This window comes from Dermacentor albipictus, unplaced genomic scaffold, assembly GCF_038994185.2.
Source record: "Dermacentor albipictus isolate Rhodes 1998 colony unplaced genomic scaffold, USDA_Dalb.pri_finalv2 scaffold_54, whole genome shotgun sequence".
NCBI lineage: Eukaryota > Metazoa > Arthropoda > Arachnida > Ixodida > Ixodidae > Dermacentor > Dermacentor albipictus.
In genome coordinates this window covers 383797-455885 of record NW_027225608.1, presented here as the reverse complement: position 1 = coordinate 455885, position 72089 = coordinate 383797, and the positions used below count along the sequence as shown (strand labels likewise).

The window sequence follows — 72089 nt, the reverse complement described above, 5'->3', positions numbered from 1 at the left end:
TGAAGGGTCTCTCAAGTCATCTGAGGGCGAACTGTCTGAAGTTCGAGGCGTTATGCTCAAAGGCATTGAGACGTTCAAAGGCATTGAGACATTTGCTCGAACTTTCTGTGGCCAAAGCATTGCCACTCCTGCCTAGTATTCGAATACCGGAAAGAATTGGCTCACAGAATTTGCATTGTAGGTCTTGTCCCTGAGAGCCAATTCTTTCCAGTATTCGAATACTAGGCAGGAGTGGCAATGCTTTGGCCAGAGAAATCTTGGAGGCATGTCATATTAGAAAGGAAAAAAAAGTGCCTGTATTAGCGATACGACGATTGTTTGGTGTAGCAAAGAAGATAAGTTTTTGGAAATGATCCTCTAATCTAAGCACTTCTTGATATGATGTACTGGTTGACTTGGTGGGAAGTTCGCTTGCGCGTTCCTGGTCTTCAGTGTACTGACGTCGGCGAAGCGTTCCGAACAAAATTTAGTTGCGAGTTAGCGCTTGTCCTGCTCTTGTGTGTCTATCTTCTGTCCCGGCTTGGAATCGCGTTTACCAGTATTTGAGTTGTTTCGTAACCCTACACGTCCCAAATTTAAGCAGGCCTGCAATCAAATTTATGTTGGCCCGCCCCTACTATACAGTGGAGAAATTTCTTTCGGGGGGGGGGGGGGGTCACGTTAGATAATATACATTAGAAATGGGAAGTACAATTGAATGCACAAATGCGAAGTTAACGCTTGATAAGAGGAAGAAATGTGTCTCTGGAAACAAAGCTCACTGCATGTATCCACAAAACCTCGCAACAAGCTCTTTAAATATACGTATAAGTATCCAATAAATCTACGTATCTAAGCAAAAGTCACTTTATACCGAATGTGTCAGCTATATTTAGCCAGAGATAAAAATATGCCGATGCACTCTAAGACGACGCGATCGAGTGCATGTTGCTTACTTTTGTTTGTAGCGTGTCACGCTATTTTTGGTATTTTGCCTAATTAGATTTTTAGTCGAGATTAATAAACCAACTTCTGAAGTAACGAAGCTATGAAAAAAATTCTAATCAGAAAATTGCAGAGCGGTTTGCAAAACGTCTGAATAAACAGTTTCTGTCTTTCTATATATCTATTAAGTATTAGTATATTTCAGCTTACTGAGGATGCCTGCGAAATGCACAACAGCAACTGACATACCCGCTTGCGCGTCGTGATTGCACTGCTCCCCAAGTTCCGCGCACAGACAGATAGGCACGCTGCCGCTTAAAAGGCGACAGGGCAGCGACGTAGGCGTTGGCTGTTCCATTTACGCCAGCGATGTGCTGCTCTCGCGAAAGTTTGTTATAGCGTTAGGCAGACACAGCGGTTATCGCTTGTGCTTCGTCATTTCGCAATAGCCGTAAGCAAATTGAACATCCCTTATTAAACGAAACTCAGTTTTCAGAAGGCTGGAAATGGTAGAATAAGAGTATCCCAAATGACTGGACGCAGCCTTTAACTGAATTTACGTTCATTTTTTATGCGCTTTCACGGCAAGCGCTCGAAGAGGTCACCTTCTCCAGCGATACAACACTGGGATCTTCCGAGCAAGCTTGCTCATTCTTGCGTTGAGCCCCGTCGATGAAATGCTGTGGCAGACTTCAATTATCCTCTCCTATAAGGCTTCTGGAGTCGTCGTTTCCATCGTGTATACGTGATCGTTAATATAGCCCCACAATAGAAAGTCAAAACGGTTGAGGTCGGGTGGCCTTGCCGGCCACAGGATAGGCCCGTTTCTCCCTATCCATTGTCCCGGGAAGATACCATCAAGTCATGCTCGTGCTTAACTGCAGGTGTGGACTGGGGTCCCATCGCGCTGATGCCACATTGCGTCAAGCTGGGCTAGTGGCAAGTTGCAGCAGAAGTCTTCAACCGGCCCTTTGAGAAACTCACTTACATACCTATTGCCGGTCATAGTGTTGCTAAGAAAACACTAGGCCAATGACTGTGATGTCATATATTCCACGCCAAACGTTAAAAGTCCGTTGGTATTGGTGGCGGGATCGTACTAGCCAGTGGGGATTGGGCTCAATGCAATAGTGTGCGTTGTGCATATTTACTTGGCAATTTCGGGAAGTTTGCCTCGTCAGTCCGGAAACCTTGGTGAGAAAGTCAGAATCCTGCTCCTCCTGAATCAACATCCAATTCACAAAGTTGAGTCTCTTTCGGAGATACCTTCACTCCAGGCATTGATGCAACTGCAGGTGGTAAGGGCACAGTCCAGCTGTTTTCAAGATCATCCAGGCAGTTGAGCTGGACACAACCAGCTGTGCGCTCACGCTGCGCGTGTTAGCGTGTGGATTAGCCGTCATGAAATACAAAACGTTGGAGCTAACCTCATTATTTATGAGGGAAGCTCTGTGGCTCTTTCTTGAGAAGCTGCCGGTTCGCTTCAGTGAATCCTAGGGGTTGAATATTGTCATCAGGCTCGGTCGCGTACCCGGGTGCCAGCTTCGAAATATTCTTGCAGCCTGTCCGCTTGCAGCTCCTAGGGCAAGGATCATGCCTGCTTTTTTGTCGTTTGAAAAAGGAGTCACGAAATTGATTGCGCTTTAGCAGCCGATGCACGATAGTGTGTTTATCGCTGTCTGGAACTATGTCTGTTAGTTCATTAATCTTGACTGATTGTCTAATTAAACAAAATACTAAAATAGCGTGACGCATTGCATACCGAAGTGAGCAACATGCATTTGGTCGCGTTATCTTAAAGTGCATCGGGATATTTTGACACGCTGGCTAAAGTTAGCAAAAACACCCTCTATAATGCGTCAAAGAAGGCAAATAAACATGTTGCGCAATCACAGATTCACAGATCACAAAACACTGGGCGTGGTTGCTCACTGGCTATGGTATTAGGCTGCTGAGTATGAGGTCGCAGGATCGAATTTCGACTACGGCGGCCGCATTTCGATGGGGGCGATATGCGAAAACGCCCGTGGACTTAGATTTAGGTGCACGTTAAAGAACACCACGTGGTCAAAATTTCCGGAGTCCTCCGCAATGCGTGCCTCATAATCAGAAAGTGGTTTTGGCACGTAAAACCGCATAATTTTAGATCACAGAATCTTAAGACCTGCCCCCTTTCCCTCCACTCTACTCTGCGTATGCATCGCGCGATTCACTTTTCACTCTTGTGCCCACAAGACTGACCCACCGTCGTCGGCTCCCCCCCTCCTCTGCTCTCTCACTCGCACATACAGCGTGCGGCGAGCGCTGGCGATGTTATCCTCCCTGGACTTCATACGGAACATGACGACGACGACAGGTATGCGCCTTGAGTGTCCATACGATTGCTATCGCAATAATACACCGTAATAAGAGTACCAGGGAACTGAAGAGTCCCGTGGCCCATTACTTTTCGCAAAAGAAGTAACAAAATCGAACTTTCACCATGCGACAATTCGCTGCGCCGCAACATTGTTTTTTTGCGTATGTGTGCGGGTCGGGGCCATCGACATGAAGAAGCGCAAAGGAAAGTACGTTGGCCACAATCGAATGCCTACTTGGGGCACCTAATGTAGCTACCCAAGGAATATTGAAGAAAACGTGAGACGCTTGGTCCACAGAGAGCCATGTGCATGCTGCTTGTTATCCTAGACTGGTGAGATAAAAGGCTTTCCGTAGACGTAGACGGCGAACGCGTTGCAATCTGTCGAGTCCCCACAACGGTGGCGGCGAGCGACGACTGCTTCTTTCTGTCGTCGGCTACCCAGAAATCATCGAACACTCTCTAAGGCCAATATCCAGTCGGCCAGAGAAAAACAAACGCGCGCACCGAATTGCGCCGCGCGGTTGTCAGGGCAACACGTACGTGAAAAACGCATGATATCTGGTTGGCTCTGGCAGTCCGCGGGTAGCGATAACAAGAAAATTGAAGAAGCTCAATGTGTCCTTGCGAATAAAACTCAAGGTAGAAAAAAATAAAGACGAACGCAATTACCTTTACTGCCTTTAGCGTTTTGACATGGATGCTTTGGCGCTGGTGAAAAAAATGTTGATATTCTTTTCTGTGACATGATGGCACAAATGAACCATCCTAACGCTTTGACTCATCGGACCTCGCTGCGTGCTTTGTCAACTTGTATGATAGTGTGTTGATTTGGCTTGTCTCGTTGTATGGTCCGATGTACGACTTTAGAGAAGTCAGTGCAGCGTTGGCGTCAAATGTTTATAAGAACGTTAAACTCACAAAGATCCGGCATCGCAAATGTAAAGCACGACTTTGGAAATGTCAATGCACCTTTATCAACAGTTTATGTGATCTTTATACCCATAAAATTTCGGAATTGAAGTCCATGCAGTCCGTAGATTCCACGGCCTCCGCGAGATGCCGAGACGAGGCCACTCGCCATCAAAGTGCCTTTGAAATTTTGTGCCCAGATGGGGACCAAAGCGTTATGTGACTTCTTATGCATGGGCGTTGCCACGAAATCCTGCCCGAGTTCACAATGTTCCTGCTGAAATGTTTTATCGAGCGTGAAAAATGCATTCTAGACAAAATCCAGAATGATTTCAGGCCCCGCGGTTTGTTTTGTCGGCGGTGCATGACAGCACGAAAGAAATTCGGGGGGGGGGGGGGCTGAAGCCCCCTAAGCACCCCCCCCCCCGGCTACGCCATCTACTATAGGCTTCCCTGTGCATTTTCTATGGAGCGCTATGCATCCCTATGGGTATAGATAAATCTGATCATATGGGTATTGTCTGATCAATTTTTTAAATTTCAATTATTCCTTCTCGATTATAAAGGTATCAAACATCGTAATTTTCACTACTATATAGAGTAAATGTCTTCGCAAATTAAGCATTTTTGTGCAGATACAAGGCATTACGCTCTTCGCGTGACGAACAGATTTTGTTGGAGTTCTCGCCGAAGAATGCTTACGCATGAAAACAGATGACAGCTAAATATTCTCATTCAAAACTTATGCGCAATCAAGAGTACAATTCCTTTGATAAAGGAAGTCTTTCTAACTTTTCTATGCCTACTTTTCTGACCATTGCTTAGACACAAGACGGAAAAGTATCATCATCTTGCGGATTTGCGTGACGGAAATTGCGCGACGTACGTACATCGGACAGATTTTCGGTGTTGCCCTACATAAAACACTTTCGTATTAAATGGCTACAGCTGCCCTTATATAATCACGGCTGTGCTGTTTGCGTGTGGTCACACCAAAAAAAAAAAACTCATTCGACAATGGTCTCCTATCGACGTGCGCGATTGAAGAGACCCCATTCTACCGTCCTTGTGTACGCAGGACAAAAGCAGAACAGGTGTGTGTCGGCACGATGCCATGTTCGTAATTTAGACCAGCGTCATTCCAGCCTATGAAAAGCGAATGAAATCGTCTTGAAGAATGCCGGACTACTCAGTTCTGCAATGGAAAGGCTAAAAAATATATTTAAATAAATAAATTATAGAAGGTAAAGTCAACCAGTCGTTCAGACACATGAGCTCTGAAAAGTAATCCCGCTTTTACAGCATTCGGCTTGCAGTTGCAATAACCCTAAGTTCATTCCATAATTTTTAGTTTTAGCCAGTGCCTTGGAGACCCTGAGAAGCGAAACAAATGCAAAAGAAGGTGACTTTGGCTTTAGCGCAAAAAAAAACAAACAAACAAGAACAAATGAAGACAAAAAGAAAAGAGATGCTTGGGGCAGGGACGTGTAGCATTGAATCATGCTTTCTTTATTGGGTTTCACGTGCCAAAGCCCCGATTTGATTATGAGGAACGGCATAGTGGGGGACTCCGAAAATTTGGACCATCTGGGTTTTTTCACGTGGACCTAAATCTAAGTAGACGGGTGATTTCGCATTTGGCCCCCCTTTGAGTCGTGCTAACGGCTGGCAAGGAGAGACAGGGGTTGCGAGCCAAGAGTCATATATATCGTATGCAATTACATTACTTTAATCAACAATTCGTATAACCGTTACCGGCTGGAATAATTCTGCAACAAGATTTCAATTAAGACTTGCGCATATGCCACAGGGTATTCAATTAGACAGAACAACTACCGGTGCGAAATAGGAACTGGAACAGTTGCAGTGAGCTGATGCTAACAGAACTTTCGAACTTTCAACCACGAACTCACTTCAGCTGATATTTCCTCTATCCACATGTCCACCTGCATAGCCACTAAAAAATATAAATCACACGTAAACCAATTGCGCTATGGTACGTGCAGTTATACGTGAGGCGTCTGAACGTGCGAGGAAGCTTTCTCTCACTGAATAAGTCGAAGCGATGCGATATCGGTTACATGGGAAAAGCTGCGCCAGCGATCTCCATTCCCGATAGGTTGCTCACACACGCACGCACACACAACACATACCCCCCCCCCCCCCCCACACACACACACGCACGCAAAGTTTGCAAGACATGTGCGCTACCACTTCATTTTACCCCGAATACGAAGCTGCGGCGAGCAGCTGTCCGTCTACGACGTTTTCTAGGCTACGCATATACACAGCAGCATTCGACAAGTGCGCTCCGTGGTAACTATCCACAACGGCGCATCCTGGTCTTGCTTACGCGATCACAAATGTCCAACGTACAGTACCGCATTCAATCGAGCAACTGGTAGGTACGTAGGTATTCTGTATAGCGCCGTAGGCGAGAACGCGGGGCGAGATCGTGGAACGCAGTTGAACGGTTAAGCGCTACGCCCAGAACTGTATTTTAGGTTATTTTCGTCTCACTTGACTGCCCGAGAGTTTAGACACAACAGCTTAGAAGGTACGTTGTGCAAATACATATAATAAAGTTTTAATGTTGAACAGTTGGGCGTAAACATGCTTTCACAGCATGCTAGTCAATCGCGTAACAAATGCCTAGTCACAATGACCCAAAGCATTATTTCGTTCCATTTGCACTAAAATAAACATTCAACAGCTCCCGAAGTTCGGAACTATTATTATGCGCAGAAATAAACTGAAATATAACGAATAGGTCGTGTCCAAACCCCCGTCCCACCGATTGCTCTGTTCAAGTGACAAAATAACAACAACAACCTCGAACACTATGGTTTCTCTCACTAGAATACGCACAAAAGGAGTTTTGAGGTGAAAATACGTCATAGACGCCATCTTCTTTGGCGCTATCTATAAACTCTCCAAAAATGCAACTGGTAAATAACAACTTGGCAACAATGTAAATTTCACAAAGCAGCAGTCAGCAAACACTGATAACTCAAAATATATTTTTCTAATAACATTAAATTAGTTGCCATACGTAAGAATTTGAGTGTTAGGGAATAATAAATTAACTTACGCCAAAATGAATTGACCTTTTTTTCTGAACTTTCAAAAATCTGGCAACATAAAAATTTGGCTAAAGTCTGGCCACAAAGCAAATTCATTATTATTATTGTTTTTTTACTATTCTAACGGCGTTGCATGTACGCTAAACTTCAATATTACATACAAGGGTTTCGCGACGGTAAAGAATTTCTAGACGAGATGTATCCTGTTTTGGAAAATGAAAAATATATTAGTTTACTCGCAGGTCGCAAGGTACCATTAGATACGCAAATTCATGAAATCCAGGCAGCGTAAATACACATTTTGTTCGGTGTCGCGACAATAGAATGTCTCTATGACTTCACAACTGACACGAAACAGCACAAAATAGCAGAACATGCTCAATTCTCGTTCAAAATTAAACAACGCTGATACTAGCAGCGGCCATGAGTCACCCACTCCGTCTCCGCCATATATTCCGAGATATGCACTTATCGCTCTTGGTGGGCGACTTGAAGGACAATTTAATGACAAAATTAATCACAGTTTTAATGCTATGTTATCAAACGCTCCCTAGATTACTGCAAGTTTGTACTCGGCCAACAGTTAAATATAAGAAATAGTGCAATATTTGTACCACTTCATACACATTATTGTGGAACTTGCATGATACTTTTCTAAGAAGGGACCGTCAAATTTACCCGCTGGAAGCTGCTAAACAAAAACAATTTGTGATAACGGCGCAAATGTTTTGAAATAAATTGTTTTTATTTTTAGCAATAGATGGCGTGACCCAAGCTGAGTCGTCTTTGCGTGATGTGTTACTGCGACATTTTTCGACTACTGAAGCGGCATGATTCTATCCGAGGCTAGGAACGCTGAGAAACAGACCCAGCAGCATTGTTAACATCGTCGTGAAATCGCTGCGGTCTGTTCTGCGCCTCGGGTTCGGTTCACCGAGCTGGACCCAACTGGAAGGTTTTCTTTCACTGGCCAAAGACGCTGGGATCATGATGCTACACTGCGAGGTGATTTTATACGCCATCTCCACCCCAACGAGAGAATGTGAGGAACAAAGGAGCTCTTCCATGCACCACAGTCGGTAGGTCACCAATGCTAGCAGCGGACGCGGGCCTGATGCGGCATCCCTGTGTGTGGTTCCAACCTCGTTGCGTGGGAATTATGCCGACGTGTTGTCATCTGTAAGCTCAAAAATTGGAGTGGTGTGTCCGTGTCTGTGCCGTACCGGTCTGACAGCGACGTGAAGTGCGTGAGTGGAAAAGCTTCGACAAAACGGCCCTGTGTTTTGGTTGTAGCGAGAGGCCTGCTTGTGAGCATCCGATTATTTGAACGCGAAGACATCGGTGGTGCTTATAGCAGACGACTGAGTTGTTCAGTGGTTTGGGACTTGTGGTATGTTAGCATAGCATTCGTTTTCAACTTGCAGCGCGCATTCTACGCACTCTGTTCGTACAACCAGCAGTGCGCCAGTTGTTGAATACTGGCTGGTCATCGTGATGTTAAGTGCGTTGATGCGCTGCTGGCTCGAGCACGGACACTCGTCTTGCTGAAACTGTCGCTTGCACGTAAACACGGTACACGTGAGGATACGAATGTCGGAAACATAGAAGGATTAATTATAGCCATGACTTTACCGTTTGCGGTAGCACCGTTCGTGACACAAAATTGTCTACTCGCAATTATAGCGTATATACGTACTGCTAGAAATATCTTATACACTGCATTCCCGTCTGTCTTTTACTGAGAAATAAAGGTGGTGTATAGAAGATCACAGACTATTTTGCAAAGTGAGACTGTCTGGTATGCATCACTCCTTATTAAACTGCTCGCTCGTTAGCGATCAAATTTTACGCAAGGAAATCATTTCGAGGTGCACGCATTTTAGTACCACATTTAGGTGCACTATTGCTTGTGTCGTTCAAGATATATCGAAATGCGCGTTGCCTAATTCGGTGCATAGCAGATAGTGTAGTTGATGTGACAGCTGGTGCACCTGAACACCCTTGGTGAGCGTATACGTCTACAATTGGGGTGCCTAGATAAAACGCCCTTTTTTTTTTTTCATCTAGGGACCCGAGTTACAATGGAACCACAGTTGTTCCCTCTGTCTTTGTAATAGCGAAACAGGGCGCACCCTTAAGCCTCTTGTTTCGACTTTATAGTATCAGATGGCGACACGGTCTAGAGACAGCAAATTCGACTCTGATACGCACGGTATTAAGCAGCTTTAGCTCGGGTGCTCCTGTCTAAATACATGTAAAAGGAGAATTCGTTTTTCTCGGCAACCACTATACCAAATTTGACGACGTTTGTTTCATTTAAAAGGAAAACTTAAAATCTAGTGACTGTAGCTCTCGAATTCTTTATTTAGACTGCCAATATTTTATTGAAAATGCGCAAATTTCCAAATTTTCAGAAAACGATACTATCAAGCTTACAACTCGGTAACTCAGCAACGACAAATGATATCACAATTCTGTGAATTGCATCTAATAGTGCATCTAAAGCGGACAAAATTGATATGTTACACGTGAATCTCCAGAAAAATAGTAGTATGGAAATACAGCTTTTGCAGAACCCTTATAGACCAGAACACGCTAGTCTCTCACCCAGACTCACCGAACGCATACTCTCGCACCCGGTTTGCCCGGTCGACCGGCGCTGTTTTGTACTGGGCTGCCAAAGTGTGTTCGCCGGCGACCAGTAGACATGGCAAGCGCCAGCTCTAGGGCTCCAAAGTGCGGAAATGTGCCCGTTCACACGGATCCAAAGTAGAAGAAGTCATCTGGGCATCACTGAGTCGTGTTTGGATGCCAAAACAACCAGCGGAAAAGGAGCAGGTTGCTTAGCGCTGTTTGCGAAGAGCACAACACACGTAGGGAATCGTGCCGGTGCGGTGTTTTCAGCCTGCGCCGATTTCCATCCGCAACGAAAAATGCCAAGCTGCGCCACCGGTGGATAGCTGCAGTGAATAGGAAGAACTACCAACCCAGTGAAAATGCACGAGTGAGTATTCGATCTGTGTATATTTTGGTGCCACGTTCAACTTTGCGCCCTACAAACGTAATACGTGTAACACGCAGGTTTGCTCCGAGCACTTTCTGGGCAACAAGCCTACAGAGCAGAATCCTGCGCCGGTGCTTCGCCTTGGCTATAACAAAAAGGCAAGCCTTTTCGTGTTTTCATTCAGGCAGAGCTCCCGACGGTTAAGCGGAACAGTTGAGTTTGCGGTTAGCGATACTTGCAGCTGGTGCGCGGAATGACCATTAGGCGTGAAGGACAAGTTGTAGGCCTTGCTGGTGAGCGTTATTGCTAATGAAAGTAAACCGAAGTCTGCTCGTCACGTAGCATGCGTCCACAAAAACGTAAACGACGACTACTCGTCGCCGAAGGTGTTCTTGCAGCGCACCTACCTTTACGAGCTGGTGTTGCAGGTGTCATTCGTAACGAATTCATTTGAGCCTCCTGAGCTCTAAACTGCGTGCGGGCTGTTAATGCGGGGCAAAGGCAAAATATTTCCGTTCATATGGCGAGGAAAATAAGGTGCTTAATTATTCTTGTATTTTGTAACAAAATTTTGATCGTTCTCACTAGTTTTTTTTTACTGTTTTCTTTTCTAAGGGAGCGCCAACAATCCGATGGCCTCGCACAAGCGAAACAGGTCTGGTACCAGGTAGCTGCAGTTGGTTGGGCTAATTTCTTGGAATGCAGGTGCGGTTGTTGTCTTATACCAAAGGGGTCCTGATGATGCAGCTTTAAGTAGGGATGGTAATTTTACGTGCCCTGTCATGGTTTGTGCAACTGTACAACACCTGCATCTGTCATGCTCGTCCTGTTATACGGGCTTTGACTGCACATGTAGTTGAACATTATAACTACTGTAGTACATCATTTTCCAATGAGTGCAGGTTTAGCATCATATGCTGTTTGTTCGAGTGCTGTAGGCTTTTGTTCTGAATGTTGTGCTCTTAAGTGGTTGCACGATACAATTGGCCTGGTGTATTTTCTATTTCATTTTGAGAGGACTTTATATCTTCGCAACAGTGATGGCATGGTAAAGAACTACAGCCCTTCTTACTATAACATCTATTTTGTTTTCAATGTGCAGGTGGTGAAGGGCAGGCGTCTGCTAACCAGGCAGTCAAACGACCTCGACAGTTGGTTGCCAAACGCGGCCAACCCAGTAGAGACCATGACAAACAAGACCAAACTGAAAGTGCAAATGACAGTGTTCTGCGTGCTTTAATAATATATGGCACCAACACAGTGCTGTAAATTCCTTCACAGGTTACGTGCCAAAAAGCTCACACGTGTTCTAGCATACAGCGCGCGGTTTGTACAAACGTAATAGCGTACCTACCCGATGTATTCGCTTCTGCAGTCTGCACAGCACTCAGTGTGGCCATTGCGGACTTGCATGAGGTCTTCAAGTTTGATTGAATACAGACAGCGAAAATGACAGGTTAGAAAAAACGCGAAACACGCATTCCGCCCAGCTAAAAAGCCCAAGTTTCGCTTTCGCGCCGGGTCGCATCTCCCGGCGTGGCAGCCCAGGCCTGCTACTTCGCGGCGCTTGGGATAGATGGCGCGACCGGCGCTCATCAATATGGCGGCGCCCTTTGAATTCACGGTGTTCTGGTGTATAGACAACGTGACAAATTCATGTAATTCATTCATGTAAATCACATATAGAATTTGCCCGCTTTGAGGAGGAGGAGGAGGAATGAAAATTTATTGATGAGGCAAAAAAAAAAAAAAACATGGCGGAAGGGAGCGGTGCAGGGTGGGTCCCTATTCCAAGACTCCAGTGGCCATCGCGACCCACCCAGCTTGGTCCAGGAGGCTTTTCTGGGCCTCGAGGTCAGCAAGAGCGAGGATGGCCTCCCAGGGCTCCCTTAGCAAGGTGAGTACCAAAGGTGAATTAATGGCATGAGGTCTTTTGGCGCACTCCCATGTTACGTGAGGCAATGAAGGCCATAACCCGCACCACGGGCAAGAGTTAGTGTACAAGGTTGGGTTTACTTTATGGTATCTACCCAAATGTGGGTAGGTATCCGTCTGAATTCTTCTATATTTCTGCGTCTCCTCTACATTGAGTAGTTTGTGGGGCGGGGCGTACTGTTGCCGGGTTCTTCGCTGGTGCTCCAGTATATCGCGGACCAGTAGGTGATCGTCTTTTTCATCGCTGTGCGTATCTCCAGCTCGGTTAGTAAAGCCTCGAGCTAGAGTGTGTGCTTGCTCGTTTCCCGAGATACCCTCGTGGCCAGGACACCATAAAATTGCATGATCTTCTTTCAATGTGTCGCCTATGATCTTAAGGGTGACTTGTGGTATGTTTGTCCGCTTTGAATGATCTAATGGATTCCGCTTACAGAACTGCGGTGTCAGTTCTCGATGCAGAGCTATTAATTTGTAAACTTCGTGCTTCTATATTTTCGAATTTTTGAATATCCCTGTAACAAAATTCAGGCCCTAAATCGAAATTACGCTTCCAAGTGTCACTAGAATTTAACTGTATCTCTCAAACGCCATAAATTTAATCAATATCGCTCCAGGGCTTATATCAGAAAAAAACGTTTTTGCGTTTTACATGCATTTGAAGAGGCCGCGTCGTAGTTGCGGCCGTAGTAAAGCTTCCTCCCAAAAGGAGTCGACTACGGCCTTTGAAAAGAACCCACGTGTTCAAAATTATTCCGGAGTTACCCACTACGGCGTGCCTCATAATGAGATCGTGATTTTGGCAAGGAAAGCCCCATAACTGAAAGAAAATTTTTTTTACGGCATTTGAGTGGCAACGAGCCAGCGGTTCAGCGAGAAGAGTCATTCATACCTCGCGTTTCGCCAAAATTCTGACAGATATCGCGCCACTGGTTTACGAAGTGGTTTACGTTTGCGAAGGTAGGCGCAGCTGTGAGATGGAGGCGCCCAGAGCAAGCGCGGTGCCTGTTGCTTACGTACGAAGTTTGAGCCTTCCAGGGATCATTCAGCCACACTGTAGATATGATTATTTTTGCTATTAAAGGGCCCCTCAACCACCCAGAGGTCGAAATTGAGTTGTGGTGTTTTGCAGTTGTGCACGAGCCTGCAGCGAGCACGTAGCCGCGAGATTGTTGTCGAAATGGTGCCGTAATAGCGGAGTTGCACGCGTTTGATGATCGAAGCATTCCTGTCTCTGCGATCCGGGCGTGGCGCTCGCTCGTTTAACTCCTCGCTTCCCTCTCCGTCTCTTTCTCGCCGAGTGATCCGTCAAGTGTCAGGTGGCGTAGGTCGTCGCTTTGCGAGACGCTGTCCGCTTCTGCTTACCGCTACTCGGCGTTTCTCGGCAACCCGCTCTTGCTGGCGTGTCGGAGCGTGCTGGTGCGAAGCGTGCCGCGATGCACATCCGGTGTTGCGGAAAAGCCTAGACAGGTTCTCCAACGTATATGGGTCCGTGCGGTGACGCGCCGTGCCGAAGCACCTCCGCTGGAGATGAACAGCCGCCGTCGCCGCCTTCCCCAGATCGTGGGGACGATATGGGTAGGCACGCTTTCGCCCACTGGCTGTTAGCCCGTTTCGCGCTGTATGGCATCATCAATGTAGGTGCGCGTGCGGTCCAAACGTGGCGAACGCATGTGCAGGGGAGAACGCCTACTGCAGGATAACTTCTTCTCGGGCGAGTTGGTGTTCACTCAACGTGGTGCTTTTTAGGGCAACACAATCTCACCGTTTTTTTTTTCCAGTTTTTTGCGCTAAAGAGCGTCAGGTTCCCTGCAGGGAATTCACAAGTTGCTCAAGGAAACGATCTCTACATTACACGGCAGCCATATTTTCCTAGCATATGTCTGAATCCTGGTGTCCTCGAGACGGCGTACTACGCTTTCCGGGAGCTCGGCATGCAAACGGATGAAGAGTTACACAAGTGAGCAAAGCGTGCGTTCATTACAGCGCTACTGAGTTAACCAATTGAAACAGCTCCAATGCGCTGGAGCCAGGCATTGCGCAGGTCGTCATCACGAAGCAGCCGGTGTCGTGTCGTTTCGTTCTTCCAGTCGGCGCTCTTGCATCCAAGCACCCCACACGGACGCCTTCTAGCCTTCGCAAAGCACTGTCGGACTCTGTTCGCGCAGCTGATCAGCGGACCTCTGAGCACGACTGCGCTGGAACGCGAGCGATTTGGCACTTGCGTTGCGGGCCGTAGTTACCGATTAGCAAGTGCTCACGAGCAAGCGACACGACGAGGAAGAACTTGGAGCGCGCGTACCTGGTAGCAGACTAACGGGAGGTCGTATATCGACCAGTCGACAGCGTCTGCTCCTGGTGACGTCACGAGATGCACCCTAGTGACATCATGACGAGCGCTGGGGTTAGCGGAAAGGCACAGAGGGGAGCAGGGGATTGCTTTTTCGATTTCGTGGAGCACCCGCGGCGCGTTACGCGGATGCGTTTGGCATCATTGGTCGTGACGGCATCTGAACTCGATGGGCGTGTTTACATGAAAATTTGAAAAAAAAAATATCGGAGCTGGTTTAGGGACCCTTTAAACGTTCGCACGAGCCGCCAATAACACCGGCAGGATTCGCAATCAGAAACTGGGGCAGATAGCCCTCTGAGTAGAAATAAGCAATCCGTGTATTTGCGGAAATAAACACGAAAAATATAGATCCGACGCACTCCTGGAATCGATATTGTGCGAAGCCTTTTGCTAGTGGCTGGCTACCGAGCACGGTTTGGGTTGACGCGAAATTGTTACCAGACTGTCCACAGTATTCGTGAAAGACGAACAGCTATGCCGATTGGTGGGTTCTACATAGGCACTTGACGAACGTAAGCGAGAGAAACGCGGATTGTGACGTCATCAGTGAGTACGTGGTATATAATCGTACATACCTAGGCTGTCGTGTGGTGTATGGGACAACGATGGTGTTTGCAATTCGGTAATGAAATGTTTGCACGTTGTTAAGAACGGCCAGCTGCAGTGCAAGTTTTGCCAACCAGTTGCGACTGTGGAGGCAACATGCCGGGAGCGTCGCCGCACACCTCTAGCCACGGCGTGGCTAAGTCGACTGTGTGTGACTCTCCGTCGCTGGAGCCGAGTTCGAAGAAGTCGCCATTGCAACTAAACGGGCTCGGCGGACCAACTATTGTTACTGAGCCGCGAGAACGTCTACTGACACTCCTTGCCACGCGCCGACCAAGACGCAAGACAATGTGCTACCCGGGCGTGCTACTCGGGACGGCTCTGGGTTCTACGGAGCCCCTGTGACGTCAGCTCCGGATCATTTCACTTGTGTGTGTATGTGTGTAACCCGTCCCGGTGGAGAGGCGGCCTGTTTAAAATGACTGGGCGAACGTTTTCCGTCCCCTTGGAATCAAGGGGGGACCGAGTGCTTATAAGCCGCTGTTGTGCGGATGCTCGACACACTTTCTTAAGCAGTCATGTTAGACAGACACTCTCTCTCAAGCAGTCATGTTAGACTGATATAAATACTGTAAATAAACCCATATTCCTGGTTCTCGATGAGATGCAGTCCTTCCCTTCATCAACGTCCTCAGCGTGGATAAGTTGGACGACGGCAAGGGCCAGCTACCTTCTAATTCATGCCCGACTCCAATCTTGACAACGGATCACGAGCGATGGGATTAAACCCCAAATCATAACAACTGGCTGACAGCGGTGACATGGACTTTGCGACGTGGTGCTGTATCTGCGGTGTGTGCTTGGTTCTTGCTTTGACTCTCTAGGCTTCATTTTGTGGCTGTTCTTTTTAGAACTGTAGGGAAGCTAGATTGTTGATTGTTAGCTACGTTGTGTTTTCCTAGCCAGATTTAGCGAGCAGGACCAAGGCAGTAAAGCAGCAATCATGGAGTTAAGGACACTGCTGAGAGACGAGTTGTTGATTGCTGGTGAGGTACTGGGCCTAGATGTACGCAAGGAAATGCTAAAATCGGAATTAGTGGAGCTAATTTCCGATCAGGCCAGTGAGGAAGAAATTGAAATGGGGTTTTAACTTCTGATGAAAAAACTTTGGCGGTCGCGCCCAATTTCACAACGCGGCACCTTTGAACAAACCTGCTCGGACTCGTTGCTTGCGAAAGGAAAACGTCCAAGGCATTCGTGCCGCCGCTTGCCTCATCTATACCCGTTAGCGCCTGCGCGTTTAGAGGTGCTGTCCAAGCTGTGCACAGGCTCAAAGATATTCCAAGATGGTCAGTCTCGGCTTAACTGAATTATCATAATGCGCAGTGCCTAATTTTTTTCTTGGTATTCTGGCACTAGGCCCGTGGACATGGGTTCGATCTTTTTTTAAGGCGATTGCATGCAAAACTTTCCGTACGTATTTATAACTATGACAAGCATTGAGAGTTCACATGCAGGTGTTCATAGTGGTCCCGATGTTGACAAGTCAACTACTTATATTGCTTTAACTGACTCTGCTTAATCACGCCACCGCCATAATAAAAAAATAATAATCAGAACTGTAAAAAAAGAAGCGAAAAGAAAAAACAATGAACGAGAAATTTGTATTTTTACTTCAGAAAATTTGCTTTGGTGGAAGAAATATATTATTTTATGCCAAAAATACTTTATTTCTATTTTGCGCTAACATACATACTTTCTCCCTTAATTTTACAAAAATTAGCCTCCATACAACAGCGTGAAACATTTCTCATCAGTGGTGTGAACGAAATGATATTTGTTCGTCTCTTTACTGTCTTAAATTACCATTGGTGTGCAGCTTCACCAGCCGCACAAGTACAGGCTGATGGACCTTGTATGCGCCAGCCAATCGGTCTTAGTTTCTGGGTCACTTCTCATATGTTCTACGTTAGCATGCTTATCTGTCCATGTATGATCTGTTACAACTGCATCTCAGCATTTCACTCTTTCGTACTACTTGAAAGCTGCAGTAATGAGGGGAGTAAAAGTTATTACCTTAATAGAATGAACAATCAAAAAATTGTTTTGTGTAAGAGTATAGAAAGAAAGGTAACAGGAAACAGAAGAGAACAGAAATGTTACAAAAATTGCTATACCTTACCCGATTCTCATTTTTTTTCACAAACGAATTTTTTAGCAGTATACCGATTTCATTTTTATCGATGCACTTGGATGGTTGATACATTGCGTAAGAAGCGGCGGCAACCACACTTACAACGTAGTATTTCCGTAGGAGCATCCATTTGACGATGCATGATGACAATGCTATAAAGCGACTGCGGTCTAATACAGAGCTCTAGCAATTTAAGAGGAACAACTTTTAGACTTTCCATGAACAAATTTCTTTACGCAATGCAGGGTGCCACGGTGGACAATGGATGAATGAACACGGCTTGGACGTTTGGAGTCAGGATCATCATCATCAGCATCGTCACCAAAACATATATATTGGTATCTGCAGGATGTTTTGTTGTAGTCCATCAGGCTCTCCTTGAACGCTCTTGACTGGGTTTAGCGTGGGTGGGGCCCTTCGTCCAAGGCTCCAATGGCCTCAGCTGCCCTGCGTGCTCGCTGCACGATGCCAATTTGGTCCTCGCAGCGGTCGCTGGCCAGCAGTGCCTCCCATTGCTCCTCACTTGGATTTATGATTTTGGAGACTGCTTTTATAAGTTGGAATTCACATGTGGTGTGATAAAAGGTGGACTTTTGACCGCACCTCGGGTATTTAGCAGTGTATCTGGTGGGGTGCATATTATTCAGTAGGTTTAAGTTGGGGAAAGTTCCTGTCTGGAGCTGTCTCCAATCAGTGGCCTCCGCTCTCATGAGGGGATTTATGTCGGGGAGAATATCGTATCCTGGTTCCCCTGTAGTGTGTCAATAAAGCAGAGCATTCATTTGGAACAGACGGTAGATTTTCGAGTGTGGATACTTCGTGGGTTCGGATTGCAAACCCACTGTCCGCCTCTTCGTTCCCCGCTATTCCACCCTACATGTCCCTTCACCCACAATATCTCGTGCTGGATCGGCTGTGGTTGTGTTGTGGGGTGTGTTACGCCGCCTGTCGTCTCGAGGAGTACACGGTGGCTTATTTTACCGTTCAGGAAATGACGACAGGTGCCTTGAAAATCAGAATTGTGAGAAATTTGCCGGCTCTGATGCCCTCCGCCGCTGCTAGAGCCGGGACACGCTGACTAAACGCGTTCGTCGCGCCATCCTGAGACGCCACGTTCAACTAGACTAAAACAGAGAATAAATATTACAATAGCCATAGAAGCAACAATAACTGACGCATAGATACCATTTTCTTTAGGCCGCCCTCCATTTTCGGCGAGGGCATTCACCAAAAGATGCTTCTAAAACGTTGTATACACGACCAAAATGTCGCAAGGTATTGATTGCTATAAGCGCTCAGTTAGGATCATATCCGTTATAGGCATTAGTAACTGAACAAGGCAGATGTAGAGGCTTTACGGAAGAGTGAAAACATTAAGGAGGCACAGACAATACTATACACAATACAATGCTATACTGATCTATACATTACTTGATTAGCTGAAGCAGGTTAGGTGACTATTTGTCACCGCCCGTTTCGAAGGAGATGCCAGTACATCATCATGGCCATGATCACCATTATTTTATTTACTTACTTATTTACTTACTCATTTACTTACTTACTTACTTATTTACTTACTTACTTACTTATTTACTTACTTATTGTTCAAAGCACTCCGTAAACCACTATTTCCGATAATATCGGCGCTGCATTGGGGATCTCGGAGGCCACGATTAAAGAGTCAGACAACCGGCACTAACGTTGTCGAGCGCAAGAGGCTAGTCACATTCTACTTCTTCAGGCTTCGGGCGCTTTCTTTGGAGCTCCTAAAACAAAACCACAAAGGCTATTTTCAGGACAAGAATTCATTTGGACATTTCTCAATACTCTCTAGCCAAGAGTTCGACGCAATACCATCTGGTCAGGTACAAGCATTGTTAGAAAATGAAGCAGGCCATTGACCTGCTTCATTCGCAGTGAAAGCGCTCTGTGGTGTGTGTTTCTCGTCTGTGTGTTTCCTCAGAATGTTGCGCAATACAACCTCTGATATGCTATACCAACATGCCCAGTCGTCAACCTTGGCGACTTTCATTGACATATATGGTCAAAATAAAAATAAAATGACGTTTCGGGATCCGTACGGATCCCTTGTTCACAATGGAATGCCGACTAAGCGCAAGGTTCTTACATAGGGTTCAGCACATGACGCAAAGTTGGCCAGTACACGTGGTTTAGAGTGCGAGGTGATCCATTGATTGTGTTATTTGTCGTTTAAATTACTATTGATTCGAGATTGAACCTCGCTGTCAAGCTTTTCCCTGTGGCTACGATACGCGCGTTGTCCCAATTTATCTCGTGACTCGTTTTCTGGGCATTCTCTGAGAGGTCATTTGTCACTGTGTGGCTTTTGGCGACATCATGCTTGTGCTCTTTGAGACAAATTCGAATGCAGATATTCCAGCTTCTGCCAATATACACCGATTCGCAATCGGCGTATGAAATCTTGTATACCATGCCTGGAAAACTTGCCTGAGGGAGAGGATCCTTCAGGTTTATCAAGCCACCTTTAAGCTTGCTTGCTGGCACATGCTTTACAAATTCCTCATTGAAAACTTTGCGTTTAGTCATTATTTTAAAAAGTTAATTAATTATTTTTTGTTAAGAAATGTCATGTACTCATAATAAATATTATTCGAGTTGCACAAGAAGAGAGTCAATAATAAAGCGTCGGTGGAACTAACGTAGCGTACTCGCGGTTGTTTTAATCATAAGTCAGCTGAAACACGCTGTAGAACGGGCTGATTTTTTACGCACAAACTTCATTCAATTATTTGCCCAACCATCCTTGCCTGCTAATGCGCCCAAGAGACTAGAATAGATACGATGCCCTCTTGCATCTTTCCTCCTTTCCTCCGCATCCCTTCTTATTCTTTGTTTTCGTGTCTCTTGCCATTTCTGTATTCATTTCACGATGAAGTCTTGTAGAAAAACCAGCAAATTTTTTTTTCTTAATTTTCAATATTGCAAAATAAATAAATGTGCATGTGTGCAACCCGTACTTTATTAGGGAAAGAAATGAAATTAATGCTGACTGGTGACTGCGCTATAACCATCTAGCACAATTGCTGGCGCCTGAACGCCGGTCAGCAGGGGGGGTTTCCGGGTCTAGGGAGCAAAAGAAAACAGGAACATACGATAGTGTAGATGATCGATAGATAGGGGGAAACTGCTTACATAAATATACAATATATAGAGACTAGGCCAGGGGTTATCCATAGTTCGCCTTTTACTATGGGTGGCCGAATATTCGAAGTTTCGAATACTAATAGTGAGTGCGTAGTATTTAAATGGTATTGGAAAAGGAACTGCATGGTATCCGTGAATACTCTAAACTAACCCAATAATTCGCAACAACTAACTGTTTAGGTATGCTAAGCAAAGTATTGTTTATTATCAAAAGTGTGACCACGACAAAAGTTTACGAAGCAATGCAGGAACAAAATGGGAAACAAAATAATGCCACCTTTGTTTTTTGTTTCGCAACGAAAGCCTACATGGCAACCTGTGATGTTGGCTTGTAGGTTGTCATTTAGTGTTTTTGGCAGTCTTGCAATGCCAAAATTTTATATATTAGGCTACAGCCATGCGATGTTCTTTATAGCTGTCCCTTTCATATATATCTATGGCATACAAGTTTTTCAGCCATTCTTCTTCTTCCACCAGGTTCTGGTCTTTTTTCGGCAGCCATTTATTAATCGACGCAATTCATACAGCAGCCATTCCTTCTTCGAGAGCTTGTTTTCACCGCAGGCTGTAATGTAGTCCAAAAGATTTTGATCCACTTTAGAAGACATGGTTTTCTTTGGAGACTTCAGATTGACTTAAGGTTCGTCAAAAATAGGTATCTGGCCACTTTTGTCTCAACAAATTTGATGAGTTGAGGCATTTTAGAGTACGTAGTCCAACCCAAAAGGCGTCACAATGAAACTAGGAACAAGAAAGACGCACAAAGTTGGCGTATAACTGTGACAGCAGCTGTAATAATGCGTAATTAGTGCAAAAAGGTCGAAATAAAACCCAGGAGCGCACATTCAAACTGTGCGCGCCGATTACCGGAACCGGAAGTGTTTCTTTACTCAATCAAAGAAAAATATGGACCGATCCTGGATAGCGCGCTCTACAAAAGCAGGTCAATCCTGAAGGTAGTGCTATCTAAGCAACAAACCACATAGTGATCTGATGCACTCAGGAAGGCGTTGTCTTTCTTCTATGTCAATCACTGAGGACTCTCCTTGTTTTCTAATGACTTCCTTTTGAAGAGCAGCACATACCCACGTGAACGGCCCTTATTTTTGGTGGAATAGGTGAATAACTATATAGCCGGAAAGAAAACTGGTCTGACAGGGTCAAGAATGGTGTTCGCAGTGAAAACTGATGTCTGGTCCACAGCACTGCAGTGGAAATAATTTAGCTCCCCAAAACAACAAAACATTCTGAGGTTTTACGTGCCAGAACCACGATATTATTATGAGGCACGTCGTGGTGGCGGACTCCGGATTATTTTTGACCACCTGTGGTTCTGTACTGTGTCCCCAATGCACGGTACACGGGCGTTCTTGGCAAGACAGTTCAACGGAATTTATGACAAGGTGGAGGAAGGTACATGAAATGAAAAATATTGACATCCACCCGAGTGTAGTACGAAACTAGAAAGGAAAAGCATATGGGTAAGGAAGCTTCGCAGCTAAGGAAAAAATTGTCCTCGGGAAGAATTTCAGCCTGGACCAGGATGAATTTTTTCCTCAACTGCCAAGTTTTCTAAAAAACTCGTATGGGCTTCCCTTGTAGCTTCATGCGGCAATCGGGTAGATGATGACAATACTTCATTTTGTGAATCCTCCTCCACCGGTCTTCCGGATTCCACAGAACTGATTTTCCATATGCAGTGTCCCCTTGCTTCGAGTGGTCGATTAATTCGTCTCGCGCTGCCATCTGCTAGCCTCCTGGTTAGCTCAGTTGGTAGAGCGAGTACCCCGAAATGGCGCTGGTGCCGGGTGCAGGGTTCGCATTTCAGACCAAGACAAGTTTACCCTCAGCTGCAAAGCTTTCCTTCTGAGAAACCCGTATTTGTTTCCTTTGAAGCTCCGTGTTACAATCGAGTGTATGACACTTTTTCCTTTCATGGGCATTTTTTTGCATTACGCTCCCATTGAAATAGGGCCGTCACGGCCGGCATTAAACCACGCGCCTTTGGGCTTAGCAGCGCTACACCAAAGCCACTACACCACCCCGGTTGCATCTTTACAATTGCTAGTAGGTACAGTGGGGCGTTGCGTTTCTCGAAGCGCTCGACGTTTCTGCGCAGGCGCGAGTAATAGCGGTTGCGAGAGAGAAAATCTGGGGGCCTTTGCTCCTTGAATATCTCTCTCTGCCTAGGCACTACAGTGGAGGAGTTTCTTTGCGCATGTTGTACGCGTTTGTCTCTAGGCGTGCCGGCATTGCGTAGCGGGGTAGAGTTTGTTTACGCTCGGACGCTGGCTGCCGGCGCGGTGAAACAGGAGAACCAGCGCTCACTGACGCCCCATTTGGTCATCACTGTGTCTAAAGGTACGTCGGAGAGACTTTCTCGCCTGTGCGGCGCTGGTTCTGAGTCAGCCATGCAGGATTATAACCTTGTGACGCCTTACAACACTCCACCTTAAAAAATAAGTAAAAAAAAAAGAAAACATCACTGATTTTCCCGGGAGGAGCAATAGGGCCGTAGTATAGGCAGGGCCTGCTCTCCTGGACTTTTCAGGAGCATTTCTGAGTGGTCCCCTTTGAGTGATAAACGCACAGTACCGTAGCAACGATGGTTAAACGCAATTGCCTTATGTCACGCCATGAGGATTATTGACTTTGCGTCTGGTCCACGTTAGGATAGCCTACGTTAGGATAGGTTTACGTTAGGTTAGCGTAAAATGTGTTAGGGTGGCGCGGCGTATTTTCACAGGGGTTACGCAATGCGGATTATTGTCTTTGTGTCTAGGCCACGATATGTTCTGTTATGTTTGGTTAGCGTTAGCTTACCTTGGGCTAGGTTAGGTTAACGTTACGTTAGGCTAGGTTAACGTAAAAGCCGTCAGGGTGGCGCGGTGTATTCTCACTACAGTTACGTCGTGAGCATTATTGTCTTTTCGTGTAGGCCTCGTTAGCTTAGGTTAACGTTAGTTTAGATTAGCGTAAAACGCGTTAGATGGGCGCGACGTATTCTCATAGCGGTTGCAGGGGCGTCGAGCATCATCGGCGCCCTTTCAGACACTCGCGTTCAACCGCGGCTGCTAAGGCGCTCTGCCTTCTAGATTTTCAATATATGCGGACCGGCCTCTGCAACGGTCCCTACTGCTCCCACGGAAATATCTGCAATATTATCACCTGTTTCACCGCGCCGACATCCAGCGTCAGAGCGTAAACTCGACTCCACTCCGCCATGCCAGCACGCCTATAGGGACAAATGCACCGAACACGCGCTAAGAAACTTCTCCGTCATGCCTAGGCAATATATTCAGGGAGCAAAAGCACCCACATTTTCTCTCTCGCACCTGCTCTTACTCGCGCATGCGCGCAAACATCCGGCGCCTCTGCAAGTGCCACGCCCCGCTATACTTACTAGCAATTGTAATGTCGCACCCCAGTGGGTCGAAATCAGCCGATAACTCTATTCGTACAGTTACGCACTGAGAATGCAACTTTTCCTTCATAGCAGGCCCTGAAGGTCTACGCAGCTTTCATTGAAGTATACTTATGTATATCTATATATATATATATATGTATGTATGTGTGCATGTGCGCGCGCCTGAGCGTCAGTGCGAGTGCGTGCGCGTTTGTGTGAGCGTGCTCATCAGTGCATGTTTTTGCATGTGTGTGTGTGTGCATGTGCGCGTACACACCGTCTAGACACACTGTCCAAGGAAAGCTCAATACTGTGTATAGTGTCCCACAATACGACAGCGTCTGTTCGCGTCTATATACGGCCTTCGCCACCGCTGTGCCTCTGGCGTGCATGCATTTGTCGGCCACACAAGAAGCCATCGGTGCGGATCAAAAGAAGATTGATTTCTGCCCGCTCTCTCCTAAAGTAGCTCGAACTGACACAAACGACTTCCTTTAAGGCAAGCGTCTTACAAAACCGCGTGCTCCTTCTAACGAGGCGCAAAAGACTGAAAGAAAATAGACGAGTGGGCGCATCGTCCCAGAGCAACTGTCGTTCTTCCGGTGGTGGCGGGGCTGCCGTTTTCCTGAGCCGCACATCGCGCGTGAGGAGGATATGAGGAGGAGGGCGGGCTTGCCCTTCCTTTGAGGCAGCCCGCGGCTCGCACTCCTCTAATTACAAAGCACGCGGCCTCTGCGCCGACACTACGGGTGTGAGTGCGCACGACGCTGTTCGCGCCACGTGATCGCGTGAGTTGTCCTTGCAGCGGCAACCACTTCGTCCCTTGGCCGGCTTTGCAGGATACTCCTTGCAGAGCCGCACTGCAATCGAACAGACAGTCGTTCTTTCCTTGCCTACACTATTCGGAAAAGCTTTTAGCGGACAGGTGATTGAAGCGATTTGTTGGGGAAGGCCGTTCCGTTGTGATACTGGCCGCAGCAAAAACGTTGGTGTGACACTTGGCAGGGTATTCATTTATACGCTTATGCAGATAACTTCGCTTTCTTGATGTCTGATAAGCACCTTCATTTACTTTATTAATCATTACAAAGTTACTCGTGCACTCTCGAAACCACACTTGAGACTACATATACATACTTCGTCGAATGTCCGCCAAAGTGCACTTCTCATGTTTTCTCAAAATGTTCCTGTTTACATTTCACTATGTATACCATCACGAGTTCATTCCCCGGATATAGTCATTTGATTATGCATATGAGGGGACTCCAAATCGGCGAATACACATTGAGCGAGTCGTGTGTTACGCAGCACGTGCCATTGAATGGTGGCGCAAGCTCAGTAACCGACGCTCTGGATTGCGATGGAAAAAGTACCTAAATTATCATATACAAAATATACCGGATGTTTTTTTTTTTCTAGACCATACACAGTTTTTAAAACTCGCCTGTCGCAGATAACATAATTTTAATCATTGAGCTGGACTACGCGAAGAGGCGAGCATTACTTGCACGAGAAATCGCAACACATATTCGAATAATTAACAAAAAAGGCACTCATTCGCTTTTTAATTGCTTTACGGCACATATTGGAACTTACGAATTGTAATCGGCGAGTTCAAAAGGCGCATGCGTGATGGGACTAATGTCGTGTGAACAATGTCCACCGGGTCGAGTAGTACAGCTCAAGGACTATATTTACGCCTTCTGCCACACATGATATTTAAACATTCTGTACGACCTAAAACAATTCAACACCTCGTATGGTCATCGCTCGGTGGTACGCGTATGTATGTTTTCATTTAGGAATCAAGTGCATGTTTTGATGTGCTCATTGGTTGCGAATACACCAAACTCTCATAGTATTTGTAGATGCAAAACTAGAGCCATTGAATACGCAGATTCGATTCGACGAGTCAATCCAATTCAAGCATTTGATTGAATTCGCGATATATTCCCCCATAATGATATATTAATGTAATTTCTAAATTTGTATGATAAGCAGCAAGATTACCTTGCTCAGCTGGAAACAAGCTGTATAATAACTACTGATGCTTGGCCATATGACGAGAAGGCTGGTGTAGGCATCTTCTCTGCTTATCTTCGTTGGCCTTTTTCATTTGTCTTCCGGATTATGGGCATATTTTCACAGCACAGCTACTGGTGATTGTTTTAGCAGTAGGCAAACTTCCCACGAAGGATCTAATCATCACCTGGCATAGTTACAGACTCTCTTTCGGTGTGTTCTTCACTTCCCACGACAACGAATACAACTCTGTTAAAGTTATTAACCTGAGTCGACCACCAACCTTGCGTCTGGCGCTCCTTCAAAAAATCTGCTACTAACTAGCCAACAACTATGTTAAATGTGTTCCAAAATCCCCCACCCACTTACGAAAAATACGTTTACTATGGGTACCACGCCACCGCTAACTATATATAAAGTAAATGGCAGATTTATTAGCCATAATGTCTCTAAGTGGAGCCATTGCAGCGCAGCTCAGAAGTGGTTTATTGGGTCGTCCCAAAGAAACAAGAAAGAATAGGTATATATAGCATAGCGCATGCGTACATGTTCTTCGTGGCAAAGGAAAATAAAATTCAGGAAGGCGTGTATATATCGCTACCAAATAAGCAGATCGGCGTGTCGCTGGCGCAATCCATGCCTCTTTTTCTGGTATGAAAAGCTTCAAAAAGTTCACGAGCAGTAGCATCCTTACTTCTGCCCAGAATCTTTAGCAGAGGAAACCGTGGTTCACACTTGTAGGCCAGGCAATGCGCAGGCAGATGCGCATTGGCTGTATTTATTATTGGCAGTTCGTGCTCCTGTGGTATCATACGACATCGGTATCATACAAACGACACCATAGTTGCGCATTTAGGAAACGACCTAGCGGGTTTCTTCTGGCAATCAAGCTTTCTTTGTTTGCAAAGTTTGCTCAGGGCCGGAAAAATCACTGGTACACGGTACCTATGCTAGCGACCTCCTTGATGCTGCGGGACATCCCACACACGTAGAGGACTACGTCGGCCCTCGTCTCTTTTTGGTCATTGCTCGTTGTACGTCTGCAGCCCTTTACCTTTTTCAGGATCGACCAACTCAAGAAGTTTTACTGTCTCTAAGTGGACCTACCGCCTCTATACCACCAGTACGGCTTACGTGACTGAATCGAGATGCAGAAAACCCTGCTTACAAAATGATTTAAACAAATTACTGCTGGCATCATCTTCAGACTTGCGATATCTCCGTTTCTGCTAGAATAAACGGTGGTCCTCTGCAATAGGAAGTGTCATATACCAGATTACGCTGCCGTATCCCACAATGAAATCATTAATGTACTTATATGAAAGGGTCTGATGACGTCCCCACTGTTCCATGCTTGTAATGGAAACAAGTCACATCTTTTTATCCTGCCGATGATATTTAACCAAGAGAAAGCGGTCACTCGAAGCTCCGTTTTGCCTTAGAGTGCGATTGTGGCGCATATATCGTTCATGTGCCTTCTTGCATCCTCGTCTGTATGCGCTACGATAGTACTCCTTGATGCTACGCCAACAAGCCCGCATAACAGCACTAGTTGACTCCACTTCGCCGAATTGAACTAAGACTAGGATTGAATATGCTGGTAATACTATCGCTTGTGTCCTCGACACTATAGGCTGTAGCAACAGGGATGTTTGCTGCGCGGCGTTTGATTTTTTCAGTGAGATAAAAAGATTAATTACCATGCTATTTTTTGTTTTACTATTCTCCGTTCGCTATTCATTTCACTATACTAATTTTCCAATTTTTTTATTATTGCGGTATTTAAGCTCCCCTACGCGAATACCTTTTTCATAATTTTGTTTCAGCTAGTCTGATGGCTCACCCACGCGCTATTCTTGTTTTTCTGCTCATTTTTTTTTTCATTTTAAAGTAAGGATTTCTTTTATGCTACTTTCTACTATCCGGTTCCTGGCCCATCCCCCTTAGTAGGTACCCGCCAAAAATGCGAATAATAATAATAATAATAATAATAATAATAATAATAATAATAATAATAATAATAATAATAATAATAATAATAATAATAACACATTTCGTAGCCGGTCTGATCTGTGATATGTGCCGAGGGAGAGATATAAAAGGCTGTGGGAGATGCGATAGAGCTGCGAAAAATTTGCAGAACTACGACAGCGTGGCAATACGACGGCGAAGAGGAAAACTTGATAAACCTGATTCTGCCTTTAATGCTATTACGCAAACATGGTATTGATAAGTGGAATAGATTAATCGAGCACCGCGATTCAGAACTGCTTCCACAGCGTGAATGATTTATGAATGGTGGGGGCTCCAAGCTGCAGAAAAGGCATGCTCGGGGCATGGTGTTCCGTTATAACAAACCCAGTATGTTATTGGCAGATGAGGTGAAGTTAGGTACATGATTAGGCCAGGACAAGTCACTTCATAAGCTGATTTAATGCATTTGAATGAGTATGGCTTCGACAGAAACGTCCGAAACTGAATGCGAAAAGTTAAGTGGGTTAGGACCGCTGGAAATGGTTACAGATTTATAATTATTTGGCATGTCTGCCATTAACTATTGTCTGCACCAATTTATAACGTGGTTAAGGTTAGTATGTAGAGCTTGTTGGTCAGAAGTGTTAGGGAAGTGTCGATGGATTACGCAATCGTCAGAAAACATGCGGACGTGAGAGGACACGTCTAAAAGCAAATCCTTAAGATATATCAAGATCATAAGGGGCTCGAGGGCGCATCCTTGCGGAACATCTGACGCCAATGGGAGGGAGTCAGCGTTGCGGTCGTTATTAAGAACCGATTGAAAATCATAGGCGTTTGTCCGCGGTCAATAAAAAGATTAGATAGGGTTAGCTTGATGTTTAAGATAGGCTCAGACCAGTGTTTCCACCACGATGTGGTATCCACACGGCTAACGCCTTATGTGTGTGCACACGTACAGCACTCTAGCCAGGAGCAGAAGTCGGGGAACCGCCCCGCAGAGGAAAACAAGAAATGAGGGCATTTGCACACCTATGGCCAAAACAGGGCTATTCGAAGCATGTCTATGGCGGCACTCACTGTATTAACAATAGATAAGCAAGATGCTTCTATGGCCGCAGAAATTAATTTCCAGCGAGAAATTCTCGAATAAACGCAATAACGAAGTGTTCGAGAAAAAAATCATGAGCCATTCCACTCTGTAAAAGTGAATTACCAGCGATGCTGTGTAGCACACGACAAAGAGGTGACATATAATATCGAACAAAGGTATGGACACAATTATTGTCTTGATCGGTGGTCATCGTGACGAAAGGTACGCACACACATTTGTTTTTGTACATTCGCGTTCATTCGTGTTACACATTCGTTGTATACATTCGTGCTTCCATTTCGCGGTACAATGAGGCGAAGAATTTGAGACCGAGCATTGACTGACACTTCTTCTTCGAGATTTGGGAGAGGGGAAATACGCTCAGTTCTGCGGCCCATATTCCCTCTCCCAAATGACTGGGCCGTGAGCGCAGAGGGAGGAGGGGTATATGGGAACGCTGGCACGATGGGCGGCAACGGAGCCAGCTGTGGAAGACGACGACGACGGCGGCGAACGCGCGAGCACGAGCCATTGCTGACGATAATAATTTTGCTCGCGCATATGCAAAATTAAGAGGTGAACGGCGAAAGCCTGCTCTTCCTACTCTTCTTTCTTTTAATCATCACTGCTCACTACTAAGCATCTTTAGTCATTTGTAATCAATTGTGGTCGTTACAATTCGTCGTGAGATATATTGGTCATTTCATAGTCATTACTAGTCATTACAAGTCATTTGCCATTTTAGTCATTACTACCTATTACTAGACATTTCTAGTCATTTCTAATCAATTACGGTCATTACAAGACGTCGTTAGACATACTGGTCATTTCGGAGTAATTAGTAGTCATTACAAGTCATTATTAACCTCTACCAATCTCTATTATAACGTTATCATACACGAACTGTCACAATCAATCATTTTTCATTCTTTAATCTGTTTTCATATTGCGTGATCACACTCCGGCGGACACTCCGGCGATCAGGTCTGCCGACACAAACTTCACCATGAGCCTAGAAAGGCTGTCGTCTTAAAATTTCACGGAACCCTAGCCATAAACAGCTTGCTTCAAAATGTCGCCGCTGAAGCCTCAGCGCAAACCACCGCGGGAGCAGCATGCGACCAAGATATGTGCTGCCTCTTGCGGCGCTTGTCGGGACACCGGGCACACCTTTTCTTGTTACGCTGCGTCATTTGACCAGCCCTTGGGACCAATCATCATTCAGAGGTGGCGCAAAGAAACCTGACCAATCAGCCGCAATCCTGCGGCTCAGGTGGCGCTGTGGCGCAACGAGACGCACGAGATTAAAACCGTTGGAACGTTCCTGTGATATCACACTGTTCTTACTGCGTTGGCATTTTGTAGGTCTTCTGCGATTGCGTTTCGCATTTGTGAGGCGCAAGTGAGGCGTTACTTCTACAGGCTGTCCGCTACACTGGAGCAGCTGCCAACACACTTCGAATCGAAGTAAGTGGTTTTGATTTAACACCACCTTCGTTGCGCTTCGGTCCTTACTGATCCTTTGTCCTTGGCCGGCTACCGTGAACACCCACAGCGGATGCCATGCGCTGTGGGCAACGCTTTAAGCGAAGCTTTTTGCGGTGTTTGCCGGCAGCGCTGCTCTTGTTCAACAACCTTTTTTAAGCTCTTGAGTACGCGTCGAAGTCGGTCGAATTTTCACCACAGACGCACCCGGCGGAAATCAGTCTGTCACACACTCTACCCACTGAACTGAGCTTGTCCTACGCGAAGTGTTTCTTGAACTACTTGGTTCCGGCCAGTAAACGACACGACCAGGTTCAACTGCTGCCATAATATGCGTGTTGGCAGCGTCCAGCTTCGCGCTTGCGAGGAAATTGTACACTCGCGTTCTAAGCCATTCCTTGCTGCTTATGAACGCCGGTTCACTTGGCATTTACAAGCCAGCATGAACAGTAAGCCACGCTTCCTACTCCGCTCGACGCTTCTCACGAGATTCCCTCTCAACACTCTGTACATGCCTCGGCCCCATTTTGTTCGCGTAAAGCTCGCGTCTGAGCTTGGTATGTAATGGCATTGGTTTTTCCCACTCCTGTGTTTTCGCTGGGACCGCTCCATCCTGCAAGAAGACAAAGCCTCGCTTTATATACGCTGATAAATATGGTAGATATGGTGTTTCTCGTCCCGTATGCATGGAATGCCAAATCGGAAGGCGCCATGACGAGAACCTAATGCTGTCACTTTAAATGCTATCGCAGCTCGCGCGGGCTCACAGCCATGGAAAGGCCAGCAAGACCCTACACAGGTTCGGAGGAATCGTCTCAGTCGGAAAACGAAGAGCTTCTGCCACCACTCGAGGCAGTACGTCGACAACTGGACGCCGACCTTGCTCGAAGTGAGCCCTCGTTTTTTTATCAGTGGAGTTCGAATTGCGAACATTTCCAATGGATTACGAGTGCTCGAGAGAAACGACCTTCAAACCTAGAATCGAATAACGAATATTTTCACATTTCACACAATTTCGGATAAAGTGCTTTCGTACGGGGTCTGTTTAAAAAATGTATTTGCATGTTCGATGCACCTAATGCACATCGTAACTAGGCCAGAACTGCAAGAACTTTTCCTTTCTGCACAAAAAGCCCGCAGATATTGGAGCAGGCGAACAAAGTCGCGCGGTAGTGTTTCAGTCTTATGAATATTTCGCAACCGTGATATTCCCGACCATAGCGGTAGCAAGTGTTGCATCTCGGTTGTGTGTGTCCAAGCACGTGCTATGCAGTGCAGCATCTACAATTGTTTGGACGCTCGTGTCATTCCTAAACGTAACGCGGTCACCACATGGCTTCGGGCACGACTATACTCGCAGACAACTTCCTGCATGTAATGAACGGAAAGTAGTGTGCGCGTGGCTGCTGCACATATATGTAACGGCGCCAAGTAGTCCGCCAGCGTTTACAAGTGCTTTAGGTTGCTCGGAACAGCCGCTGAATCGACGCAGCTTCACGTGCGACCGTATCGCGTTTGCCCAGACGCGGAAGGAAACAGGCGCAAAATAAGTGAACTTTCAGATACAGTGGCGTGTTTTATCTTGTTTAGCTGCTGCTAATAAGGTGCTTATGTTTTCTCTTCCCCCGCTTAAGCTAACGTGGATGAAGACACGGTACTCTTTCCAGAAGCGCTCTCACTTTTGCGCGCTTTGCCTCCGTAGCTTTCCTTTCATTGCCCCAGGTAGTTGTCCGCGAGTATAGGCAGTTTTATTCTTTTAAATTTCATGACAAGCATGCGGCGACACGTACAAAGGTACGAAGGCAAGGTCAACAGACATGGCTGTTAAAATTATTCGGTGAATAAGTGTTGATTATGTCTCTATCCTGTTTTCTTTTTGTTTAACTTAATTTGCATCTTAATCCCATCTTATTTAACATGCAATCGGCTTTCCTCACGGCGGGACGGCGCATGCGCCATGCCGTAGCCGTTTAGTCGCGCAACGTTTTTCAAGTGTCACGGGTGCGGCCGCACTGCCCGTCATCGGGGAAAAGTCCTCCGAAAATGAAAATCTATATAAAAAAAAAAGGCTCTCAGACGCTAGCTGCTGCCCACACTCATGCCGTGTACTGTGTTGAAACTCCACTGGTGGCACGACGTCGGTGCGGTGCCGAAAACGTGCGTTTATAGGTAGCATATGAGACTACAACTCCATTTCAACATATAGGGGCCAGGGCTTCCTCCGGACTGCACCGTGAGTCACTTGCCGCGTTTCATTGATGGCTAGTAAATGTAACAGAAAACCCCTGCGGTTACTGTTGGGCGACACCTAAAAGCGTCGCGTTGCAGACACGTTTTTCTTGCAGCATCGGCACTCGCTTGTTAGTGGTGGCAGTGCGTGCCTGACTTTACGTACTCGTTTAAGTCGCGGTAACACTAGCTCGACATGAGACCGACAACACGCTCACGCCAGCGATTGGCCGACTCATACCAGGCCAACAACGATGCAGCGGACGAACGCGAGTTACTGTACTGCGATAGTAATTCTTGCCGACCGCACCGATAGAATCGGCGTGCTGACCACCGCGCGATCGGCCGTCAAACCGATAGCGCGATAGCCGCACCGCCTTGTATACATCATTAATCACGCTCAAAATGAGGCAAAACGTAGCTAAGCTGAAATGCATAAACTTAGACCATCTCAAGCCGTATTCATGAAGTTTGAGCGAATGTTGATACTGTTCAGCGAAGGACGCCTGGCGCCATCGAGTTCGTGCACCCGCTAACGGTGGACCTGAACTAAAAAATTAAGCTGGTAGGACGAAGGAAACGGCTTTTCTACTTCAGTTATGGCCTCGGTGATTTGAAATCAACTGCTATCTGGGAATGTTTTCATCGCGAAAGATGAATCTACTACTCTTCACAGCGGCAAGTGGCGCCACAGCGCTGTGCCGACATCCGTACGTCACCATTCCCGTAAGCTGCCGGTCGCGTTCGCTTAGTAGGTGGGTGGTTCTGTACGTGTACTTATGCTGACACATGTCTTAATACCAGAGCTGCGCTCTTTACCTCTGCGTCAAACGGGGACAATAGACGCACGGTGCGTTCGGTACAGCAGCATGCACAACCGCCTCGCTGATATGTTTGCAACAACGGTGTCGGGGATGTCATCCATGATAGAATGTGTAAGAGCGACTGAACGAGGACGTAGAAAGAAACCGGTACACAGACAGCGCTAACCGTGGCACCGTGGCGCTAACTCTCGACTATAGATTTTATTTTCGCGCTCATCGATAAATCCGAACGAGAGGAAACAAACGACACAGTAGAAGAAATGGCTGTGGCTTAGCTAAGGTTAAGCCTAGGATGCGAAGCATACTAGCCTTTATTTTATATTTGTTGAACCACTGTTTAGCCTGGTGAACTGCTGTTGCTTGGCTATATTTGGTTCGGCAAAGACGAAGAAACAACTCATGCGTTACTCTGCTTCGCCTTCAAGTGTGGAATGCGACAGCGTTCCCGTCGACCCGCCAAGGGGTGTAAGACAATGGGCTACGGCGCAGCGACTACGCGCCCCGCATTGGACGCGGTGAGCGTCGAGCAACGCAGCGTTCGGCGCGGCAACGAAATGTGCGCCTGAGCAAGCGACGCAGCTCGTTTCTAAGGCAACACCGCATTCACTAGAGGCGCTTTTGTACCGCTTTGAAGCATCGTACTCGTGGCTCAGTGGTAGCACCTCCGTCTCACACTCCGGAGACCCTGGTTCGATTCCCACCCAGCCCATCTTGCAAGAGTTGAGCCAAAGCCACCTAGAAACAAGCGCAGCTGCTTATATACCGCCGCGACGCCGCGAGCGACGGCGCGAGTTGGAGCCCCGTTTCTCCTCTGTCGTGACGTCACGGTGTCACGTGGTATGGCATGGGGTCAAAGGTCATTGAAGGCGACACCGCCGCGCCTGAGGAGCTGGGTTGAGCTCTCGTAATATGCTTCGCATAAAAGAACATTCAGTGGTGCATGTCGATGAACCGCACATGTTTCCAAGGCACGATCAAAACATCCACTGTAATAGTGCAACGATAAATTGAGGAATGGTATGTTATTCAGAGAGCGAGACTGATGGCTTGCTCACGAACTTTTCCTCTAATTTTGAAATTACATAGGCCTCCACAGGCGTGCTCACCCGGTATAGTCGGTGAGTGCTACATGGCTTCCAGAAACTACATGCTGCCACGAAGAAACCATTAATTATTCGCGATCCACTAAACGCACAAATGACGCACGCTCAACATGCATGGCGCAGGTACGCCAACCAGCGAAACTCTCGGCGCCCTCCCAAAACGTTTCCAGCAGTGTGCGGCAGAGAGCAGCACAGGAAAATGAATGCGGCGTATTACGATGATGTCCACCGGGTCACCTTGGCCCATGCCTTCTCCGTCCTGTAACGTAGGAGACGTTCGTATTATTCGGCATCCACGCATCAGTGTGGGGCCGGCTCTCTTCCGTTAGGGTACAGTGCACTGCATAGTTGGGGCTCCCGAACGCTGCTCAACGTCCTGCGGCTCCTGGCGAGCACGATACGAATCACGCGTTTGGGTGAGGTGCGTCCATAGTTTCCTACGAAAATTACTAGAGGAAACTCTTGCGCTGCAGTCGTTGTCCTACCATGGGAATGATGGGACGTACATGGATTTGTCTGATCTTCGTGCTTGTGGATTCAGACATCCTTGTGGCTTTGTACATTACGCTATATAAATCTTATTGTCGTTTACTTCAGCGCAATCTATATTCCTCGAAGTGCAGAAGACGCCGGGAACGCGTACAATCGCTATTAATTGCAACGATTGAGCTTGTCGAGGTGGCCAAATCGAAACGCGCCAAGCGTCTCAACGCACTGGCATGCCCGCGATAAATTCATAAAGGCGTTTCTTTCACTTGTCGATACATGCGTCCATTACGTGCTTAATGATTTCAATATCAGGCTTCTGTGCTAGAGTCACTGTATTCGAATCCTGCCGCAGGGCAATTTTAATGATCTTTATTTATTTATGACGCAATACACTGTTGAAAATGATGAGTTTACAGTCGCAAAGCCGTTTGAAGCCAAAAGAGTAAAGTTTAGGCAAATCCATGTACTTACCTTAATTCCTATGCTGCGACAACCGCTCCCATTGCAGCTCCCTTAAACACTAGCGCCCGAGTTCCCTCTAGTCATTTTTGTAGGAAACTCTATGGGCGCGTCAGCACTCTCATTGACCCGTTGAACGCGTTCAACCTCGGCATGCTTGCGTTGCTCTTGTTCAGGGTCCACAGCTGTCTTAGGCGCGGCGCCATGCTGCCGTTACGAATCTCACTCCGAGACGGAGCGCTAGCCACTTAATGGTCAACATTGACAAATAGCACTCTGTGCGCTCGCTATGCGCTGTGAAAGGTATAAGCCAAGATTCGATGCTTACTATTGCAAAACTTGCAGCCGGCGGATACAACATGGGCAGTGTTCCCTTCCAGCAGGCAACACGTCTCCTGTTTACCATACTGGCCAGGAAGTTTGTATATGTAGTTGAGAAAGAATGAGTTGAACAGAATCAACCTCGATTTTTGGGTGCACTTCTCTCCCTTGGCTCTTTATCATTCCCTTCCCATCATTTTGTTTTGATCAACTTGAACCCTTTCTTTCTAATTTCTAGAAAGCATATGTTTAGGTGTATTTTAGCACCCTTAGTGTCGGCGTGATTAACCCTGCCATTCCTTTATGAGACCTCCATTTGCCAACTTAAAATTGGTGCACACTAATGCAAAGGTGTTGGTAAATTGTATTCAATATCTAAAGTTAATCCTCAGCTATGGTTCATCCTTTAAAACTTTCACTTTCAAAGCAACGCTTATGCACCGTGACGATATAGGGAACCAGTACTCAATTATTTTGTACTGCGAGCATATTAAGGCACCTGCCATACCGTTGGTTTCATTTTATGCATTTACTTTTTTACCCTAACGGTGTCCAGTTTCTCTGTACAAGATAGCTTGTTGCAAGTGTTATTCGCTCCTAAAATAAAAAAAAATTACACGTATGCTCTGCATTCAATGCAGTTAACGAATCAAATGCTAGATACACAGCACAGAAATGTTTTGCCTACTTCTGAGCATAAGTGGACTTGAGCAAACCAGTATGGCACTAATTACGCAGCTTGTGGAGATTCTGCTGCTGGCTTAACATAAGAACTTACCTGCTGCATCACTTTCAGCGGAAAACATTTGTAAACAACAGCTCGCAGTCGCATTTTTACGAAGAATTTGCCTAATTTGCCACAACTTGGTGCACGTGCACCAAAGTAGATCGTTCGATTGCCACTCTTACGTGGCACTGTTCACACTACAGCTTCAGCTGTTCACATTTCACCCAGATATAGTGTCTGGTAATCGCCAGTCTGACATACCATGTTAAAGTCGGGTATCCAGTGTAAACATAAATGCTTGCTATGGGATGACCCAGACAAGACTGGGGAAATGGGGCACTGTCACGCGTACGTCAGCGCCTGGTACGTTCGCTTGGGCAGACATATGAACGCAAGGTGCGATGCCAAGACAACATTCATTACTTGAGTCGTTTATGTTGCACACACGTTAAGAACACTACTGATTGCATACGGCATGCATCCTCCCTAACTAGGTTTTGTGTTCACACCCTCCGCGTTAACAAACGTCTGAGGGTGCGATCGTTACGCTGGCGTCGGAGCGCGTACAATACCTGTTATGTCTGTCGTGGATGTCGTCGCCACCCATTCTGTGGTGCGTCATCGCAACCTGGTGATGATCAGATGTCGTTGGTGTCCGGCGCCGCCAGTGCCCCGGCTGACGTGACGAAGGCGCAATCGCTCGGGAGCTGTCGCGCTCCAGCTGAGCGGGACTCGTGCCGGCTGGCGCTGTTACGCACCCACCCAGCGCAGGTGGTCCGTAAACTGGACAGTGGCTGGCTGCAGTCGGCCTTCACGCATCCACGTTCAGCGGCGTGAATGCTGGCGTATCTCAGCGAGGACATCCGGGCCAGATTAGTTCCGGAGCCGGCGATCAGCTAGGGCCCGGCCGCCACGTCCTTCCATGCGCGCGCCCCTTCTCCAAGACGGCGTCTCCCCGCGCTCTCTTCACTTCATCCTCTTTCCAATGTCTTCTTGTCTCTTCGTATAATGTCTTTCTCTTTCTTTCCTTGCATTTGTCACTCCTGCCAGGCGTGTTTGCTATGTTTGGGTGCTCGAGTAATGGCGCAGTGTCAATCTATACAAGGTATAAAATTGGTGTGACAGTAAAGCAGCGGCTAGGGGAACGTTAGAGGTTGGGGAACATTGGTGGAAAGGCTGCTTAAGAGCTCCATTGTATATGCTTACTTGATGGTTCAATAATTTGCTTGGAGCTCCTTGGAGTGTTTCCCTTTTTCACTTCGGGCTTTTTTGGTTGCGTATATATAACACGCCTTAATCTGTTTTCGTTATGCATTTGCCCATTTTATACTGAGCCCAGCGTACCTTACGTGTAGACTCTTCCATTTGGTTGTGTTCTCTACACTAGTTCAGTCAATGTAGCACACATGTCATCATTTTCACGATGCAGCGAGCGTGGCCTGCACCGTGCTCTTCAATTTTACTTCAGGCCAGCACGTCACCGGTTCACTGGCTACTTCGGAAGCGCAGGTGACATGCGAGTTCCTAATAGTATACAACATGGTGCACTACTAGATGATTCATGGTATGCGGACGTGAAAATTTTCTGCTTTAGCCACGTCAGTTGCAGTGGCTGTCATAAGGAAACGGAGTTTGATGTCTGTATTGTTGTCGGTATACAGTGATAAATGCTTCTAATGTGCTAAACGGCTTTTGATTGGGCAGCTTCCTCTCAAGATGCATTTTATGATGAAAAGACAGTCCCCACAGCCATTGTTCCGTTGACATTTGTACAACTACCCACACTTACTTCAATAAAGAAGGGCAATACGTTCCTTATTGCCTGCAGAAGACAAAGCTCCTTTGGCGCTGTACTTCTAAATTTGCGAAAGGGTTACACGGCATGCAGGGGTTGCTCTGCACTTGCGCGATGTGCACTTTGAAGAGTGACGCACCGCGTACGGCACTCTTCAAACACTTTAGGGGACGCTTAAGCTTAGCCTTTAAGCATGGAACGCGATAGCATACAAAGATCTCTGGCTGCTTCTGGCGTTTCCTGGCAGCTGGAGCGTATGTAACCATAATGTTTACCGGGAAACGCTTGCCGCGAACGCTATGCACGATGGCGAGCTTTGTGGTGGAATCACGGTTCCTTGCGCGGGCCGCGATGCGGTGGAGGCGAGTGCCAGCAGGAGTTACGCAAGGAACTGGGCGCGTCGCTCCGTGGTCCCCAAGACACCCATCGCGCAGGCGAGCGCGATATGGCGGACGCCGCGTCGGTCTGTGAACGCCCGCGGCCGGTTTGTGTGTCTGAATGGGTTTCTTTGTTTTCGCGTAACATAATTATGCTTTCTTTTTTGTATAGTCAAATTACAGTCCAGGAGCTCTCATGTCTGTAGGCTGTGTGCAAGTCGCAATTTACGATTTTGCTACGTATTCTAGCTCGAGAAATTCAATTAGTTCAGCCAATTCATTGCGTCATATGGAAGGCCTAGGTATACGTGGTTCGTAAATACTTTTGCCGAAACGACATTCGACGCTGACACCAAAATTTCTGTGACATGGGCTGCGAAATCGCAGATGTTCAAAGTCAGAAATGAGCATTGCTTTCTCGGCAAACGAAGTGTTGTACTAAGTTGTGTGCTCCGAGTTGGTGCGCGCACTGAGAACAGGGCTTTTATTTGCAGGCTCAGCGCTGAGGGTGTACCTGCGTATTCGACCGAGAGTTGGGGGCAGGGCGTTCACAAATCCTGCGTTCCGTGCATGTGATGAAACAACTGTAGAGTCCACCACCGCTACTCTGGAACATCAACATCAAAAACGTTTTAGTTTCACGAAGGTGAGTTTTACAGCCAGTGTCTGCAGCGTACAGTATCTGTTTTGAAGTGTACAACTGGGCGAATTGGTATATATTTATCATAAAAGCAGCTCAACACAGAAGTGCACAGGACAGGCGCTGACTTCAGCGCCGATACTGCGTACTTTTGTCTAGCGTTGCCGTTATTTTTTTTCATTGCTTTTACTATATATATATATATAAATATATATATATATATATATATATATATATATATATATATATATATATATATATATATATATATATATATTTATATATATGATTGTATGTTTGCGTGGGACAAAACATGTACAGTCAACAGTAAGTTTGCGGGATGCGCGCGGCAAAGCGACCCTCCTCCCCCTCTAGCGGTGAACCCCTGGTGTCGAGACCGACGCCTGCACGCATGCGCATCCCTCCGAGACTGCAAGCGTGCATGCTTCCGCGCTTGCTCTTTGCGCGCCGGCGATATCCGAATGTAGCCGCGAGGTAGCCCTCTTGCGATATGCGCCGTGGCGGCTTCGACGGGCGAAACTTCGTTTATACAACGGAAATCAATTGTCCATTTTCGTCTTGCCGGTCTTCTATAGAGCGCGTCTTCTGCCACGCTATTCTGCGATAGAACGCACAGTTCTTAAAAAGAAACAACGAAGATTGGCCACGAGAAGGTCCGGCCCCAGAAAAGACTTGTTGCGTTTGCCACCTGGCCGGCCCCATGCGTCAGCGCCCGTGACTCCACAAAAAGCGGCCGCAGTGGCGGCCGCAAGTTCACGCTTCTAAACACGTTTCCCACAGCTTCGCCCGTCGAAGCCGCCACAAGATGGATGGATGGATGCATGGATGTTATGAGCGTCCCCTTTGGAACGGGGTGGTGGGTTGCGCCACCAAGCCCTTGCTATTATACTGCTTAATGTCCTACCTAAGTTAAACAATAAAAAAACACTATGAACTCCCACACCCAAATTTTCTGATCCCCTATTGCTAAATGTCCTTTTTGGTACGTCTCCGTCTTTTGTCGTTTCCACCAATCCTCCGATCGCCTCTTACTAATGTCTATTGCGGACCTGTTTGCTTTACCACTGCTCCCGCTGAACCCAAGGGCTTCAAGGAAGCCAGTGGTGCCTAAATCGACCGCTGGGTAGACGTCTTCACATTCTAGTAAAATATGCTCCGTCGTTTCCCTAGCTTTACCGCAGCAAGCACATGCTTCTTCTTCCTTCTTATATATCGCTTTATAAGCGCTTGTTCTAAGGCATCCCGATCTCGCTTCGAAAAGTAATGAGCTTCCCTTTGAGTTATCATAAATGGTTTCTTTCCTGATTTCGTTTTTTCCTCTTAAGTATAGTTAATCATGGCAGGTTTCTTTTCCATTGCCGCCACCCATGAGATTAATTCAGCCTCTCCAACTTTCCGCTTGACCTTCTTTGTTGCTGTGTTGCCCACCCCACAGGCCGCATACTTGCTGGTAATCTTCCTAGTTCTTTTCCTCCACTGTAAATCAATGTTTTGCCTGTACAGATACCAGAACACTCGCCCAGCCCATTTACTTTCGTCCATATTCCTCAGCCGTTCTTCATACTCAATTTTACTGGCAGCTTCCCTCACTTCAAAACTAGTCCAGCCCATATCAACCTGCACAGCTTCATTTGTAGTATTCCCGTGAGCTCCCAATTCGAGACCACCCATTGACCTTTGGTTCCCGTCAAGTCCTGATTTTACCTCTGATTTAAAGCAAACAACCGCATTTCCAAAAGCAAGTCCTGGAACAATTACACCTCACTCTAACGACAGTTTACACCCCTTTGGCGTGCCCCTTCTGCCACACAACGATAATCGTCATCTGCGTTGATGCGTTTCCTTGCTGTAACGCTGCGAGCCCGGAACTTTCCAGTAACGAACGGCACGCGCGTTATCAGCATGGAACAGCTTCCACCCTTTGGAGTGTCCCTTCTGATAACGCGCGTGCCGTTCGTTACTGGAAAGTTGCGGGCTCGCAGCGTTACAGCAAGGAAACGCATCAACGCAGATGACGATTATCGTTGTGGCAGAAGGGGCACGCCAAAGGGTGTAAACTGTTCTTAGAGTGCTTTCCCCATGCCTCGGAGGACCTCGTACCTATTGTATCCCCATAGCGCTCTGTGCTTCATTATGGCTGCATTTCTCTTCCCCTTCACTGCTATTGCTTTTTCCTGTATTTCCATATATCTATTGGTTTCGTTTATCCATATACCAAAGTATTTATGGTCTCTTGCCCGAGGTGTTTCCTGACTCCGTACCTCCACTGTCTGTTCACTGTTTTCATTGAATACCATAACACCTGCTTTTCTAACACAAAATTTAAAACCTAAATTGTTGCCTTCCTGTCCACAAATATTAGCCAGACGTTGCAAATCGCTTTGCTTGTTAGCTAGCAACACAATGTCATCCGCGTAAAATAAACCTGGGAGCTGCTGCTCTACTACTGTACCCGCCTGCTTTTATGAGAGATTAAACCAGATATTACTTACTTTTAGCGCCCTCTCCATGCATCCTCACCATGTACATCATAAACAGCAGCGGGGATAAAGGGCACCCCTGTCTCAATCCCTTGTTGATATGAACTTTCTCCTCGTTCTCACCCCTTTCCATTCAACGCAAACGGTATTTTTCTAGGTAAATCTCTCTCAAAAGCTGTAGACAATCGTCACCTAAGCCTTCCCCTTTCAGAATATCCCACAAAATGTTGCGGTTTACGTTGTCATAGGCTCCTGTAATGTCTAAAAAGGCCACATATAACGGTCTGCCTTTTACTTTTGATATTTCCATACACTGAGTAAGAACAAATAAGTTATGATCTAAACGCCTACCTATTCTGAAGCCATTCTGAAGTTCTCCCGAAATGCCATTATCTTTGCGCGAGCTTGACGCTTTAATTTGATTGCCTGCATTGCTAGCCTGTATATTACCGATGTAATGGTCAACGGTCTATACGGGTGAATTCTTTCTTTCTCCCCCTTGCCTTCATAAATAAATTCATTCTACTTTGTCGCCAACTGTCTGGTATTCGTCTATCTTTTAAAATTTTTTCCACTGCTTTCACTAGAGCTTCCTTACTTTTTGGTCCTAGTTCATTCATCAGCCTAACGTGAACCTCGTCTAGCCCTGTGGCTGTGCGCTTAGAAATTTTCTCTTCCACTTGAAATTTGTCGGCACAAGCTCCTTTTCCACTTGGGTCTCTTTCATGCTCTTTTTTTCTTCAAGTACAACCTCGTCATTGCCTTGGAAAGATTCGGCTGTTATTTTTCGGATGTAATTGCTGCTTCTTTCGGTCTGTTTTCATCTTCGTCTAGGATATGTTGTGGTATTGTTGTTGACTTCCTGCCTAATTTTCTGTGGTTCCAAAATATTCTAGGTGCGGCCTTCCTTTTCTCACGTGTTTCTGACAGCGCATATCGCAAGAGCGCTACCTCACGGCTACATTCGGATATCGCCGACGTGCAAGGAGGAAGCGCGGGAACATGCACGCTTGCAATCTGGAAGCGACGCGCATGCGTGTAGGCGTCGGTCTCGGCACCAGGGGTCACCGCTAGAACGGGAGGAGGACCCGCCGTGGTTGCTCAGCGGCTATGGGGTTGGGCTGCTGAGCACGAGGTCACGGGATCGAATCCCGGAAAAGGCGGCCGCCTTCCGATGGGGGCGGAATGCGAAAACACCCGTGTGCTTAGATTTAGGTGGACGTTAAAGAACCCCAGGTGGTCGAAATTTCCGGAGTCCTCCACTACGGCGTGCCTCATAATCAAAGTGGTTTTGGCCCGTAAAACCCCATAACTTAATTCATTTAATTTAGAAGGGGAGAAGGGTCGCTTTGCAACGCGCTCACGCATCCCGCAAACTTTTGCTGCTGACTGTACCTGAAGCTAAGCAAGTCAGTATGGTGCGGTCACTATAGTTGCACAATTTAGACGTACAGTCACCTACTGAGGTGTGAAGTCAGGTATCGATATCTTGCCTCCCATTTAATTGAAACCACAATAAACGTTGGCCGCTGCTCGCACTCCACAAGTCTGTTTTTTCTATGAAATTGTTATAACGTGAACACATGGCAGATCCCGTATGGCACTGCAGGCCTGCATTTGCCAAAAATAATCACGATTTCGCTTGTAGAGCTAGCCGTAACAGAAAAAAATATGGAGATGTTGGAATCTGAATCTGTGAAGCGGTAAATGCAATGTTATAAATTTGCCCAATTCATCCTGAGTCTTCAGAGTAAAGAAAACGGGGGCACGCATCTGTTCTCGCTTATACATGCTGCGTAATGTGACGAATCGTTTACATGCTTGTCTCTTCATTTCTTTATTATTTAATTATTTTAAAAGTATTGGCCGCTTCTCGGCCAGTCCCTCGTTGTGGGTATGTGCCATTGTATGGAAATCTTAAACACGCAGCAATCATCTGAAAGATCTTCATTGGTACAATATGCACCACCCACTTCTTGGCCAAGCCGTTTTATGGATTGCGCCATAGTATGCGATGATCACTGTGTGCTGATGAATATAATTCTCAAAGCTTGTTGGTGTTGGCATTAAAGTGTACGCGTGGTTGTTTTCGTCGCTATGTAAATACCTTCCGGAAGCTTATACTGTACGAGGGCGAATCAGTCTTTGCCCCCCCCCCCCCCTTTTTTTTTAGCCAAGCCACTGCTGTAAATACGAAGTCAACATCCATTCCCAGCAGTTGACCTTTCTTGAACCGGCCCGGGCTTATTTACCGGTAGCCCCGCGGCGTGGCGCTGCTGTCGGTTTTTTTCTTCCTTCTTTTTCTTAACCTAGGTAGGACATTAGGCACCATATTAGCAAGGCCTCGGTAGCGCAACACACCGCCCCGTTCCAGAGGGGACGCTCATAACATCCATCCATCCGTCGGAGAAGGCGGTTTTGCCTCACATGTCCATTGCTTACGAGCGACGAAGTGTAATTCGTTTTCTATAAAGCAAGGGATGAACGCCCATCAAAATCCACAAGGGAAATGCAGCCCACGTAAGAGGAAAGGTGCCTCGCTTTGCGAAATGGGAGGTAGTTGTGTTGCAAGTTTGCAAAAGGCCGTGAAGACTTGCATGACAATGAGCGTTCGGGGAGGCCGTGTGCGTCGCTGCCTGACGACTGCGATGGGACAAATTTAGTCCTGCGATGGGACAAATTTAGTCCTGCTATGGGACAAATTTCCAGCAAACTATCGCAGGAGACGAAAGATCTGATCAAGAAACGCCAATGTATGAAAGCTTCTGACCCCACAGCTAGACTAGAACTGGCAGAACTTTCGAAGTTAATCAACAAGCGTAAGACAGCTAACAGAAGGAAGTGTAATATGGATAGAATTGAACATGCTCCCAGGAACGGAGGAAGCCTAAACACAGTGAAGAAGAAACTAGGAATTGGCAAGAATCAGATGTATGCGTTAAGAGACAAAGCCGGCAATATCATTACTAATATGGATGAGATAGTTCAAGTGGCTGATGAGTTCTGTAGAGATTTATACAGTACTAGTGGCACCCACGATGATAATGGAAGAGAAAATAGTCTAGAGGAATTCGATATCCCAAAAGTAACACCGGAAGAAGTAAAGAAAGCCTTGGCAGATATGCAAAGGGGGAAGGCAGCTGGGGAGGATCAGGTAACAGCAGATTTGTTGAAGAATGGTGGACAGATTGTTCTAGAGAAACTGGCCACCCTGTATACGCAATGCCTCATGACCTCGAGCGTACCGGAATCTTGGAAGAACCCTTACATAATCCTAATCCATAAGAAAGGGGACGCCAAAGACTTGAAAAATTACAGACCGATCAGCTTACTATACGTTGCCTACAAAGTATTTATTAAGGTAATCGCAAATAGACCTTAGACTTCTGTCAACCAAAGGACCAGGCAGGATTCCCTAAAGGCTACTCAACAATAGACCATATTCGCACTATCAATCAGGTGATAGAGAAATGTGCGGAATATAACCAACCCTTATATATAGCTTTCATTGATTACGAGAAAGCGTTTGATTCTGTCGAAACCTCAGCAGTCATGGAGGCATTACGGAATCAGGGTGTAGACGAGCCGTATGTAAAAATACTGAAAGATATACATAGCGGCTCCACAGCCACCGTAGTGCTCCATAAAGCAAGCAACAAAATCCCAATCAAGAAAGGCGTCAGGCAGGGAGATACGATCTCTCCAATGCTATTCACAGCGTGTTTACAGGAGGTATTCAGAGACCTGGATTGGGAAGAATCGGGGATAAAAGTTAATGGAGAATACCTTAGTAACTTGCGATTCACTGATGATATTGCCTTGCTTAGTAACTCAGGGGACCAATTGCAATGCATGCTCACTGACCTGGAGAGGCAAAGCAGAAGAGTGGGTCTAAAAATTAATCTGCAGAAAACTAAAGTAATGTTTAACATTCTCGGGAAGAGAACACCAGTTTACGATAGGTAGCGAGACACTGGAAGTGGTAAGGGAATACATCTACTTAGGGCAGGTAGTGACGGCAGATCCGGATCATGAGACGGAAATAATCAGAAGAATAAGAATGGGCTGGGGTGCGTTTGGCAGGCATTCTCAGATCATGAACAGCAGGTTGCCATTATCCCTCAAGAGAAAAGTATATAATAGCTGTGTCTTACCAGTACTCACCTAAGGGGCGGAAACCTGGAGGCTTACGAAAAAGGTTCTACTCAAATTGAGGACGACGCAACGAGCTATGGAAAGAAGAATGATAGGTGTGACGTTAAGGGATAAGAAAAGAGCAGATTGGGTGAGGCAACAAACGCGAATTAATGACATCTTAGTTGAAATCAAGAAAAAGAAATGGGCGTCGGCAGGACATGTAATGAGGAGGGAAGATAACCGATGGTCATTAAGGGTTACGGATTGGATCCCAAGGGAAGGGAAGCGTAGCCGGGGTCGGCAGAAAGTTAGGTGGGCGGATGAGGTTAAGGAGTTTGCAGGGACGGCATGGCCACAATTAGTACATGACCGGGGTTGTTGGAGAAGTATGGGAGAGGCCTTTGCCCTGCAGTGGGCGTGACCAGGCTGATGATGATGGTGGTGGTGGTGGAATTTAGTCCTGCGACACGACAAATTTAGTCCTGCGACGGGACTAGTGTCTGAACCGGTGTAGGGGGTAGTGTCTGAACCGGTGTAGGGACTAGTGTCTGAACCGGTGTAGGGACTAGTGTCTGAACCGGTGTAGGGACTAGTGTCTGAACCAGTGTAGGGACTAGTGTCTGAACCGGTGTAGGGACTAGTGTCTGAACCGGTGTAGGGACTAGTGTCTGAACCGGTGTAGGGACTAGTGTCTGAACCGGTGTAGGGACTAGTGTCTGAACCGGTGTAGGGACTAGTGTCTGAACCGGTGTAGGGACTATGTGGAAAATTGTGTAATGTACGTCGAATAATACGTATATTTGTAACTACCATTACGTATCTTATTTTGGCTAATAAAATATAGTATCAATGACTTTCTGATTCACCCTCGTATTTGTTATACATACCATGAAAGAATAAAAAAGCGGTTGTGGCCTAACGATTAGACGATTAGAGCGTCGGGTTGCTGCGATGGGGGCTGACGTTCAGATCATGCTGGCGGCTGCGCTTGTTTCTTTAAGTGAACAAAATCTACTTGGCGAGAACACGACCAACCGACCTAGACGAGATCATGGAATGGCCGCGGCCTGGGAAGCGTCGCTGTAAAATCTATATTACTTTAAATGTTTCCAACGGTGGCAATGTGAATTTTCAAAAAAGATATTTTGTCTTGTTGGAGTCACTTGAACAATGCATTATGTTGAGTTCCAGTGCGCCGAGGCATTTCTAATGGTACGTTTGACTAGGCGTTTTCGAGTGCTCTAGCAGCACACAAAAGGGAGTACTCTGAATGTATTCACCAGGTTTATTCAGAGCGCTTAAAGGCTTTCTCGCCTTCAAGCAAGGTGTGCGACTGATGTCTCGAAGCTATGGCGATGGCTTCCCCGATTGGTCTGGAAGCAGCTGAATGTATGGCTCGGGTCAGCCTTCTTTCCTTGGGATGCAATTTCCAAAAGGCTCCACATAATTGCAAACTTAGTTGGAGCATGGTAAGAACAAGATGAATCTACCATCCGTGTTCTAAAGGAGCCCTCATGAGTTCCCATCATACGTCACAGCACCAGAGGCAAATACAACAGCAGTTTCTTAGCAGACAAATTATCCACTGAAATTTGAGGTTGTGCTTAAACATAAATATTGAGCAAGTGGTGACATGACAAGGACAAATTTCCCTTTGCCCTGTCTTCATTGCAATATCTCTGTTGGGGCACATAAAATGTTTACGCATATACCTTTTATCCCAGCAGTGTTCATTGTATGCCGAGGTTTTACCAGTACTAAATGGAAAATTCAGAGGTGAGATGTGTAGAGAACGGCATTGTTCTTGCGAATCTCTTCACCCTCCATCTTTTTCTACAAGAAAAACATGGGCAGTGTTTTCAAGGATTTCAGTTATTCCTCACTGTCTCATCATAAAACTCCCAAGTTTCCTCGCTTTGTTCTCACTTCACATCGTCCTCCTCGGTGCCCAGGTTTTTCCAGAGGGCTCCAGCCAGACGCAGTTGTTTCACGAGGTGGTGCGGGATCCAGTTGATGCCTTCGTGCTAGGAGCCAATGTGTTGCTCTTTGCATATGGTCCTGCTGCTGGGGGCAAGACCTACACCATGCAGGGTCCACCGACTGACCCTGGAGTCGTGCCACGCACCCTTGAAAGAATATTCAAGCTGCTTGGGTCTCGGGTCAGGCACTGTTCACTTTCCATCTCTTCTTGCGCTCTGCCTTGTGCTAGACCAAACTTATGCACGTTGCAGACAAAAGTAGCTGATAATTTCATAATGTATTCGATTACTGACCAGTCACTGCCCCACAAAAGTAATTTAGGAATTACTGGAAAGCAATAAATTCTATGTATAGAACAAACTGGCCCGGCTGGCACTGCCCTCGGTGTAACTTACAGATTACTGTTGTCAAGCTTGTAATACTTGTGACAGCTACTCATAGTTACAACTCTTGTTGTATTGATCCGCGACCCTTTGGAAGTTGGAGCTTCACCTGTTCACGGCAGCACATCATGACATTTGGCAAAGAAAAAATAACTTTGCTGACCCTCAGCTGCCGCTCTGCGTTGAGCTTGTGCCTCGCCATGGCCGTACGCACTTTGTAGACAGCCATGCTAACCACTGAGCTCGAAGTGCAGACGCGCGACAATTGTTGCGTGGTTTATGTACAGTCAAACCTTGATGTAAATAATACTGATAGAATGACTTACATATAATATGAAGCAAATCTTGAATGCTTCTCGCTAATATCGCAAATGGTAGCGAATATTTGCTTATGATATACGAATATGTGTCGAACGAGGCTTTGGGGCTTGCACGACATAAACTTGCACTAGGCTACACATTTCTTTCTCCCTCACTGGTGGGGAAAATAATGCATCCATAGCCATGATGTTCAGACTGAATTTGAAGGAAATGAGTTTTCTTCCAGGGTTTCTTCCAAGACCGTTCCACTGCGCAGTACCGCAACAATGTGACAGTGGTGTTCAAAGCTACAATTCTCGACATTGCCATCTCTGTTGAATTCTTGAAGCTGTTAATGTGATTGTCCATAAGCGGCCTGTTAAATACCTTGGTGTACGTAACACCTCGCTCACCATTTAGAGCTAGAGAAGAGCAGCTGTTCCTTTCTAACTTATGTTTAACTCCTTAAGGACGATATGTATAAATTCCAGAAAAATGCTTTTCTCTCTAAATCTGCCAGTCACATCGAAAATTGGCGTATTCAAGGAAAAACGGAAAATATTTTGAGGTACTTTTGCAGAATTCAAGCGAGAAACATTAGGCAGATATGCTTGTCTACCAGTCATTGAATACACTTGGCTATATCAAGCATTGGCTACAAAGAACCTTAGGTCATCCGTCAATTCGGAAGTCACCTCTATTGTCTCGCCGACTGGTTAATGATTTGGTGCGAACTCTCAATAGTCAATCTGTCGGTGACCTTATAAATGTATTCCCCTTTCTGCTTCTCGCCACTCAGGTGTGCAAGGGGGCACCAGTGCGCCCCGACTGCTTTGACGACGTCGTCCCGCTCAGCGCAGAAGAGGAGGCCTCTGCGCTCTTGCGGAAAGGCAAATTATTGGACGATAAGGCTGCCCGCAGCGCTGTCGACTTCAGCGCCTTCCGTATGCCATCGAATAGCAGCGATGAGTCCCTAATTGACAGCTGTGACAGGAACTATGACAAAGCACAGGTATGCTTAGCTATTGAAGTAGTCTCGGCTTTGAAGGAACACTAGAGACTAATTCGGTTTAGACTGACAGTGTTCTTTTACAACTATTCTTTGCTTTCTCAGTAAGAGGTTAACAAATCAAAACGTAAAATTCCATTAAAACAAACTCGCTTGGCAACTACAGCACCGGTATGTTGTGTGACTTCATAGACTTAAGTTTTCTTTTTTGTGCTCAGCCCGTTGGCTTCACGAAATTTCCTGAGAATTTCCAAATTAAGTTTTTGGCTAATAGATTGAACTATAGTCCACTTAGCTCAAGTATAACTACGCTTGAAATGACTTCAAGGCAGCCTCGCGATAGTCTTTGATTTTCGCATTTTTTTTTCTGGGTAACCAAGCTTTTTCTTGCAATGTAAGAGTGGTGGTATTAATATACTGAAAGTGACTCGTGGACGGAACATACGGCTATTGCACTGGAACACAACAGACTACGAAATACAACTCAAACTACCTACCTCTTGAGTGTTCCACACCATGTGTAATATACAGTAATCCAGTAACTACTTGCACATCTAGAGAGCAAACAGGATAGTGTCGCCGTCAGGGAAGGCTTGATGGGACAGAAAAGAGAGCTAGCGCGGCTAAATTAAGTTGGTGCACAGGATGTCGTGCTTTTTGACAGCGTTTTCTCAGGGCTCAGAAAGGTTAAGTTGTATTCCTTTCAAAGTTTGGCAAGGAATAAACGTTCACCCTATGGTACTTTTGCTGCATTAAAGTGGCCCAATCAATGCAATTATAATAATATTCCACACGGTATTTTAATGCCTGCAAGTCTGTTTGTCAGTGTTAAATTCAAAATGGGCAACATCAGTGTACAGCTGATGAGTTCAAATACACTCGTTTACGAACTATATTGTGGGTGGTTCATTTGTTACGCAAGTGCGTCGATTACTATTCAAGAAACTGAAGCACTTCATTTGTTTTAAAAGTCACGATCTCGTCGTGTTACAACTGCCATAGCTTCCTGCTCTTTCATGAGATCTGGACACGATGTGCCCTTCACACTTCACCAACCTTTCATTATTTGATCACTTTTTAGCTATATACTTACCTATGGCATGAGCACGTTTAGGGTGTTGTGCAAAACTGCCTTTTCCAAACCTGATAGCAAGTTTCTTTTGTTAATACTCGCTTTTGAAAAAAAAACGTACTTGTGACAGGGAATCATGAAAAAAGGCTGCACAAGAACAGCGTGGTAATTGTGTAGGGAAGCGATATGAGTGTCTTCAAGCAGCACTGAGAACCTTTTTGATTCATCTTCGGACATCTTTTTCAGCACATGAAATGACATGGTCGACCAATAAGCACACATAGCGCTGCTAGCCAGACTCGGTTATTTTAACCTTATGGATGTTCATCAATGGTAAAATGACCATAACTTTGGCACAGCATGTTGGTTGAACAGGCAACGAGCTTTAAGAGTAAAACGTGCCAAGAAGTTATGAACGAAAATTGGTTGCACTGATGCTCGGGAGTCTAACTATAGGCTGGTCATCATTAAACAAAGCCCTTCCAAATAACACTGTATTATATCAGCTGTCGTACTTAACGCAAGCATAATGGATTCAATTTTGTCCTTCCGTCCTTTTTATCACATCTTCAACAGGTATCGCTGTGGCTCTCCTTTTATGAAATTTACAGCGAGGGTATTTACGACCTGCTCCTCCCATCAGCTGAGGCAGCCACAAAGAAGAAAGGCGGCCAGCGGCGCACCATTCTAAAGTTGGGTGAAGACCGGGCTAAACGCGCATTTGTGCGCGGTCTCGCCGAAGTGCCTGTGCACTCGGCTGATGAAGCGTATCGGCTGTTCTGCCTGGCACGCAACAACCAGACGCTTGCCGAGACTGAACTCAACCGCAGCTCGAGCCGCAGCCACTGCGTCTTCACGGTGCGGCTGGTGAGCTCTAGGTTGGACATCCAAAACTGGCACGTCAACACAATGATGCTCTGCGACCTGGCGGGTTCGGAGAGGCCATCCAAAGCGGGCACTGATGGGTCACGGCTACGCGAATCTGGCCGCATTAACAACTCTTTGGTGGTGCTCAGCCGCTGCTTGGAGGGCCTACGTAGCAACCAGGATGCGTCCAAAAAGGCTCCGGTGCCCTTCCGAGAGAGCAAGCTCACCCAGGTACGATTGCGTTTTTTTTTTGTTTATGGGCCGACATTGTACCTCATATACACAATTTTACAGCCGCGGCCTGGCGTTAGAGCGCCTGCCTGCGCTGGGGGAAGTCGTGGATTAGATTTGTTCCGCCACGGAGCACCCACCGGGTCGTTTTAAATGGGCATACGCGTACCCCAGCCTCGCGCTTGGCTTTCTTCAAGGGTGACTCGTTGGGAAAGGAGCCTGTGCCCTTAAAATCCCGTCGAAACTCTTGTGAACACACAGAAAAAAATGGTTTGTGCCGCTCTCATTGCTGCGATTTCCCACGTGGCGTCCCAGAGCACCAATAAGTGGGGGCGCCCTCGCATTGGGCACAAATTTTTTTTCCAAGTGTTGAGAAACCGTACTTTTTACTCTAAACCACTTATGACATGCTTTTGCGCTCGCATTTTCTGAACATCAAAAATACCGGCAGTAAAGTAGCAAACTATAGTCTTTCAAGGATTGTTTTCTTGTGCCTAATCTAAAGCCTATGCACAGTGTAGACCTGCAGTAGGCACATTGAAGTTCAAGTTAACATAACTTCCACATAGTTCATATCTTGCAAGTCTTGAAAAGCACATGAATGTCAACAGCCTAATGATGTCTGCAGCGTGCATGATGTGTAAAGTGAGAAACATGAAAGAAATCCATGTTCAGCCACACACAAAAAATAGCGATTGTGTCCTTCAAGAATCTATGCCGTCTGCGACAGGCTCCGCTAAATTGCTTTGAGGCTAACGTATTCACACAAATATAACATGCCTATTTCAAACCGAATGATTACTTGCCTTCCCCTCGGCATTCTGCATGTCCACGTGGTCAGTATCCTGTATGCTACTGATTAAGTAAAATCTACTCAAACGGACCCTCCAGGCACCGGAGGAATATGTTCTGCAGCTTTTTCTAAGCAAAAGAAACTCCTGCTAATAGATGTGCAGCACTGTCACATGCCTCTTAACGCTACTAGATATGTGAAGCTTAAAATGAGTATGGCAGCTAGTTTCGGACAACATTCATTTGGGCTAGATGGTGCATACTTGAGTTCGGAAGGAACAGCGCCAACTAGGACGATCACAACTGGCGAGAACGACACAGGACAAGCGCCATCCTGTGTCGTTCTCCCCACTTCTGATCGTCTTAGTTGCTGCTTGAATTAGGCAGGAACAGCGCCTAGTTTGTCCCGTGGTTTGTGTGGTGTCAACAGACATTGGATTGACTAAGATTCACTAGTTTTAGTATCGAGGACGCACTGCGGCGAAGTATGAAAACGTAGATCTTACTGCTGCGGTAGGTGCGCGATAACAAGCGATCCGGCAGGAGAGTCCAAATCAATGAACGACACGCTGTACGGCGCCCGTAATGTCGGTTCACCTTATTTTGATGGCCTCCTTGGCGAGTGGCATTGGCGTGAAGCTGTTGTCTTGACATGCTGTGCGTTAAATATCAATCAGATTTTTACTTGCTTGAGTCTTTGCCACCGCTTTGTAAGGATGGCTTTCTGGATAGAAGACAGGCTTCAAAAAATCTTTCAGATCTTGCCTTTCTCTGCAAAAGTGCTTTAGAGCGTGCTTCTCAGGTTCCGTATTGAAGGCCGCGAAAATTTCGGTACTGGTAAAGGACACATTTTTGTGTACTGCCCAAATAGAAAATAAAGCAATTTAGACTGTCCTGTTTAAGCGGCAATTCCGTTTAGGCAATTTTCGTTCGAGTTTACTGTCGAGTACGGAATCTCGATTCACAATGTAGTGCCATTGATCGCACCTCTGCTTTGCGTAATGAAGAAACAAGTTGGGACAGAGCTCGGCCAACAATGTGGCAAATAAATATCTAGAGCACTTTGTATTAAATATGCTTGCACTTTATGAAGCACATAACACTTGATGTTAAATTGTTTCTCTGATTTTCAAAATTGTCTTGCATTGTAATATGTATACGCCGCTGGGTATCTGCAATGTGACGCAAGATGTATACATCACGTATAGAAGGGTATATAAGGCATCAAATATCTCCTGTCTTCGTAACAACGCTGAATCAGTCTTGCATTGTACATCTGCCTGATTTGGTCCTTGCACTTCGATGTAGTTTGTCAACGGTGTAGTCTTCAAATACTTGCCTCCCAACGTTCCTGAATTTTAGGTAATGTTTGGCAACTGAGCGAAACATAATGCGACGTAAAATATGCACAAGCACGAAACATTCGAAATGTAACTGAATAAACTGTTCCACAATACTGCACCGATAATATGCTTCGGATCCTGCCATAACCACGCAATACTGCTGAATGCAAATTCATATTTCTTACTGCATGCTAGCCTCAAATGGCCTTTGAAAATACCGTTGTAATTGTTCTGATAATGAAAGGACACCAGCTTCGAGCAAATTTATTCGTAAAAGTATTTGAAAGCAAAATCCCCATCTAGTGCGCTGAAATAGACGTTAATCTTAAAACACATGTCTTGCTAGCCAGTTTTTACTGCTCATAGTTTGCGGCTATTTGTATGCTGCGTTTAAAAGTACATCATCGTTAATGAACAAATAAAATGAGTAGGCATCCCTCAAAATGATCGTGCTCACAACTATTAACCTCCGCACCCACCAGTCCCCACTTTCCTTTCTTTCTTTTTTTCTTTTTGAGAGCTCTCCGCTGAATCACGACGATTTCAATGTTCACAGGCTGGCAGGCATGTAACCATAAACACTCCGTGAGCTTCAATCAGTGGCTCGCTGTGCATACACAATTCATAACATTGCGTATAGATTGAAAATAAACATAGTTAAGTACAAATGAGATGCATATTACCTGCTTCCCGATAGCTTTGCTTCACGCTAATTCCAACATGTGCATTGGGTCTGCGTAATTTTTTTCATCTCTGGATTTTGTAGGTGATGCAGGCCTACTTCACTACGGGTGCGCAAGTCTCTCTGGTAGTAAACATCTGCCCAGCCATGTCGATGCTCGAGGAGTCACTCAATGCGCTGAAGTTCTCGGCTGTTGCCATTGAAGTGGTGCCACAGCAGCTCGAATCGCGCCATGTTCGCTGCAAAAAGGCTGTTCGTCGGCTCACTGAGCGGTGGCACCGTGCAAGTGGAGGTGAAGGGCTTCGTGATGGTTCCCTTGCTGATGAAGGGGCAGCACCAGCAGCCTTGGATGCAGATGATGCTGCAGAGCTCTTCGAGACCATCGAGGCCCTCGAGCGGGATCTGGAGGATACCCGGGGCCAGCTCACGTGCGTGTTGATTTTATTCATCCTTCGGTGGTCTGTGCTTCAGCCAGTGTTGCCGCTCACTCATACGAAGCAGTCCTTGTATTTAGTCTCCAGAGCTCTAGCGTTGCATCCTATGTCTTTCTAGGAGGCAGCACCTGTTCTAAGCCCACTCCTATTTCTCCAGATGCAGTGGCACTTAAACTTATCGGTGTTGGATAACGTAGGGAATTCGTATTCCTGATGAAATACTTGCCAACTTTCCAAATTTTTAAATACGTTTACGAATCTGCAGTCCCTTTAATGTTGCATCAGTATTGATGAAAAAAGTTTGTTAGCATAAACCTTTCGCTTTTTCAGTCTCCGAACCTCCTCTTGGAAGTCATGATGGCGAAAGAATGCATGAAGAGAACTCTTTCTAAGCAACTTTCTACGAGCAAGTTCTTGAAGCACACAAAATTAGCCAAGCCTTCGATCTAAAGGAATGTTGCCGGTAATCTAACAACCATCTGCTGCTTGTCAGTCTTAACTCTTCCAAGGTAGCTGCTGCTCATTTATTTCTATGTAAATCGGCGTCAATGAAGTGCATATGTATGTCTCAAAAGGCGTTGCAGCAAACTTTAAAAAATTGTACTCTGCCACTCCTTGGTATCGTTTCCACGGGATTATACCAATTACGTTTAGTGGTCGTCATGTATGCCGATGTTCAGAAACGCCACTTCCCACGAACTATTTAAAAGAGTTACACGCTTACTTTCTCAATGGGGGACATCATGAGGGTAACATCCACACATGCAACAGTCACTAGAAGCTATGTGAAGCCCACGGTAGTGATTCGCTCACACATCTGAGTAAGACAGACTATTTCACGTGCGTAACGGATTCGCACCTACACACGTAATTCTATGTGCATTATGTACTACGTGAACAGAACAGTTGCTTTCACGTACGTGGACCTTCTTGCGTGCAAGTATGGTGGTGCTTCTTAGTGGTACGCGGTAAGCACAAGTAATTTCCTCTATGTTGTCCTTGGTGTCAGTGTTTGTTGGCTTCTTATGATATGACTAATAAAAATCGGGCCCCTCGGTTAACCCCCTTTCTTCTCGTTCATTACATAACGAGGGTCTCGAATCCGGCAACATTGATGCCTTCAGTTAGCATATGTGGGTTTATTGACCAGTTGCCTTCACCCTAAAAAGATCACGTTCTCGTGACGCCTGCGGCAAAAAAGACGTTCCACGTCCGCCGCCAAGGTCTGTGAGTGGTGGCGCTGGCTAACACTCCCAGGGTTCTACTAGGACACATAAATATCCAAGAAAGTGAATGGGAAAACGACGCCGCGGTAGCTCAATTGGTAGACAATCGCATGCGAAATGCGAAGGTTGTGGGTTCGGTTCCCACCTGCAAGTTTTTTCATCCACTTTAATTTCCATTGCTTTATCGTTTCTTTATTACATTTATTAAGCACAAGTAATTTCCCCTATGTTGTCCTTGGTGTCAGTGTTTGTTGGCTTCTTATAAGTTCATGTGGTAGTATTTTAACCGAGGGTGTGTGAATAGTGAAATTGTGGAGTCTTGTGTAAATATTTGGGCTTCCTAAAAAAATAGAACTGCAAGTATTGCGTTGACTGCGCTAGCAACAAAGCGTTATTTTACGTTATTTGATACCACTAATGCCATTACCAATTTCAAATAAGAAGCTTGTTAATCGGGAATAAAGGTGATTGTTTCTGCTGCGTCATGCCAATGGCAGTCATTAAAGGAACGGCACGTGACCAGGTGCATGTATCAACATGTAGTGCTCGTCGAAAGTGCTAAGCGCAATATTACAGCAACGCACATTCATTGAAATCTTATAACATTTGGCTAGATGGGCCAAATAATCGCTTTGTCATAATCAAGACAACAAAGTTATAGGTAGTTCAAGGGGAAGCACGGTAATTTATTAACTGGCACTTCACGTGCAGAGATGGTGCAGAAATCTCCACGATTTGATAAAGAAACAGTTGGCTTGCACAAACGTGGTTCTCCTGCAAATCACTGGGCAGTGTCTCCACTTGCATTTATGCGTATTAGACAACTGCAAATTTGGAAATTTCGAATTGAATATGAAGCCCACAGCGAATGACTATAGAATTCGTATCCGAAATGTTGAGTATTCGCACACCCTCAATTTTAACTCTATCTAGCCAAATACAGCCCCTTCAATCTGAAGTCTTCTCACTTAATCCTCTACAGCATATCTTGTATTTCCTTGTGAAACAAAACAAGACAAGCTTTTATTTGGGCCGATATGCTCAAACTTAAATTTTCGAGATAAGCGCTTAGTTGTGACTTCATACAGAAGTGTCATGTATAGTACTTAATACGGCATACATTTTCGACTATATTTTGGCACCATGCCGAAAGGTGTTGGAATTGCAGAAAACCTGCAAGAATATATCCGCCATTTTCAAGAAAAGAACATTAGCAGCCCAAATATCTGGACCGGCACCTTTAGAACGCTTCATGCTATCCCTTGCTTTTTGCTTAGCCCTTAGGAGACCAGCGCAAGCCAGAGAAGTCTCTTTTCCTCTGACTTCTTGGGCTGCTGTTTTCATTATCTCTTGTAACAAAGCAGGCTTAATTTTTTTTAACGTTACATTGCCAGGATTTTCATTTCCATACAAATCTATGACAATAACAGTGCTAATAAACGTTTTAATTGTAAAAAAAAAACATTATGCCGCAGAATTCGTTCTCTTGCGATACTCTTTCTTTTGGGTTTTATTAAGTTTGCAGCAGCTCCGTGTATTATGCGATACACCATGCAGCAAGTGGTTACTGTCTGATTTTGATATAATGAAGTTTGCTCACACGAGATGTCGCTTACTGATCTGCCATTGTACAAACGCTTTGCAGGTGGGCGCAGAAGATGGCTGCCGCAAACGAAGCCCAAGTCAATGACTACAAGGGCCTGGTGAAACAGTTGGAGCAGGAGCTGTGCAAGCAGCGCGATAGCGCTGACCAGGAGATGGCAATTCGCGTCCGCAATGCCTGCGAGATCACACGGCTTGAGCTCTACCGCCAGGTAATCATACCTTGTATTCTGCACAGCTCTTTGCATTGTTTAAATGTCCAAGGTAGCTCTAGCGCACTGACGAATCTGGTGTCATACAAATGTTGGCACTTCGACTCCCCCAACAAGCGCATACATTGCATGGCTCGTCCTTGAGCGCGCTGACACCGTGCTTATTAATTCAAATAGTAAGTGAACGTTTCGAAGTTTTTACCACCGATAAAACTACCCTTACTTCGCGTAGTTGTTTACTGATTTGCTGTCGCAATCGCTGCTTCGCCTTTCGGGCAAAACTGCGACTTTTCTGAACTAATGAAAATATGTAACTTTATGTAATTAGGGTGCCAGACTGATGCAGCATATCCTATTTCGGGCGTGCAAACGTTTTATAAAACAAAATTAAGGAGTCTGGAGTATTAAGACTGTTTCGGCTGAAGCAACCAAGAGCACGGTTAGCATGGCCTACTATTAATGTAGGTTGCCCAGGTGAGGTTGAACGTGACATGAATTCCCAAGTATTTACAAATTTCCGTTGTAAAGAAAGGTTCTTCGAATAGCATACTTCAGAGGAGTTAGGTGTCCTAGATTCATGCATATTTTTACACTTGCTGACATTTATTTCAGAAAAGTACCCAGAACCGATTTTTGGAGCACTCCGGAGGCAAAAGATCACATCGGGGAATGGTAGCCATTAGCAGTTACGTATTCTGAGCGAATAATCATACATTTGGTCCATTTTTAAAAGATTAGCATCATTATTCATTAGCTTAGTTTGTCGATGAGAATGTTGTAACGTTTATCGAATGATTGTGAGAAATATAAAGAAATGCAGTCAGTGCATTAATAACGATAAAGAATTATATGCAACTGATCAGTGAAACATACGAGTTGCGTTTTGCATGGGTAGAATTTCCTAATGCCATGATGTGCAGGCGGAAAATGTTACCTCCAAGAAAGTCAACGAGGCTTTTGAATAGAATGTACTCCAGCAGTTTGCAACACATGTCTAAGGGAAAGTTTGTTACCAGGTTTGTGGAGGGGAGTCGCCCTCCCATCCTTCCTATGTTAAGGCAAAGGGCTTAGCTGTGCTGAGTGACTGTTGAAAACTCCAGCAACACCACATGTATCGACTATCATTAGGAATATGACTGGATGATCATAATTACGCAACTCCAGAAGTTGCTATTAATGGCTCCCAAAAATCTTTGTTAATGGCTTACACAGGAGCTATTAAAGTGTTGTTCATGGCAAACTTCCTTTGCTAAAGGACTGCCGTGTGACAGGGCATGCATCTCCCTCGAGGTAAAGACGTCCTTGGTTGAAGGGAGTTAAAAGGACTTTAGCCGCGTCCGTGTAACAGCGGTATTAGTTTCTCTTCCAGGCATTCTGTGCGAGTTGTGCAAGCTAAGATGGGCAAAAAGACCGATGAAAACATCTAAACTGTCTCGCATACATTTTGAACCACATCTGATGAAACTTGTACGTACTGCAAGTTCTAATATGTGTAGTGTTTCAGTAAAACGAGCTGGCAGATAGACATCTGGCTGTTCGGACTCATGAGTTTCATGCGTTCCATTAGTTTTTTTTTTTCAAGCCAAGCATGCCTTTCAAATTGGTTGGTAGGTGCTTTTCATGTATTATAAGTATGAAATAGTTGATGTTCTCATATCTGACGTTCCTTTGTTGAGTTCTTTCATGGAGTCCATATTCTGTGCACCTGACAACTCGGTGATGAATAACAAATTATTCCACTTTGAAGCTGTACGCTTCCCATGACTATGAAGGTTCAATAACTGTGATCACTAAAATTTTCATGGACAGTATTACTTGGTGCCTGACAAGGATAAAGAGTTCGGTTCAGCTCGTAAGTAGCGGCTGTACAGGATACTACAATGTTACTTTGCCATCTACTGTTCCTGTTGTCCTTCCTTAGGCCGAGCGAGACTCCACCATGGACCTGCGGAGGCGCCTCGAGGCAGCGGAGCGAGAAGTCGCTGAACTCAAGGAAGAGCTGCGCAAACAGGCGGTTGCACAAAATGTGACTGAACACATGGTCAGTGTGCGCTTCGCATCGACTTCTGCATGTGTTAAGGCTCCTCTGCCCTGCACTCTTTGCTGGTTGCTCAGCAGTATGGGCTCAGCGTTCGTTCAGTAGGTCAATATTTATAGCAGTAGATTTCCTACTTCTTTTCGTCCGAAATTTCAATAATTTCAGACACTAAGCAGTAAGTTCTAAACAAGTTCCATGTAGTAAAATAGCTGTAGAGGTTCTCAGTAATTCGAACCTGCGCTTTACACACAGTATAGGTGCCTCTCATAACTTTCGTCTGTGTCCCTGCAGCTGCAGATGGCTACAATTTTGGCAAATGACACTGTCTGTGCTTGGGTGACAGAATATGAGCTATGGAATACAAGGCAATGCTTAACAGTGACTATTCTGACAGTCATGGGCATGGGATGGGGGCGGGATACACAGTACAGTAGTGAAGCTACTCAAATTTTGGCTGGAGTGCCATACCTATTCTGCATGTTCTCACTAACAGGAGTGAAGTGGTAGCATTAGACAAGGTTGTGGCATTCCTAATAAGGATGTCATTGAAACACTGTCTTCGGCTTCGCTGTTATCGGTGTTAGAACAGTGAAATCTTCTTATCAAATACGAATATTTTATAAAAGCGAACTTTCATTATTGGATGAAATAATGTATATGCATAACTTCTAAACATAACGAAATATACATTTTTTATATAGTCCATTGGCAACGAAAGTCCAATTAGCGTTATTCGATATATCTAATACCATTAAGTAACGGATGTCAGGTGAACTCAGACGCTTGTAAATAACAAAGTAAAAAACGTACTTGATGCACTATGAATGACAGCAATTCGAATATTACAGCGCGTCGCCACGCGCAGACAGTACAGTTCCTTATTAAAAAACCATCTCCAATGTTACTATTAATACTAGTTAAGGATAATAAACATATTGAGATTGGCCAAATAATAAATTTGCCTAAAGTGTGACAAATTAGCTGGCTTCCTAAGCTGGGACGCGGTTATCAACGACTGCAAGTATTGTGCAGAAGTGATCCACTCAAGCCTTCCACTCCGGAACATGTGCGTCTGCGTATCACTGTTTTCTGCTGCGATGGTTCTACTAGGATGAAACTCCGTTTGCGTTGGCCTTTCTCCCGGTTGACTGAAACTGTTGTTGTCCATCAGTCCTCAACAATTTCGGAATGCGAATTATCGAATTATGTATATTCCTATTTCATATTTCTAATATTTTCCCACCCCATGGTTCCTTCATTTTCCTGCCCCACAAATTTTTTCCTGTTCACGTATGTGCTCATCGCTCATCTTCAACCTACTAGCCGGTTGTCGCGGAATGAGATGCTCAAGCGAGAGAAATATGTATTCCGACAGAATACATCCAGCAAAAATATTGTCTACCTCCCACTTGGCAAACGTTTTGTGCAATCAGCTTCCGAGGCTGAACATTTCAGAAACTCGCTCGGTCAAGTGCAGAAATATTGTCACATTATCGGTACGGTGAGAAACACTGTAATGAAAACTGAGTAACAAAAGCACTTCTTTGTAGGGCGAACCTGTGCCCAGAAAAAGCAAGTGACACTCAAAGCACCATGATAGCGGCGAGCACAGTCGGGGATGGGCGAAATCTGATGTTCAGGTCAGACGCGTTGGTCGGCTATTTATACATTTGTAATTGAACGTTCTAGTGTAATCGCTATTGTAATCGCCATTGTAATCGCTAGTGCCCGCACACGTTCTAGAATGTACAACACTCCTCCTGCCACGCACACAATATTGCAAAAAGCTCGGTGACAACACAGACAAGATATTCTCGACTACAAGAATCAAATGTTCTGATGCATGCAGGCGCATCTTGCACCGAGTGATAACGTTTAACATTTGTTAGCCGGTAAAAAGCGGTCACCAGGAAAAGATAAACAGTTGGTGTTACAGCAAGGAATATAGTCCCTTACACGTACTTGTTTAACAGGCTGCCACAAGATGGTAGTTGTTTATATTCAATAACAAAGGATATACCCTGAGAACTTCGGCGTTTAGTTCAATAGAATGTGTTTATATCCCCGTTTCAGCAGTTTTTGTATAGGCCCACTAATTTCACTCGGTGGTATCAAGTGGTGTGAAGCTAAGAATGGAATTAACAAAAAATATAACATCGCCGAACACAACAGTGTAATCTTGCATCAAGTGTAGACTAGGTATTATCTCGGTGCTTCGTTCACCAACTCGTCCTTTGTTGCGCGCAGAAAAGTTCCACAAGTAATTTTTTATTCGTCTTTATCATTACATGCAATAAACTGTAGGTCGATTTTGTTTTCTGGCATTTGACGTCAACATTGAGATCCGGATACTTAAAATATTAGTGTTATGGACATTTCGTTTTTATTCTGTTTTTGAATTGCAAGTTTGCCTTCTCTGTGCAGTGTGGGTGCTGGCACGTGCAAGAGACTTCGTCAGGAGCCAATTCCAGCTGAAGGCGACGTTGCATAAATGTTCTTCAACAATGGATTGCCACTATTTAATGCTTGCCCTGCCTGCGGGCAGCTTAAAACGATTTTAAGACGATTTTAACTATTTTAAATACCTAGACATGTTTTTAATACGTTTATCAATGACGCCTGCCGGTGCACTGGCTCCGCACCATGCAGACGATCACTATCGGAGCTAGACCTGGGGCCGTGTACCACTCAAATCTGCTCTTACTTTCTGTGATCATTGTAGATAGAGCCTCCATTTATTTGGCGTTTGTCATATATTTGGGCAGCTTTGCTTAAAAATATAACATGCATAAAAGGCATGTTAGACGACGACCGTGTACACGTGGCCTCATGTGCCGGTCAAGTAGGCTTGCTTATACAAAATAGAAGCGAACATACAAAGTACACTGATGATCAGCATCTACGTGCATTATTCAACAATTCTAATTTCATAGCCACACGTGTTTCTTGATGCTTGCTACATTAATTTACTGCAATTGAGGAAATCGGTGTTTGCTAATTGCACGTATGCATACTGACGGCATCTGGGAAATACATGCTCTTACGATGTGCGAACTCGTAAGCAATTTTCACTCGCTACTGCTGCATCTTGATACACCAGCCCATGCTGTTTTATCAGTTTTGCCATGCCGTGTACAGTGCTACTGCCTTATTAGCCTTGTCCTGGAACTGTACGACTTGCACATGGTGTTCCCGCACGTGTATAATTTCGAAAAACATGTTGGAATCTGTATCGTAATGGTTGTAGTCATTTTCCCTCACTGCTGCTGGACTTGTCCTTAGAAAGACATTTCAAACGCTAGATCATGGGAATACATTACATTACAGCAGGACTGGTGCATATTGCGACAGAAGGGTGGTGGTGAGTCGGTTACCTCGCCGGAGTTTCAGTTAGTTCAAGAACATTCCTTGCATACTACCAAAATCATTATAGCTCTGATACTGCACATGATGTTAAGAGAAGATGAGACCATGTGCCTTGCTCCTCATGAGCATGATTAAACCACGTGTACCTTTTTTAACACCCTTCAATTTACCGTTGAACATACATTGTTTTAGTCGTCTTTTATCTTATGTACTGTCATTCACCGTGTTATCACTGTTATGACTGGTTGCTCAGCGAATGACACGTCTACAGCATCAGAAAATTTTTACTGGTCTATTTTATAGCGAGTCTTGTCTAATCATATTACTAGTGCTACGCGGAACCTGTTCTACATTTCCGAGTACACGAACACCGTGTGATTACTCTGCCATGTACCAAGATACGTGTGTAAATAGTTGAGACTTCACTCGCAGAATTAGTGTCGCTCATTGTGCACGCTGCTGCGAGTTTTGCCTGTCTTCCTGGGCACAATTTCACCAATAAAGTCAGATTCTTCAATTTTTCGCAGTGTTTTGTTTCTTCACTGTCACTCGAATGGAGCGACTCAAAGAGCTTTTGAAGGTGGAAGAGGAATGTCTGCCAAATAATATTCGAAGGGACCCAACTGGTTTGTATTCGTGCGCGAGTGGAATTCAAGCCTATCATAGATCATATCATATCACAGTCAATGATCTGATAGTCCCGCGCCCCTACAGACTCTGTTGAAGGTAACTGTGCCATAGAGTAAAATTCGTTCAGTTTCAGGTGTTGAATTTGGCATCTCTGCCATCCCTGTGTGCTCTCTAGAGAAACGTTATATAGTGTCAGATTCCTGTGTTAATTCAAGGTCTCTATTCAAATAGCCATCTCAGGCACCACATGTTTGAGCTTTAGCGTATTGCCTTATTCTAGCTTTCAAATGATGTAAATACCGTTTTCGTGCATGGTGGGGTCAAAGAGCAGCGGCAGTCATCTTCCCACCTTTGGTGGTGTAATCGAATTTCGCACAGCAGAATCTGGGAATATATCTACTTGGAATCTTCGCTTGCAGATAGAAAAAAAAACAAGCAAATCCAAGCAAATTTTGGCGCTGCTTGCTACCTATACCCGCTTTTACCGGTGCGTATGCAGCGATATACCCCAAAGAGTGCACAAGTTGAAAGATACCCGAGGATTCCTTTCTTAGCGTCGTGTAAAGCGTCGCGCCAAAACGAAGCATGTGAAGCGAAGCTGCGCCGTGGTGCCGCTCAGCCGCCGCGACAACCGTCGCGCTGTCGCTTGCATGTGAACAAGTGTGACGCGTAGCGAAGCGGTCGTGCCACACTTTATTTATTCATACTGTCGATCCCATCGGGGATCATAACGGGAAGGGCATACATAAATACCTTGCAATGTAACAATAATAGCGCAATATTAAGATTACACATACTAGACATGCAATTAGCAGAGGCAGACAATGTAATAGGCAGAAAAGTGACGTAGTACACTGTGGTAATGTTACGAAAAAAAAACAAGAGGTAATCAAAAAGGTATAAAATTTACAAAGGTGAACAAAATGGTAGGCATAAATTACACAATAACACATAGCATTAAATTTAAGAGTAACAAGGGGTAATGAGGTAGTCTGTGAAATACCAGTGGTGGTAAGCAATAATTACAACAGGAAAAGTAAACAATTTGCATAAATAAACAATAGTACTCAGTAATGGCAAGTAATACAAGTTATAACACTGAGGTATACACAAGAGGTAGTAATCCATAAGATACGTTTAAGGTGTCGTTAAAGAAATAGTGATTATGTACACAATATAATCAAATAAAATGGCACAAAAATAAATGGTGACACAGGTACGTCATAATTGTGAAGCACTCAATTCATTTTCGGCTAATTTCAAAAAAAGTAATTAACGATGGGCTGTTTGTAATACTAGGGCCCAGCTTATTCCATTCACGCGTCATTAAAGGGAAAAACGAGTGCTTATGGCTTTCCGTATGAAATGGGTGTTCGTTTCATGATAGTGAATGTTTATGACGGGTGAGTCGTGACTCTGTTTATTTTATTTATTTATTTAGTACACACTGCAGACCTTTCGGTCCAAGCAGAGGGGCAATAGAACGTATACAAACAAAAGAGAACAAATTAAGAACAAACAAATACAAATTTATACAAATTTTTGTCACACTGTGTCTGTAAACTGTCGTTCCAGTCTGATACTGTTCTGGGAAAAAAAGAAAATTTAAACGTGTCAGTTCGAGCATGATAGGGTGTTAGTGAATCCGGATGATGCTGTCTTGTTTGCCATGTTATTGCAGGCGTTATATAAGTCAAAGGTTTAATTTCAAGCCTGTTGTTGAGAAGAAGGGAAAGGAATCCAAGTCTGAGCAGCTTTCGGCGCGATTCAGGAGTAGGTATGGAGTTTTCTGTCATAATTTTAGAGGGAGAGTCCAGTCTTGCGAATTTATTAAATATAAACCTGACTGCCTTTCTTTGTATTCGTTCAAGACGCACAATATTTGATTTAGTGCAAGGATCCCATGACATACATACATACATACATACATACATACATACATACATACATACATACATACATACATACATACATACATACATACATACATACATACATACATACATACATACATACATACATACATGCATACATACATACATGCATACATACATACATGCATACATACATGCATACATACATACATACATGCATACATACATGCATACATACATGCATACATACATGCATACATACATGCATACATACATACATACATACATACATACATACATACATACATACATACATACATACATACATACATACATACATACATACATACATACATACATACATACATACATACAGTGTCCTAAGGCCCGGTCAGCGAGGGCACAAAGGGCTCGCGTGGAACGCTTAATGAGATGGAATCATGAGGTGTGAATGAGAAGCACAACTACCAGGTAGCAAATGCCCGAAGAGGAAATATAGCTGGCAGGCTTCAGTCAGCATGAGGTACCCGAGGACAGCAATGCTGCAAGTGGCGGGTCCCAGGAAGGAAAGGCTGTAAAACTAATAAAAAAGAATACTAATCACAGGGCAATGACCACCAGAATGAGCACGGTGCAACCAAACGGGTCATCATTGCCGACGAAGAAAGCAACAGCAACGGGGAGCACACTAAGGGAGAAAGAATAAAAATTCAGAAACAAAAGAAACAATGGACTCAGATGAAGAGAGACCATCAGGCGAAACATATGCAAAGACCTGGGGCTTTTACCACGAGAAGTTCACAACGCAACACTGAACAGTTTGAATGAAGTCGCTTGCGACTTTCAACACCTGTTCAACGGCAGAGGCTGCGTTCGACGCCTCTACCACATGGTCCTGCACCAAGACGCTACGCTTGTCGTCCAAACAGCGCGACGTGTACCTTTGGCTCTGCGAGAACCGCTTAGGGTAGAACTGGAACGCACGGAGAGGGCTGGGATCATCGTCAAAGTCACTGAAGACACAGACTGGGTGAGTCCTCTCGTTATCGTTCGCAAAAATGACTGAAAGATTCGAGTGTACATGGACCCTGGAACGATAAAACAATGCATAAAGCGAGAACACTACGAAATGCCAAGGCGAGAAGACATAGAAGCTGAGCTGGCGGGCGCAACCGTATTCTTCCGACGTGATGCAAACCTGGGGTTTCCATCAAATCCTATTGCACGAAGAGACGTCCATGATTTCCACTTTTGCAACGCCGTTCGGTCCGTTTCTTAAGGTTACCTTTCGGTATTTCATCGGCATCTGAAGTGTTTCAGAAAACACTGAACAAAAATTTCGACCCGCTTCTCGGCGTAAAAGTGTACGTAGACGACATACTAGTTTGGGGCACCTCCCGGCTGGAACACAACAAACGCCTACGGTTGGCGCTACAAGCAGCCGAACAGGCTGGTCTCATTTAATCCTGAGAAGCGCACAGTTGGCGCTGAGAAAAGAGAGTTACTAGTTTATGTTATGAGTGCACAAGGTATAATACCAAGCCCTGCACTAGTTAAAAGCATGCTGGACATGCCCGCGCCTTGCGACAAATCAGGTGTCCCGCGAATTCGCGGGGTTGTCAACTACTTTGGGAAATTGTACCGACGTTGGCGCAAAGTACACTTCACGGGAGCTTAGTCAGGCTAGACACCGTTTTCGTATGGACAGAGAATCACGCGAGCGAATGAAAGCTGCTATGCAACAGCATGAGCGAACAACCCCTTCTTTCAGTATTTGACCCGGAAAAGCCGACGAAAGCGTCTTGTGATGTGTCATAACAACGCATGGAAACCCGTGGCTTACGCTTCTAAAGTGCTCCCCACGCTCACCAGCGGTATTCTCAAGTGGAGAAGGAGGCAATGGCTATCGTATACGGGTGCGAAAAATTCCACCACTTCGTCTACGGCCGCAAGGTTACAGTGGAAAAAGACCACCGCCCATTATTTGCCATCTACAAAAAAAAGCACTTGGCGACATGCCGCCGAGGCTGCAGCGGTTCTTTCTTAGGCTGATGCGGTATAGCATTACAATGTGCTTCGTTTCAAGAAAGAAACTTTTGCTCGCAGATTTGCTATCAAGGACCTCCGTCAAGGATTATACGGGCATCTCGAGTGATGACGTGGAAATTCATGCTGTAAGTATGGTTTTCTCGCTTGTGAGCGACGACACGTGGAAGAGACTGGCAGCAGAAACGAGGAACGATCCGTATCTAAGCGGCGTTATAAAATGTTTAAGCAACGACACTCAATTTGAAGGGTCTCTCAAGTCATCTGAGGGCGAACTGTCTGAAGTTCGAGGCGTTATGCTCAAAGGCATTGAGGCGTTCAAAGGCATTGAGACATTTGCTCGAACTTTCTGTGGCCAAAGCATTGCCACTCCTGCCTAGTATTCGAATACCGGAAAGAATTGGCTCACAGAATTTGCATTGTAGGTCTTGTCCCTGAGAGCCAATTCTTTCCAGTATTCGAATACTAGGCAGGAGTGGCAATCCTTTGGCCAGAGAAATCTTGGAGGCATGTCATATTAGAAAGGAAAAAAAAGTGCCTGTATTAGCGATACGACGGTTGTTTGGTGTAGCAAAGAAGATAAGTTTTTGGAAATGATCCTCTAATCTAAGCACTTCTTGATATGATGTACCGGTTGACTTGGTGGGAAGTTCGCTTGCGCGTTCCTGGTCTTCAGTGTACTGACGTCGGCGAAGCGTTCCGAACAAAATTTAGTTGCGAGTTAGCGCTTGTCCTGCTCTTGTGTGTCTATCTTCTGTCCCGGCTTGGAATCGCGTTTACCAGTATTTGAGTTGTTTCGTAACCCTACACGTCCCAAATTTAAGCAGGCCTGCAATCAAATTTATGTTGGCCCGCCCCTACTATACAGTGGAGAAATTCCTTTCGGGGGGGGGGGGGGGGGTCACGTTAGATAATATACATTAGAAATGGGAAGTACAATTGAATGCACAAATGCGAAGTTAACGCTTGATAAGAGGAAGAAATGTGTCTCTGGAAACAAAGCTCACTGCATGTATCCACAAAACCTCGCAACAAGCTCTTTAAATATACGTATAAGTATCCAATAAATCTACGTATCTAAGCAAAAGTCACTTTATACCGAATGTGTCAGCTATATTTAGCCAGAGATAAAAATATGCCGATGCACTCTAAGACGACGCGATCGAGTGCATGTTGCTCACTTTTGTTTGTAGCGTGTCATGCTATTTTTGGTATTTTGCCTAATTAGATTTTTAGTCGAGATTAATAAACCAACTTCTGAAGTAACGAAGCTATGAAAAAAATTCTAATTAGAAAATTGCAGAGCGGTTTGCAAAACGTCTGAATAAACAGTTTCTGTCTTTCTATATATCTATTAAGTATTAGTATATTTCAGCTTACTGAGGATGCCTGCGAAATGCACAACAGCAACTGACATACCCGCTTGCGCGTCGTGATTGCACTGCTCCCCAAGTTCCGCGCACAGACAGATAGGCACGCTGCCGCTTAAAAGGCGACAGGGCAGCGACGTAGGCGTTGGCTGTTCCATTTACGCCAGCGATGTGCTGCTCTCGCGAAAGTTTGTTATAGCGTTAGGCAGACACAGCGGTTATCGCTTGTGCTTCGTCATTTCGCAATAGCCGTAAGCAAATTGAACATCCCTTATTAAACGAAACTCAGTTTTCAGAAGGCTGGAAATGGTAGAATAAGAGTATCCCAAATGACTGGACGCAGCCTTTAACTGCATTTACGTTTATTTTTTATGCGCTTTCACGGCAAGCGCTCGAAGAGGTCACCTTCTCCAGCGATACAACACTGGGATCTTCCGAGCAAGCTTGCTCATTCTTGCGTTGAGCCCCGTCGATGAAATGCTGTGGCAGACTTCAATTATCCTCTCCTATAAGGCTTCTGGAGTCGTCGTTTCCATCGTGTATACGTGATCGTTAATATAGCCCCACAATAGAAAATCAAAACGGTTGAGGTCGGGTGACCTTGCCGGCCACAGGATAGGCCCGTTTCTCCCTATCCGTTGCCCCGGGAAGATACCATCAAGTCATGCTCGTGCTTAACTGCAGGTGTGGACTGGGGTCCCATCGCGCTGATGCCACATTGCGTCAAGCTGGGCTAGTGGCAAGTTGCAGCAGAAGTCTTCAACCGGCCCTTTGAGAAACTCACTTACATACCTATTGCCGGTCGTAGTGTTGCTAAGAAAACACTAGGCCAATGACTGTGATGTCATATATTCCACGCCAAACGTTAAAGGTCCGTTGGTATTGGTGGCGGGATCGTACTAGCCAGTGGGGATTGGGCTCAATGCAATAGTGTGCGTTGTGCATATTTACTTGGCAATTTCGGGAAGTTTGCCTCGTCAGTCCGGAAACCTTGGTGAGAAAGTCAGAATCCTGCTCCTCCTGAATCAACATCCAATTCACAAAGTTGAGTCTCTTTCGGAGATACCTTCACTCCAGGCATTGATGCAACTGCAGGTGGTAAGGGCGCAGTCCAGCTGTTTTCAAGATTATCCAGGCAGTTGAGCTGGACACAACCAGCTGTGCGCTCACGCTGCGCGTGTTAGCGTGTGGATTAGCCGTCATGAAATACAAAACGTTGGAGCTAACCTCATTATTTATGAGGGAAGCTCTGTGGCTCTTTCTTGAGAAGCTGCCGGTTCGCTTCAGTGAATCCTAGGGGTTGAATATTGTCATCAGGCTCGGTCGCGTACCCGGGTGCCAGCTTCGAAATATTCTTGCAGCCTGTCCGCTTGCAGCTCCTAGGGCAAGGATCATGCCTGCTTTTTTGTCGTTTGAAAAAGGAGTCACGAAATTGATTGCGCTTTAGCAGCCGATGCACGATAGTGTGTTTATCGCTGTCTGGAACTATGTCTGTTAGTTCATTAATCTTGACTGATTGTCTAATTAAACAAAATACTAAAATAGCGTGACGCATTGCATACCGAAGTGAGCAACATGCATTTGGTCGCGTTATCTTAAAGTGCATCGGGATATTTTGACACGCTGGCTAAAGTTAGCAAAAACACCCTCTATAATGCGTCAAAGAAGGCAAATAAACATGTTGCGCAATCACAGATGCACAGATCACAAAACACTGGGCATGGTTGCTCACTGGCTATGGTGTTAGGCTGCTGAGTACGAGGTCGCAGGATCGAATCCCGGCCACGGCGGCCGCATTTCGATGGGGGCGATATGCGAAAACGCCCGTGGACTTAGATTTAGGTGCACGTTAAAGAACACCAGGTGGTCAAAATTTCCGGAGTCCTCCGCAATGCGTGCCTCATAATCAGAAAGTGGTTTTGGCACGTAAAACCGCATAATTTTAGATCACAGAATCTTAAGAACTGCCCCCTTTCCCTCCACTCTACTCTGCGTATGCATCGCGCGATTCACTTTTCACTCTTGTGTCCACAAGACTGACCCACCGTCGTCGGCTCACCCCCCCTCTGCTCTTTCGGCTCTTTCACTCGCACATACAGCGTGCGGCGAGCGCTGGCGATGTTATCCTCCCTGGACTTCATACGGAACATGACGACGACGACAGGTATGCGCCTTGAGTGTCCATACGATTGCTATCGCAATAATACACCGTAATAAGAGTACCAGGGAACTGAAGAGTCCCGTGGCCCATTACTTTTCGCAAAAGAAGTAACAAAATCGAACTTTCACCATGCGACAATTCGCTGCGCCGCAACATTGTTTTTTTGCGTATGTGTGCGGGTCGGGGCCATCGACATGAAGAAGCGCAAAGGAAAGTACGTTGGCCACAATCGAATGCCTACTTGGGGCACCTAATGTAGCTACCCAAGGAATATTGAAGAAAACGTGAGACGCTTGGTCCACAGAGAGCCATGTGCATGCTGCTTGTTATCCTAGACTGGTGAGATAAAAGGCTTTCCGTAGACGTAGACGGCGAACGCGTTGCAATCTGTCGAGT

General features: G+C 45.5%; 1 protein-coding gene across 1 annotated transcript; it reads left to right on the top strand.

Annotated features, from left to right (window-relative positions):
- Positions 1 to 30270: 30270 nt before the first annotated feature.
- LOC139053009 (kinesin-like protein KIF20B) lies at positions 30271 to 64133 on the top strand. Its single transcript, XM_070530146.1, has 10 exons — positions 30271 to 30455; positions 31226 to 31362; positions 39292 to 39443; positions 48028 to 48234; positions 49538 to 49750; positions 51396 to 51917; positions 54819 to 55162; positions 58040 to 58208; positions 60130 to 60249; positions 62671 to 64133. Exons 2-10 carry the CDS (start codon positions 31245 to 31247, stop codon positions 62719 to 62721), a joined length of 1896 nt encoding a protein of 631 aa, XP_070386247.1. The 5' UTR covers positions 30271 to 30455; positions 31226 to 31244; the 3' UTR covers positions 62722 to 64133.
- Positions 64134 to 72089: the final 7956 nt, after the last annotated feature.

Excerpts from the sequence above, each read along its gene's own strand:
- LOC139053009 (XM_070530146.1), top strand. The coding sequence starts at position 31,245 with ATGGAAAGGCCAGCAAGACCCTACACAGGTTCGGAGGAATCGTCTCAG. Across the intron at positions 55,163-58,039 it reads GATACCCGGGGCCAGCTCAC|GTGGGCGCAGAAGATGGCTG; the intron begins GTGCGTGTTGAT and ends AACGCTTTGCAG. Across the intron at positions 58,209-60,129 it reads GGCTTGAGCTCTACCGCCAG|GCCGAGCGAGACTCCACCAT; the intron begins GTAATCATACCT and ends GTCCTTCCTTAG.